The sequence below is a fragment of the Martes martes genome, assembly GCF_963455335.1.
Source record: "Martes martes genome assembly, chromosome: 4".
NCBI lineage: Eukaryota > Metazoa > Chordata > Mammalia > Carnivora > Mustelidae > Martes > Martes martes.
Window position 1 is genome coordinate 167,864,257 of NC_137891.1, and position 55,534 is coordinate 167,919,790.

At 49.8% G+C, this 55,534-nt stretch overlaps 1 protein-coding gene and 1 long non-coding RNA gene across 2 annotated transcripts in view; both read left to right on the top strand.

Annotated features, from left to right (window-relative positions):
• The window catches only part of LOC308342408, an 8,163-nt gene extending 4,273 nt beyond the window's left edge, over positions 1–3,890 (top strand). The window contains exons 3-4 of the long non-coding RNA XR_013966782.1: positions 2,746–2,823; positions 3,394–3,890. This is a non-coding gene — a long non-coding RNA (uncharacterized lncRNA). The remainder of the gene's footprint in view (positions 1–2,745; positions 2,824–3,393) is intronic.
• Positions 3,891–12,473: 8,583 nt separating this feature from the next.
• Positions 12,474–43,745, top strand: SPOCD1 (SPOC domain containing 1; the record flags this gene model as incomplete). The annotated part of the gene is made up of 15 exons (XM_080801720.1): positions 12,474–12,512; positions 13,448–13,545; positions 14,284–15,646; positions 34,129–34,170; positions 34,303–34,363; positions 34,672–34,762; positions 35,507–35,666; positions 35,800–35,916; positions 37,473–37,598; positions 39,891–40,023; positions 40,247–40,397; positions 40,704–40,839; positions 41,410–41,499; positions 41,787–41,973; positions 42,907–43,745. The coding sequence occupies 15 exons, from the start codon at positions 12,474–12,476 to the stop codon at positions 43,569–43,571; spliced, it is 3,459 nt and encodes a 1,152-aa protein (XP_080657846.1). The 3' UTR covers positions 43,572–43,745.
• Positions 43,746–55,534: the final 11,789 nt, after the last annotated feature.

The window sequence follows — 55,534 nt, forward strand, 5'->3', positions numbered from 1 at the left end:
GCAGAGGCGCTATCACTCAGGTCCGTCCTCAGCCCAGCCCCTGGGATGAATGACGGGGTCCAGAAGACACATGAGTCAGGAAGTAAAAAATGTCATTTCATTAAAAGCCTCTGCAATAGGCAGTAGGTGTATCCAAGTGAGCTGAGCCGCAGAGGCTGGCAAGGTCAAGAGGAGGGACCTTCAGGATCAGAGAAGGCCAAGTTTATCACCTGTGTGGTCAGGAAGAGGGAAAAACTGTGATGATGAAGCTTGGGACTGATGCTCACCTTGAATACTGATGTATCCCCAAAGCCTCTTTCATTCTGCAGAGCGGATTGTGGCTTTAGAGCCAGGAGACCTGAGTCTGAACCCTGGCTCTGTCATTGACTAGCTGAGCAGCCTTGGGCCAGTGACTTGGCTTCTCAGGAACCAAGTGTCCTCACCAGCAAAGTAAGAGTGAATTCCAATTACATATTTAGTTGTTTAATCACTTGTCTGCCCCCCACTGGCCTGTAATTCCACGTGGCCAAGTACCACGTGGGTTTAATTCATTCATGTGTAAGGGCTCCTTCTAGCCCATATGGTGCTTGCAAAGGAACTAGAAAAAGGCACCCCTCTGAGCAGACACAGCTTTATGAGCCTAGTTTGGTGATCGGTCTGTCGACTGAATCTTGGCTCCCACTTGTCTCTCAACTGGGTGGCCTGTCCTGGTGTGTATACCCAGTGCTTGGCATGGGCCTGGCATGGACAGGTGCTCAAGCAATTTATTGAATGGATAGATGATTAGATGTGGGGGCTCTGAAGGAGGGAGGGAACCCCCGAGGGGTTCTCACTTGTGCTCAAAAAGAAGTCCTCTGCTTCCAGGCGCAAAATCACATGGATTATTCCAAGTACTTTATTTCCCTTAATGCTGCAGGTGCTGGGGATGGTGTCCACTAGCATTGAGACTGTGACCTCTATAGGAATGGGCCAATTTGATGAGCTGGTGGGATGGACACCCCAGGCCTTAGGGAGCCTCCGAGAAATATCCTCACTCGGGGAGGAAGGAGGCTGACTTGGTACCTGAGCTGTGAGCCATCCAGGGAAGAGGAGATGAAGAGGAGACAAGGTGTGTGTGGGCTGTTTTCTGAAGAAGGAAAGAATGTGGTGACCTGAAGGATGAGGGGGATTCAGGCACAAGAAGTGTGTCTGGAATGTGCTTGGGTGTTGGATGGAATGTGCAAAAGTTGTGATGCTGGGGACAGGGTGGCCCCTTGGGAAGCTATATATTGGCCAATTTGGCTACCTGTCCGGGCATCATTTCATAGACTTTTCATGAATGAGGTGCCCTGTGGGATTTTCTACACTGTCCTCCTCTTTCTGAACTTGGTGAAGTTCAAATAATGGAGACATACCCTCCCTGCACACCCCGTCTCCCTGACATGCACCTCGTCTCGTCAGCATCAGCCCAGGGTTGACAAGGGTCATCCCACCAAGACTGACAGGCATCCCAGCTCCGCCATGTATTGGCTGTGGTCTCTGTCAATCCCTTACAGCCTCCTTCTCCATCCATAAACTGGGGGCGAGAAAATTGACTTTACCAAGTTGTTGGGAAGATTCTGCCCTCAATAAAAAAGGCAAATAGTCCAAGAACAAAGGAAAAGACAATTAAAAACTCCAGGAAAGGGGCGCCTGGGTGGCTCAGTTTGTTAAGCGTCTGTCTTTTGATTTCAGCTCAGGTCTTGATCTCAGGGTTGTGAGTTCAGGCCCCAGGTTGGCGTCCACACCGGGCGTGAAGCCTACTTAAAAAGAGAGAGAGAGGGAGACAGAGAGAGAGAAAACCCACAAAAACCACCTCCAGGAAAAACATAAGGACGTAGAAGGAAGAAAATATACAAGCACGCTTCTTAACTCAGCAACGAATAATATTTAGATGGTGACAGTAATCCTTAAGGTTTTAAATTCTTTTTCAAGTCCTTCTGTGCTGGCCGGAACTAGCAGCGCAACATTGAACAAAAGCGGCATTAGTGGCCAACCTTGCTTTGTTCCTGACTTTAAAGGGAACGGTTCGAATGTGCATCATCAAGTATGAATGCCAGCTTAAGCAGCTGTGGGAATCGTGAAATCTGAGTCCTCACAGAACCTCTCATCTTTTTCTTCTTGCAACTACACAGTGGTTTTCATGCTTCAACCATTCCAAGATTCCAGAGTCTCTGTGCAGAGAAGCTTAAGCCTTTTTAAAACCTAGCATGCAAGGCCTCTTACCCTTTCCCAATCCTGAGTCTTTAGGATTTACCCACTCATCCCATTCCAGATGTCTGGACATTCCGGAACATACCCTTGCTGAGATCTTAAATTCTATCTCGGAATATCTGTCCTATGCTTTCGTGCCTGCCTGCCCTTCTCCTTGTCTGGAATATCCTTCCCTTCATGTACTCACTCCCACTTATCTTGGAAAAGCCAACTCACCTTTTCGAGGAAACTTTCCTTCCACACTCTCCAGCACTTGGTAGAAGATCATTTATAGTCTGGGGCGCAGGTCCCAACACATACTAGGGTCTTTATGCATCTGTCAAAGAAACGCACAAACGAACCCCAGTCTAAGACTTGGGGTCACCAAAAGGAAAGCAGTCCTGTTCTTCCAACAAATCCAGACTGTGCTTTTACTTCAGCTTCCAAACTCCCACACATGTTCAAAAATGTTGTCTTCTGCCTTGATTCTTGATCAGCAGTTTGCCTCAAAATAAAACACTTGAGTCACACTTTCTTTCCTTGCTGACTTTGTAGGTGGGGCTCTGTTGAGCTCTCATGCTGAATGCTGCCATGAAGAAGCCAGAGACCAGCCTGGCATCCTCCCCCCTCCTTGTAAGTGACTGGTTCCCTTTTGTCGAGTTGCCCAAAGGATTACTATTTTTTTTTTTGACTTTGAGATCTAATACCTTTATTAGGATAGATTTGATATTGATCTTTATGAATAAATTTTCCTGAGTCTCATTGCCTTTCCAATGTCTCCTTTTTTTCCTAAAGCATTTCCTTGAATGATATCTTAGATGATTTGTTTGATGTCATTTTCTGTTTACTTTTTCTGTTACATGTATATGGTCTCTGTCCGTTTCTCTCATCATTTAAACTTAAAAAAGTCTTTTCATTCTATTTTTTCTCACATTCTTGTGGTGTTTCAGCAGTGTCTATGCTCTTGATGCTGTTTTCACGCTGACTCTAATTCTGCGCTATCATAATTTTCCTGAATCCTGACAGCTTGTTTTATTTCCTTCAGTGGTCTTGTTTTTATTTCCGTGAGCTCTTATATCTCTTCTCTGTACTCTTGTTTAGTAGAAATAAGCCCTTGGCATAATGTCTGGTGTATGGTGTAGGCTGTGCAGTTCTGCTTCATTATCAAGGTGACTGCTTTCATTTTCTTGTATTTTCTGCCAGGCTTTCATCGAGTCAAGATGACTATTTTGCACACTTGTGATCATGCTTTGAATCCAATTTTGCAGTCCGCTTGGAAACCTACTGTATTGTAAGCATTTGTTTCCACATTTTTGTGATAATTTGATGGTGGAACACCATGCCATTGAATCAAGGTGTCATTATTTAGGGAACCATCCTTCTGCTACTGGACATTTTGTGGTGTTACAATTTCCTATTGAATTATATATCCTATGTTATTCTTGCTTTCATTGGTATCTCATTTTTATTTCCTGCTGAAGGTTGAATATTCTTCCGTGTTTACTTACTACTTCTATTTCTTCACTTGAATTGCTTGCTTGTGACCTTTGTCCAGATATCTCTTAGCAACCTATTTTTCATTGGTGTGTATGAAATCCTTACATAATATAGACATTAACCAGTTGTCATTTTCCCCACTCCCAGGTGACATTTACATCTCTTACTTTTCTAATATACAAACTTCGGGTGTTTTATCTATCAGCCTTTGCATTTGTGATTTCTTTGACTTAGTTGGTTGGTTACCCAGCAAACACCGAGTGAGCACCTGATCCATACAACAGGTGCATAGAGAGGTATGGAGAAGGGGAGTAAAGGACACCCCAGTTCCTGATTTCCAGTTAAGTTGGGGCTGCAGCCATGAAAACAATCAGTGTTGTCCCAGTACAGGCTAGAACTGTGAGGATTGCAAAGGCAGCTGTAGCAATCGAGCTAGCTCTCTGCACCCAGCCCCTTTCAAAGAACTTTCTTACAATATCTCATTTAAACCTCACAACAGCTCTGTGACTTAGATGAGGAGAATCATCTTCAAAATCATTACGGATGGGGAGAATGATCCTCAAAATGCTACCATGACTTATCCACGCTCCAGCAGTTAGTAAGAGCTGCACCGAGTATTTAAAGTCAGCCAGTTAGACTGTCGAGTTTGCCTTCCCTTTTTTTTTTTTTTAAGATTTTATTTATTTATTTATTTATTTATTTGAAAGAGAAACTGAGAAGGAGAGAGAGCACAAGCAGGGTGAGGGGCAGCAGGCTCTCTGCTGAGCAGGGAGTCCGCCACCGGCTCGATCCCAGGGCTCCAGGATCATGGCCTGAGCCAAAGGCAGACACCTACCCCACTGAGCCACCCAGGTGTCCCTAGAGCTTGCCTTAACCACCACACCAAACCAGCTCCCAGGGGCAAGGTGCTAATGGTGGTGATGACAGTGGTGGTAGTGATGGAGTTGCATATCAAGGAAAGCCTCCAGGAAGAGATGAGTCAGAACTGGGAAATAGAAGATGAAGACAATTTCACCATCAGGCAAGGGGCTGGGGAGGAATCGGGGTCCCATCGCAGTTCGCTAAATCAAATGTACTGTTTGATTTAAGAAGGAGCAGATTCCCCCCTGGGAAAGGGAGCTCCAGCCCCCTGAGTGACTGCGAATTGTCAAAGCCTCAAAGTCCAGGTGGCTCTTTCATGACCCACGTTTTATTTGTTTGTTCCCCACAGGCTCCAGGTTAGGTGCTGGGGACACAGAGGTAAACAAGACCCTCAAAGACACCTACCCCGTGGAGTTTATATTCAAGGAGGGGGAAATAGACAAGAGAGAAAATGTACTGATATTTGGCCTTGCCCAACGATCTTAAAAATTCCTTTCTACATTTTGATTATTCCTTATATCTTGAGTTCCTTCTTCCCAAAGCCGAAGCCTGCCTCCCCGGAAGCTAGGGTGCAGGCGTTTGACCTCCTTTCCTCAGATCCCACGCACGCATCTGAGATACCAACCAGGAGGTGAGCTCCGGGTGGGAACGGATGCACGTGGGGGACACCGTGGCTTGGCTGGGTGGCGGCAGGCAGTGACAGCAGTGGCAGCAGCTCCCCCATTGGTCTGATTTTCTAGCGTGCCTTTTGGAGATGCTCCTGAAACCTGTATTTAGAGCCTGTTTCTCTATCCTCCGACAAGCCTAACATCCCTAAGTAAATTCCCTTTCTATTTCAACCGGCCAGAATGGGTTCTGTTGTCTGCAAGCTAAAATACTGTGACTATGCAAACAAATAAATGGACACACTGAGGAAACTAAGTAGTCGAGAGGCTAAGAGACTGGCCCAGGGTTCCCCAGGGGTGGTGCTGGGATCCAAATCCGGGAGGGAGAATCCAGACCCTGACCTCCCATCCTAGGTGCTGCTGGTGTGATTCCCCCACCTGGCGGGTCAGTCCTGTAGGGCTTGCTGGCACCCTCCCACGATCATCCAGTCTTCCTTCTTCCATGCTTGGCCTGGGGAGAAGAACGTGGCTGCCTCCCCCACCGTTGTCAAGTGTGCAGATCACAGGTGGCTGGGACGAGAGCCTTTGCACCTGTGCTCTGGCCAAAGAAAGGCTCTTGATCTCTCCCACGGAATACTATTCTGTCCTCCTCCTTGAGGACTACAAAGTGATGTGTATTTTTTTAAATTTATTTTTCATTTTTCAAAAGATTTTATTTCTAAGTAATCTCTACACCCAACATGGGGCTTGAACTCACAACCCTGAGTGCTCTACCAACTGAGCCAGCCAGGTACTCCAGACTGTATATTTTTATTAATGGTATTGTCATACCATTATGTATTCATCTTATAGTCAGAAGGAACCAAGGGGCTAGAGTCCACCTGGACCTGTCCCAGGAAGGGAAGAAGGAGAGAGACAATCCAGGTATGTGGCCTTGGGATTGTGGGCCATCCAAGCCCTGCATAGCTGTGGGAAGGGGTCCGGCTCAATGCCTCTGGAAGCCAGATTCCTGCCCTTTGATGTCACTGTTGAGACTAGCTGCAGAAGGGAAAATGGGGGCTCCTGCCCCCAATTCAGGCTCCGCTCTAATCAAATCAGATCTTGTCCAGGGAGACAAAACAGCTCGCCAAGAGCACCGAACTGACAGCAGGGGAGTCATTTGCCCAGAAATGGTTTCCCCACTGGCACTGTCAGTTTGTTAACAGTGCAAGGCGAGAGGTGTTTTTCTGTTGGATGCATTTCTTTGCATTCTCCAAGGCTGGTGGATCAATAACTAAAAACAGCTACAATCAATGTCCGTCTTTGCTCCCCATACCCTCGGACAGGGAGACAATGCGCCCCTGGATAACTCAGGCTCCCATCAGATGTTACTACTGTCCGTGACCTCTCTGGGTCCTCACAAAAGCCTTCTACAGTGCGGGCTACTGTGCCTCTTTCAGAGCTAGGAAAACCGAGGCTCAGAGAGGGGACGTCATGACCCAGAATCCCAGAATTTATCCTTGGCCTCAGACCTCAGTGCATGCAAGTTGTAGGTTATCACAAGTTCTGTTATTACCGTTGTTGATTCCCCAGGCTAGAGAGTAATCATGACCCTCAGAGAGGGAACGCTGCTTGCTCAAGGTCACAGAGCTGGGAAATGGCAGGGCTGGAGTTAGAAGCCTGGCTGGTGGGACCCCAGAAACCCTTGCTAGGAGAGATCCGAAGCCTGGGTGGGTCTGGCCCCAGCATGCCTGCCCTGGAATCCCCGGGAGAAAGGCATCAAGACGCGTGTTCCTCTGAGAGCCCCTGGAGAGAGACGCAGGCTCCTTCCCCATCTACACTAGCAAGGGCATCATTTCCTAGCTCTGGAAGGACCAACTCCCCAAAGCTGCAGCTCTATTTTTAGCCTTGAATCCATCAATAAATGGAGTCCGGCCGAGCAGGCAGCTCCCGGCTGCCTGGTATTAATAAGAAGAGAGACTGGGACAGTTTAGTAAGAGCTTTCTGTGTCCTGGGCATTATGCAAAGTGCCTCACATGGATTATCCACTGAAATCTTTATGACATTCCTATGAAACAACTACTATTATTATCACGTTATAAATAAGGAAAACGAGGCTCAAAGACTTTAGGGCACTTGCCTGAGACCACACAGCAGATCAACTGCAGAGCCGGGATCTGCATGCAGGTCACGGCCAGGTTTGTGGGACCGTGAGTCCATGCGCTTGCCTCCTTACCTCGCTCACTGGATCCAGTGACACTGCCCCCCCACCCCCCTCACCCTGCCTTGCATCTGGGGCAGCTTCGCGGGGCGGGGGTGGGGGCAGGGCACACGGGCAGCAGTAAGCAGGGAGCGAAGAGGTCCTGGGAGGCGGACAGGAGCCACAAGCTCCAGCTGGTTTGTTGGTTTCTGTCACTGAGAACAGAAACTCAGGCCTGGGCATCCCCAGATGGAGAAAGGCTGGAAGAGCACTGTGGGCAGGAGGAAGAGCATAAGCAAAGGCAAAGAAATGTTCTGGGCGCCATGAATAATCTGGCCAGATTTGGGCTGAGAAGGAAGATGAGGCCAGGCGCAGGGAGCAGGGCAAGATTCTGAAAGCTCTTCAATCCCAGACGGAAACGGGGAGTTTCCGTCTTCTGGATCCTGGAAGGACTGGGGGGGATGGAAGAGTGGTGGCGTCCTGTCTGAGCTTCAGAGGGTGGGGGAACGGGGTGGGGGGAGTGTTAAGGAAGAGGCCGGGGACTGGGAGACGAAAGGCTATCCCCACTACTAACAGTGGTAACAGCTTCCGTGTGGCCGGCCTCCTATTAGGGGCTTTTCATAAATGATCACCTAAGATCCCCTAATATACGTAACAGGTGCTCTGTCAGTGGCAGCTCTGCGAAGGCTTTTCATTGTCCCCCTTTTACAGACAAGGAAACAGAGGCTTTGTGAGGTCAAGTAGACCACCCAGGGCCCCTGGAATGGCCCCAGAGACCTTGGTGCCACACTGGCCAGATAGGAGTGTCTCCAGGGAAAGGACATTTATCTGAAGTCTCAGGAATGGAGACGATAAGGTATGTTTTCAAAGATAAGCAAGATGAAGATTTTTTTGTTTTGCTTTGTCCTTTAAATAAGTTTATTCTCACACTGAGGACAGCAGTTATGTTACTAAGGTTACAAAACACTCTGGGGGTCTCTAACCGGCAGACTCAGCCAGGGGAGAGGGCATTGTTTCTTCAGGGCAATGGCTACAGGAGGGAGGAAAGGGCAGGGTCTTGAGTTCAGTGTGTCCAGCAGCTCTGAGGTCTCCCCTGATCAGAGGTGCAGCCAGGGCTCGGGGTTCAGAGGCCCCCTAGAGAATGGCAGGGGTGAGTGAAGGAGGGATTGGGCTGGGTCCCAGCTGCATCTGACATCTGATATCATTAGGGTCAAAAGTCTCCAAGGAGGTAGGAAATATACCAATTCCCTCCCCCGTGCCCCCCCCCAACTGGAGATATGTCAAAATGTAAAGAGACACAAGAGCCAACTAGAAGAGGTCCCAGTGGCCAAAGCTGGAACAGTTTGAGCAACAAAATAAATAAGGCGGCGTTGGGTTCCAGTCCAAAGTATGAAATAAATATCCAAGAATCTCTACTGATATAAATAAATGATTGGATAAATGATATAAATAAATGATTGAAAAGAGACAAATCTCCCATGTGGAATTCCAAATAATTTATGTAGCTATGCCACTATCAAGGAGATGGTTCACAGTTGCACACAGTGACTTTCTTCCTAAGAGCACAGCTCGGGGGGTGGGGGGGCACAGTAAACTTTTCAGAGGAGAAACCTGGCAAACAGGACCCAGTCAGGTGATCAAGGTCAACATCAACAGTGATAAGTCCTAGAGATATGATGTGCGTCCATCGGCAGCCCCGGTCAGGGTGCCAGCAGCCCCTGGCAGCCTTGGAAAAGGTCTGCTTTTCATAAACACAAGCACACCCACCTGCAAGGAGCCACAGGTCTGGTTCATCCCTGGCTGGCTGTCCACAGGACATCCTGCAGGATGGGGATGAGGAACCCTGGAGGACCCGACCACTGCCTAAACGGCTGGGAGCTCAGGCACACGGGAAATCTAGTCCCTTCTGCTGTAACCAGGACTTCAAGGAGCAGGCACATCCAGGGCTGTCCCGGGAGGGCTCTGACAGAGGCCGTGCACACTTAACAGGGAGCAATTAAAGTACACATGTTGTAAGTTTAAAGGTAACTACTGAAGATTAGAAATAAGAAAACCTGGGGACGCCTGGGTGGCTCAGTCGGCTAAGCCTCTGCCTTCGGCTCAGGTCATGATCCCAGAGTCCTGGGATCGAGTTCTGCCTTGGGCTCCCTGCTCAGCGGAGAGCCTGCTTCTCCCTCTGCCTGCTGCTCCCCCCTGCTTGTGCTCTCGATCTCTGACAAATAAACAAAATTAAAAAAAAAAAAGTAAAATCTAATTTCCAATCTTTTGAGGAAAAGAAAGGGAGTGTGACTTGATACATTGTAAAGAAGGCAAGGAGGAACACAAAAGAAGCAGAGAATTTGTAGCAAGGCATAGAGAGCAATGGTAGCAGGAAGACCGAGTATATCAGTATCCCGAGCATATGACTAGGTTAAACACATCAATGCAAGACAAAGATGCTCTGACTGGAATTCTCAAGTCTAGCTGTATGTCTTGTACAAGAGGTGCGGTGAAAAGCAGACCTGCACATGAAAGTTGAAAATAAAAAGACAGAAAAACTATACCTGGTCAACACTGACCACAGGCAAGCAGGGTATTAGTAAATTCAAGCAAACAATAAATGAATAAATAATTACTATAAAATTTGTTATTAATAATAAATGAATGAACTAATGAATGAATTAAAGCAAAAGAACATTAATAGGAAGGAAGAAGAATATTTGGCATTGACGAAAGATACAATCTACCGGAAAGACGTAAAAATAAATGAATTTGTATGCACCTTAAAAGGGGTTTGAGGGGCGCCTGGGTGGCTCAGTGGGTTAAAGCCTCTGCCTTCGGCTCAGGTCATGATCCCAGGGTGCTGGGATCGAGCCCTGCATCGGGCTCTCTGCTCCGCAGGGAGCCTGCTTCGACCTCTCTCTCTGTCTGCCTGCCTCTCTGCCTACTTGTGATCTCTGTCTGTCAAATAAATAAATAAAATCTTAAAAAAGAAGGGGGGGTTGAGATATACAAAGCAGGAACTCAGCAAAGTAAAGGAAAAGTTGACAAGTCCACAATAATAACATGAGATTTAAAAACACACCTCTTGGGGCACCTGGGTGGTTCAGTTGGTTAGGTGACTGCCTTCTGCTCAGGTCATGATCTCGGAGTCCTGGGATCGAATCCCGCATCAGAGGGATTCCCTGCTCCATGGGGATTCTGCTTCTCCCTCTGACCGTCTCTGCTCTCATGCTCTCTCTCACTCTCTCTCTCTCAAATAAATAAATAAAATCTTTAAATAAAATAAAAACACACCTTTTGGAGCACCTGGGTGGCTCAGTCATTTAAACACCTGCCTTTGGCTCAGGGGTCCTGGGATGGAGCCCAAGATCCCACTCCCTGCTGGGGGGATGGGGGTGGGGGGGGAGGGGCTCGGCTTCTCCCTTTCCCACCGCTGCTCCCCCTTGCTTGTGCTCTCTCCCCACTCTCATTCTCACTCAAATAAATAAATAAATAAATATAAAATCTTTAAAAAAAAATGCACACCTCTTAGAAATGGGTAGATTGAGGAGATAAAAAGTAATTTAAAATATGATAGAGGATAACGCAGACTGAGTCACTCCACATCTGTTCCCACATGCTAGCGTGCCTTCTTATCTTGCAGCAGATGGAAAGCCAAAAACGATTTCCCAGAGTCCCTTACAGCTAGCGTTCCAAATGTGGATTCGGTTCCGGCCCCAGGTGCCCCTGTGCGGGATCTGGAAGGCAGATGAGTGTCCTTTCCCGTGGGCGGTTTCTGCTTACAGGCTCAGTGCGGGAGCCGCTGGGGTTCTCTGTGTCCGTGTCTGGCTTCCAGTTTTGTGAATGTTGGGACACAGTGCAGCAATGGCCGAGCTGGGTCCCTGTCTTGGCTGGCTACCACCAGCCTATATCTGTAGACAGCGCTGGTGGCGGTGTCCCCAAGCCCAGCTTAGAGTGCACTCTTGTGGCCCTTCCACGACCTGGTAAACACCCAACACCTTGTGACTGTTTTCTGCCTTCAACACTGGTTTCTACAGTTCCAAGTTACTATGGGTTACTGTCGATTCGAAGAAGATGATTTAAAAGCTGAGAGTCTGGCATAAGGATTAAATCGGTGAATTAAAATTGATAAATGCAGGTAAAGCACGTAGATCAGTCTCTGGCTCAAAGTAGCATTATATACATTGGTGATCACTGTCTTTCTATCCTCAGTGCCACATGGTACTAATAACACAGCTACTCCCCCTTTCTTTGCCAATGGGGGGAGACTTCCATTATTGAAATGGACCAGAATAACAGTTCCCTGGTCTCAGGAGACCTGGTCAAGTCTTTGCCACAATGACTGGAACATTCCATAGGACGGGAAGTCTTTTCACTTAAAAAAATCATTTCTTTCTTTCTTTCTTTCTTTCTTTCTTTCTTTCTTTTTTTTGAAGATTTTATTTATTTGTCAGAGAGAGCACAAGCAGGCAGAGTGGCAGGCAGAAGCAGAGAGAGGAGCAGGCTCCCGGATGAGCAAGGAGCCCTATGCGGAACTTGATCCCAGGACCCTGGGATCATGACCTGAGCGAAGGCAGCCGCTTAACTGACTGAGCCACCTAGGCATCCCTAAAAAAATAATTTCTTTCGAGCAGTATTGGATGTCATTAGTGGCATCCAGTCTCAACTCCTACCTCATTTGTGACCCTGACAGCCAGATTGAGACTGACAGCTTTCCATATGGGTCACAAAACACCTACTTTCTCTCTCTCTCTCTCTCTTTTTTTTTAATAGCAAACCTTATTTTTGATGAGTTTTAGATTTACAGAAAAAAAAATGGAAGATTAGTACAGAGATTTCCCATACACCTGGCCCTTTGTTTCCCTTACTGTTAACATTATCTTGATTTTCAAAGATTTATTTACTTATTTATTTGAGAGAGAGAGAGATGGAGCAGGCATGTGCAAGCAGAGGCAGAGGGAGAGAGAGACTCTCCAGCTGACTCCCTATTGAGTGCGGAGTCCAAGGCGGGTCTGGACGCCGGACTCGATCTCCCCACCCCGAGATCAGGACCTGAGCGGAAAGCAAGAGTTGGATGGAGCCTTCATCGACCGCACCACCCAGGCGCCCTGACGTTATCTTGTTCTTTAAATCCAACATTATGTCACTGAGATACAGCCATGCTGATCTACAGATCTAGCGCCTTCGCTCTGACCGCGGTGAGCTATTCCACCGGCCCCAAAGCGGCTCCTGGCCTCATGTGGCGGTGCAGGTTTACTGCCTGTGAATTTCACTTCCTTCTCCACGATGTCTATCAGATTCCTAGTTCCGCAGTGAAAATATTTATGTAGCTGTAATGTCATCAATGTCATCTGGTTTCAATGTTAAGAATCAATCCACAGGCAAAGTATGGCAGACTGAATCATCTTCCCAGGATGGGATGGGCGTGCCACAGAACTTGACAAAGACAAAAGGTGGAGGCTGGAGGAAGGGCAGCGGGGTGGGGGTGGGGATGGGGGTGGGGGGTGGGGGGGAGGGGAGGGAAACAGTTCATTTCACGCAGAGGAGAGTCAAGACACGCAGTCTAAGGAACAAGTGGACATTTTAAGACTGTTATTCCGAGGGGTGAGAGTAATCAATAGAAACGATAGTAATATAAAAATGAAAGAGAAAAACTGGGAAGAGAAAGGAGGACAGGTGGTTAATGCAATCACCAGGGCAGGGAGTCCAGAGAGGCTATTCCCACGAATAAGTCAAGTAATAGAGTATGAGACTATTATTAATATTATTAATTAGTAATAGAGTATAATATCACTTACAGTTATGAAAGTGGCATGAATAGAAAACTAAATAGAATAGAATAGAAAACTAAAACATGGTGAAAGGAAGAAAGTTTGCTCCCAAGAGTCGGGAAGTGAGAGGACGTTTGAGCTAATTTCTAACCTTTCAGTTGGACTTGGGTATTGGGCATTTTCCTCCATATGAGTAATATTTTTATATTTGAGACAATGAAAATAATACATAATTAGGCAGAAGGGTAATTCTGATTCTCCTTGGGGTTCAGACACTTTTAGTGACTCCCCATGGCTTTGGGACCAAGTTTATACTGTCAGACAGATTCAAGACCCCTCAACGCTTCAGCCCTCTGTTTCAGGCGCCCACCTACCCCTGCCCAGAAGCCCAAGGGATTGGCACCTCCGCCGGGAAGCCCTCGGGAGGAAGAGCGCGCCCTCTGCCGGTGCCAGGGCGCCAGTACGCCTGGGGTGCGGTCCACAGCGCCTCTTCAGAGGCCCCACCCCTGTCCCTCACCCCGGGCTCCACCTCCTCACGTGACCCCAGCTCCCTCCCAGCCTGCGGGTGGTTCGGTAGGGGGAGCTCGGGGAGCCCAGGTGAGAGCTCCTGGACGGCTTGGGTGGTAGGGGACTGTCCGGATCAGGCCTAGGAACCTGGCGGGGGGATCCATCGGAGCAGGATCGGTGTGAGGGGAATTAGCTCCAGTCACTGCCTGCTCCCCGCCCAGTGGTTAGGAGCTGGGCTTTGGGAGGGGGAGAGCATCCCCTCTTCCACTCCTGCGTGTCCTTTGGTGAGTCGCTAAAGTCCCTATATCTCAGTTTCCTCCCCTGTGGCTGCCGGCATGAAATGAAATAACGCACATAGTAGCTACTTAAGAAACAGCACCTGTTAAAATTACATCCCCTTTAAGCAAAAGTGGGACCCCTTAGAGATAAGACCTAAGGGTTGCAGTAGCTCAACCCTGTTTGGTGCCAGGCCTCCGCTGCTCCCCTGGGGCTTACAGGGTGGGGAGGCTTACCTGACTGGCTGTTGTCTCCCTGTGGTTTCTGGGCAGCCTCTGCCCAGCCCCTGGCAGGGAGGCTGCCTCCCAGGTGCCCCTGGCCTGGTGTCCTGAATGCGCTGGCAGCCAGACACCGTGTGACACAGTCTCCCTTCTGTCTCCTCAGGGGGGTTGCGTTCTGCTTTTCGTCCCTGTAGGTGGACAGAAATGTCTCAGGAGGGGTCCCCAGGGGGTTCCAGCTCAGAGGACCCTGCCCTCAGCCCCCGCTGCATTGCTGCACTTTTCCAGGACGATGTGGAAGAAGCCAGCTCCGAGTCAGGCTTGACATCACACAGGCCAGGGGCAAGCTCTGGGGCCCGAGTTTGGGTTGGCAGCAGGAAGAGGGTCCTGAGGGAAGAGACCCATCGAGGTACCCGCTCCCGGGCTGGAGGTACTCCTGGGGCGGGCCTGGAGGCTGAGGCCCACTCGATGGCCCTGGAGCTACAAGGCACGGGACCCAGCCAGGAGTTGGTGCCTGGCCCCCAGCTCCTCTCCCAGCCACCCGGAGTGTCTGCTCAGGGGAAGAGTCCGGCCCTCAGGAGGCTCCAGGTTTCTCTGCATGACATCTTTGCTGAAAGTTGGCCCAGGAACCCTTGTCCCATGTGTGTGGGTTTTCCAGAGAGAGTTTTGGTTGGCAGGGAGAGGCTGGGAGGGGTGGGGAGGAGGAGCTGCCCGGGGCCAGGAGAGACGGGAGGAGGTTGGAGTGATGAAAGGGGCCCTACCCTCAGTAAAGAGGGGCCTCCCAAAAGGAGGCTACCATCCTCCCCAGGCCCAGCCCCTATGGGGGCAAGAAAGAACAGCAGGAAGTATGAGGCCTGCTCAGAGGGTGGGGAGGGGGCAGGAGGCTTCTTGCGGTCTGGTCAGAGCCCTGGTGGGGACAGCCCCCCATGTGAGGGAGACCCCCCACCAGGGGCTGACATGGGGTCCTTGGGAGACCTTTGCGGTCCTCTCTCTCCCAATGATACTGAGCCTGGTTCAGGAGATCCAGGTGGAACTTGTGTGGGATGTGTCTCAGGGACTGCAAAGTTTGAATATTTGCCTGCTGCAGAGAATGGGGCCCAGCCAGGCAGCCCCTCTGACCCTGTAGGGGTCCTACCACCTGATGGAGGGGAATCCCTCAGGCCAGCTGTCTGGGATTCCAGCTCTGCACTGGGCCTGGGAGCATCTGGAAAGGCTTCCACAGTGTGGCGAGAAGCTGAGCACCTAGTCGGGGCTGGCTGTGATGATGGCTCTGCTGTCCCACACGGTCAGCAGGAGCTAGAGGTCAAGGCTCAGCCAGAGTCCAGGGGGAGGCTGGGAGAAGGACCCCCTGCTCCCACTGACAGCCCCTCCAGCTCCTTGGAGCCTACAACCAGCAGGGCTCACTCGGGCCCATCCATGGGACAGAGAAGATCCAAGTATGCTAAGAAGTTGAGGAGAGTCCCAGTGCCCCGCGCCCAGCACCAGGGCGCAGACAGGAGTGCGGATGACTTCAGCGAGGACCAGCCGGACAAATCCCACCCAGGAAGCTTCCCCAAACCGGTAAGTGGAGTCTGAGAAGTTGGGCTAGGGAGGACTTGGCCAGTCTTAACGCCATGCTTGGCAGTGGAGTTTAATAGAGGTAAGCTAGAGAGCATTTGAGTGGGCATTATCCTTCCCACCCATTTTATGCTGAGTAAACTGAGGCCCACCATGTCAGGAACGAGAAAATGAACTTCATTTGCTGATACCTTATGAGGGTTCATTATCTTTTGGAGTTGGTGAGTTCTGGGTTCAAACCTTGCCTCTGTCCACTTCCTAGCTGAGTGACTTTGGAATATTTTTTTAAACTAAGTTCCTCATCTGTAGAAAGGGGATAACTAATTCCAATTGAATGGGGGTTGTTTTAAGGATTAAGTGAGATGATGGTGTAAAGTAATGTGCCTAGCAACGCCTAAGGAGCAAAGTAAATTACTTAATTTATGTTAAATTTGTGTTTCCTTTAGGGTTAACAATAGCCCGTTATCCCCATGTTTCCAGATGGGGAAACTGAGGCTCAGGGAAGTTAACATACTCCCCCAAACTCACACAGCGAGAGTCAATGCCCGGCCATATTCTCTGTATTTACTACTTCTCTCTCCATTGTTCTTTAATTAAATTGTTATTTTATTAATAATAGTTAACATGTTGTTTTAAAAGATTTTATTTTAGGGGCGCCTGGGTGGCTCAGTGTGTTAAAGCCTCTGCCTTCGGCTCAGCTCGTGATCCCAGGTCCTGGGATCGAGCCTTGCATCGGGCTCTCTGCTCAGCGGGGAGCCTGCTTCCCATCTCTCTGCCTGCCTCTCTGCCTACTTGTGATCTCTGTCTGTCAAATAAATAAATAAAAACCTTTAAAAAATAAAATAAATAAATAAAAGATTTTATTTTATTTGTTTATTTTAGGGAGACAGAGAGAGAGTGCATGATCACGAGCAAGGGTAGGGGCAGAGGGAGAGGGAGAGAGAAAATCCCAGATAGACTGCGCTACAGAGCCTGATGTGGGGTTCGATCTCACGACCCTGAGATCATGACCTGAGTGGGAGCCAAGTCAGATGCTTTTTATTTATTTATTTATTTATTTGACAGGCAGAGATCACAAGTAGGCAGAGAGGCAGGCAGACAGAGAGAGAGGTGGAAGCAGGCTCCCCACCGAGCAGAGAGCCCGATGCGGGGCTCAATCCCAGGACCCTGGGATCATGACCTGAGCCGAAGGCAGAGGCTTAACCCACTGAGCCACCCAGGTGCCCCATCCAAGTCAGATGCTTAATGGACTGTGCCACCCAGGCACCCCAGTGGCTCACATGTTTATATCCAAGGCAGAAGGTGGCGCCTTCTCACATAGTGGAATTTTTACCACATTCCTTGAATATGTATTCTGTGCTAGGCACTTTTGTTTAAATATTCACCTGAAGCCCAGAGAGGTAAGGTGACTGGCCCAAGGTCACACATCTGGTAAATGACAGAACCGGTGCATAAATGCGGATAGACTGTCCTGAGAGCACACCTCCCTGTCTGCCTGTGCCTCTTCCCTGTTGGCATCACGCTAGTGAGAGGATCTAGCCTGCTTACTGTGTGCTGGGTACTATACTAAGCGCTTTTTCTTCCTAACAACCTGACGAGGTAGAGGCTATTGATATATACCCATTTTACTGATGTGGACACTGAGGCCCAGAGAGGTGAGATGACTAGTTCAAGGCCGAAGAGCAAATTTGTAGAATGGGGATGGGAACAAGTGAGTTGCTCTGTGATGTACCACAATTTGGTATTACAATTCCATGAGAATGCTATTACATTGCTTTTGTAAACATCACTAGAAACAATTATTTTTAAAGATTTTATTTATTTATTTGACAGAAGGAGAGAGACAGCGAGAGAGGGAACACAAGCAAGGGGAGTGGGAGGGGGAGAAGCAGGCTTCCCTCTGAGCAGAGAGCCCGATGTGGGGCTCGATCCCAGGACCCTGGGATCATGACCTGAGCCAAAGACAGACACCTAACTATTGAGCCACCCAGGTGCCCCTCAAAAACAATTTTTAATAAAAGGTTCTAGTATGTGTTTATGATAGAAAATTAGAAATTTTAAAAACCCCAAATGCCAACTTTTTGGTATGTCTTTCCTTTCATTTCTTTCCTGTACATACATATCTTTTCTTCACCTAGATTAGGACTGTGTGTGTCAAATGTATGACTTGGCTTTTTTAACTGGCTCAGTTGGTGTATAGAGAGAGAGAGCACGTGAGTGTCGGGGAGAGGGACAGAGGGAGGAGGAAAGAGAGAATCCTAAGCAGTGCAGAGCCTGACATGGATTTTGATCTCATGACCCTGAGATCATGACCTGAGCCAAAATCAAGGGTCAGACAGTCAGATGCTTAACCGACTGAGCGGCCCAGGTGCCCGGGGCACGTGGCTCTTGATCTTGGGGTTGTGAGTTCAAGCCCCATGTTGGGCATAGAGTTTACTTAAAAATTTTTTTTTCACCATTGATTTGTGAACACAGAAAGAGAAAGTCCCTTTAAATTCTTCCAGACCCCATTGCCTTCGTCTGAAGATAATCGGTATTCACGCTTGGAATCCCTCCAGCCCCCTTGTTGTGAACATCTACACCTCTGTGGCGCCCATATTTAAATAAGCTCATTCTACGCTTCATCGTTCTGGGATCTGTCCTTTTTTATTTTTCAAGCATTATAGCATTTGGGGATCTTTCCAAGTTGGTACACATTGTTCTGCCGAATCTGTGCCTTTCTGGAGCCCTGGCTCGCAGTGGGCTGCAGACATATTTGTCACAGCCACGGGCGCTGCCCGGACCAGAGGATGGGCTGGGACTTCCTTTTCTCATTTCCGACCGCCGTCGTGTAGTTGAGCGTACGAAGCCTGGAGGCGGCCAGCCTGGCATTCCGTCCTGGCTTTGCCTCTATCTGAATGACCTGGGCAGGCGGCTTCACCTTTCTGAGCATCATTTCCTCACCTGCAAACTGGGGGGGGGGTCTGGGAGGGAGCACTTACCCGACAGCGGGGTGGTGAGGAGCAAATGAGATGACACATGCTTGGCGTTTAGCACAGTGCTTTGTACAAGATAAACACTCAAAAACGTTACCTGTTATTGGCATATACGATTGTGTGCTGCTCTAAATAATGCTGCAGAGAACCTCGCTGTGCCTCTGGTTTCTCCTCATTTCCGATGATTTATTTGGGCCAGCACTGGGACTCAGGGGCCTGCAGCAGTTTGAGGGGCTTGTGGGAGTGCGGCGGAGGCTCCAGGTGTCCACCTGCCTTGACTGAAGGAGCCCACAGCTGCTCCCTCCTCCAGGGCCCATCTTTGACTCAGCGGCGGGTGCAGCTTCTGAAACCACCCGTTGCTATGGCAACGGGTGCCAGCTGCAGGAGAAGAACTGAGCCGGGGCTGCAACAGGGACAGACAGGTGGTCGAGGCCAGCGCTGAGTGGGCCGTGGGCATAGGGTCCAGCCGGTCTGGCCCCCTTTCAGGGCGCTAGCACCTTCTCCTGGAGGCAGCCTGGCTCGTGCCAGGGGCAGACCGGTGGGTTCAAGGTTAGTCTCTGCTTCTTACTGCAGGGCAGCTTTGGATGAGAGATGTCTCTGCCCTGAACCGTAGTTGCCTCCTCTATGAAATGGCCATCCAGTATGAGAAGTTGGTTGTGTTGTGTTCTTCTGGTGTGAGATACAGACCTTTGGATGACACAGCGGGGGAAATGGCATTTTCTTCTCTGTCCCGAGCCCCGCTGTGGCCAGTGAGGTCTGGCGCTGCTTTGAGGGTGGAGCAGCAGGTGGTGTGGGGAGGGCAGCTCGGCCCTAGCTCCCCCTGCTCTACTCACCACAACCGGGGAGGCACAGAGCTCCTTTGGCCCCATCTGGGGGCTCTCTGTCTGCCGCTGGGAAGTGTCAGGAGCTGTGTGAGAGGAGCGCGTCCTTCTGGCAGATGGGTAGCCTAAGAATAGTGCTTTTTATTGAGCGCTTACTGTATACCAGCAGCTTCACGTAAGGTCATCATCTCATAATCAACCCTCACAACAACATTAAAAGTTGGTGTTAATACTCAGTACTCCCATTTGGGATTCAGAGAAGTTAAGTGACTCAGTCAAGGTCACCCAGCAATTAAGCGGTAGAGCTGGTATTTTGTTGTTGTTGTTAAAGATTTTATTTATTTATTTAGAGACCATGCCAGTGGGGGATGGGGAGGGACGAAGGGAGGGGGAGAGAGAATCTCAAGCTGACTCTGTGCTGAGCGCAGAACTTGACACAGGGCTCTATTTCACCACCCTGAGGTCATGACCTGAGCCGAAATCAAGAGTCAGACACTTAACTGACTGAGCCACCCAGGTACCCCTGGGGCCAGTATTTGAATCCAGGCGTGGAGGCTTCCAGAGTCTGTGCTCTGAGCCAGGCTGCCAAAGGCCTGGCTAAGGGGTTTGGATTTTTATGGGACTTTATTGTAATTTGTTCAACAAGCAGGGGGACCCCCTACAGGGAACTCATGGTCCAGTGGGAGGAGGTAAACAAGCAACCAGAGGTATGAACTGAGGCCCAGCAGACCTTAGATTACCCAGAGGGCAATTGAGTCTACCCAGGGTAGGGGTGGGTAGGAGGGGTTAAAGTAAGGTAGGGCAGAGGAGGGGGCTGTCTGAGTTGGGTCTGGGCAAAGGAATTAGGTGTTCAGCAGGCGGAGAAGGTAGGAAAGACACATCAGGAGGAGAGCAGAGCACGGGTGAAGGACCAGAGGCAGGAGGCAGTTTGGAGTGTTACAGGAGTGGAACAGGAGGTGGGATGGGGTCTGGAGGGGGAGGAGTGAGGTGGGAGAGATCAGCAAGGGCAAAGTTGCTTGAATGCAACGGGAGAGACTGCAGTGTGGTCAGGTGTCAGGGCATGAGCCAAGGAAGCTTAACATCAGTGTTTACAGAGAGAACGTGCCGTGTTCCACGCACTGTTCTAAGAACCTTGAATAATGATGATCCTTGCGTCAACACTATGAGGTAGATACTGGCATTATGCCCATTTCACTGATAAAAACTAAGGCGCAGAGAGATCAAGTAATTTTCCCAAGATTATACAGATCCTAAGTGTTGGCAGCAAGTGTCCCATCGTATGAATATGCCACAGTTTATTTATTGACTCCATATGGACATTTGGGTTGTTTGCATTTTTTTTGCTATTACATCTAGTGATGCTATGATGAACAATTTTGTATATGTTTCTGGGTACATATGAGCAAGAGTGTCTCCATGGAATATTCCTAGGACTGGAATTGCTAGATTATAGGGTATACACACCTTCAGCTTTACTTAAACAATTTTTTATTTTAATTTTCATTAAAGTTTTTTTTTTTATTTGAGAAGGAGAGAGAGATAGAATGTAAGAGCAGGGGGAGGGAGAAGCAGGCTCCCCAATGAGCAGAGAGCCTGATGTGGGGCTCTGGGATCATGACTTGAGCCGAAGGCAGATGCTTAACTGACTGAGCCACCCAGGTGCCCCACCAAACGTTTTTTTAAAGTGGTTGAAACAGTAGATACTTCCACAAGCAGTGTGTAAAGTAGCTCTCCATCTGCTCCAACACTTGAAGTTTATGCCAAAGTGGGGATATGTTAGAGGGTTTCAGTGTTGTTTTCATTTATCTTGTCTTTCTTTTTTTTTTTTTTAAGATTTTATTTATTTATTTGACACAGAGAGAGAGACCCCACATATACTGACACAGGCAAGAGCTGGCAGGGAGGGGCAGAGGGAGAGGGAAAAGCAGACTCCCTGCTGAGCAGGGAGCCCAACACAGGGCTCGGTCCCAGGACCCCAAGATCATGACCTGGGCCAAAGGCAGATACTTAATTGACTGAGCCACCTAGGCACCCCTACTTTGATTTTCATTTCCCTATTACTAAGGAGAATCTTTGCATACATTTTGGCTATTTCTGTTAACTCTTTTCCCAAAAAATTTATTTTGTTTGTTTAACTTTTCCTTATTTATCTGTGGGAGTTCTTTTTTTAAAAAATGTATTTATTTGAGAGAGAGAGTGAGTAAGAGAGAGAGAGCATGAGTGTGGAGGGAGGGGCAGAGGAGAAGCAGACTCTCCTGCTGAACAGGGAGCCCAACATGGGGCTCAATCCCAGGATTCTGGGATCATGACCCGAACTGAAGGCAGTTGAGGCACCCAGATGCCCCTGTAGGACTTCTTTATATATTTTAGATACTATTCCTTTGTCTATGTTTTGCAAATATATTCTCCCAAAGTGTGGCTCATATTTTGCTTGCCCTATAGTGTCTGTGAATGAGCAGAAATTAATCATTTAAAAATTTTTTTCATTGTAGTAAAATATACATAACATACAACTTACCATTTTAACCTTGTTTAAGTGTACAGTTCAGAGGCATTAAGTACCTTCACAGTAATACAGCCAACACCACTATCCAGTATTTTTTCATCTTCCCAAACCAAAATCCTGTATCCATTAAACTGTAACTCCCCATTCCCTTCTTCCCCCAGCCCCTGATAATCACTATTCTTTTTCCTGTCTCTACGAACTTCACTGTTCTTGGTACCTCATACAACTGGAATATGCCTCCGTTTGTGACTGTTTATTTCACTTAGCATAATGCCTTCGGGGTTCATGTCATAGCATGTATCAGAATTCTATTCCTTTTTTTTTTTTTAAAAGATTTTATTTATTTATTTGAGAGAGAATGAGTGAGAGAGAGCATGAGAGAGGAGAAGGTCAGAGGGAGAAGCAGACTCCCCAAGGAGCTGGGAGCCTGATGCGGGACTCGATCCTGGAAGTCCCGGGATCATGACCTGAGCCAAAGGCAGTCGCTCAACCAACTGAGCCACCCAGGTGCCCTCTATTCCTTTTTAAGGCCAAATAATATTCCATTGTATGCATATAGTACATTTTGTTTATCTGTCTGTGGACATTTGGGTGGTCTCTACCTCATCGCCATTATGAATAATGCTGCTATAAACATTGGTGTACAAAGATCTGTTCAAGTCTGTGCTTTCAGTTCTTTTGCTCCGAAGTGGCAGTTGAATCAAAGTGGAATTGAAAAGAGGTAGAATTGCTGGAGAAATTCCTAATGTTAATGTATCCTAATTTATCCATTATTTCACTTACATTATGTGTTTTAAGAAATCTTTAAGACACCTAGTTGGCTGAGTCAGTGGAGCATGTGGCTCTTAATTTTGGGATTGTGAGTTTGAGCCACATGTTGGGTGTAGAGATTATTTAAAAATAAAATAAAAATAAATAAAAATCTTTCAAAGAAATTCCTTTCCTATCTCAAGGTTATGAAGATGTTCTTGTACATTGTTTTGTTTTGCCTTTCACACTAAGGTCTATAATGTACCTAGAATTAATTTTTTTTAATGATATGGACTATGTGTTTTTTATATGGATACCCAGTTGTTCCAACACTGTTTACTGAAAATTCTATCCTTCCCTACTTATAGGCAGTGCCTGATCTGTCACAAATCATGTTTCAGTGTATGTGGGGTTGGTTTTGGTTTCCCTGTACTCTTTTGCAAAAATTTTTCCCTTTGCTAATATTATAGAATATTAATTATAGTTGCTTGTTAATAATTCTTGATATCTGGCAAGACAAGTCTCCCATCTTTGTTGTTTTCAGGAGGATCTTTGCTCTTACATTCCTTTGCTCTTTCATATAAGTATTATATCAGCTTGTCAATTTCCACATACACAAAAACCTGTTGGGATTTTGAATGGAAAGATATTGAATCTATAAATCATTTTGAGAAGTACTAACATCTTTACAGCATCTTTACAATATTGCAAAGATGTGAAGTATTGTATAATATGTCAATCCATGAACATGGTATATTCCTTTATTTATTTTGATCATCTTTATTGTCTTTCAATAAAGTTTTATATTTTCTTCATAAAAAATATTGTATATCTTCTTCAGATTTATTCCTAAATACTATATTTCTATATAACTTGTTATGGAAAACTTCAAATATCTGTAAAAATAGACTGAATGGTAAGAAGGGCTTGGCCACCTCACCTAGTTTTGTAAATAAACTGGAACACAGGCACAACTATTTGTCTACATATTATCTATGACTAATTTAATGCCCCAAAGGCAGAGTCGAGGGACTGCAGTAGAGACCAGATAACCAGCAACCCTAAAATATTTTCTCTCTGGTTCTTTACAGAAGAAAATTGCTGGGCCCTGGCATGAAATTTCTAGTACTCATCACCCAACTCTACCAACCATCTGTTATTTTGTCTGAAAGTTGATAGTTCCAATAATATCACTTAATATTATCCAATATTCTAATAATATCACCTAATAGTCCATTCAGTATCCAAATCTCCAATAGTCTTATAAAGATGATTATTTTTATGCTTTGTCTTTTAAAAGTCAAGATCTAAATAAAATACACACATTGTAATTGGTTAATATGCCTATAAGTCTCTTTTAGCCTTTAGGCTCTCTCTCCATATCTTGTTTTTCCTGTAATCTGTTTTTTAAAAAGATTTTATTTATTAGAGAGAGAGAGCATGAATGGGGCGGGAAGGGGCAGAAGGGGAGGGACAAGCAGACACCCCACTAAGCAGGAAGCCTGAGTGAGGCTTAATCCCAGGACCCTGAGATCATGATCTGACCCAAAGGCTTAACTGACTGAGTCACCCAGACACCCCTTCTGCAATCTATTTTTGAAGCAATTAGGTTGTCTTGTAGCTTACTGCATCCCTGTCATTTAATGACACCCGTTTCTCTGTCTTCTGTATTTCCTGTGAATTTGTGTTTGAATCTGGAACTTTGATTAGGTTTGGATTCATAGTTTTTGGCTTGACTATTTTATAGGTGGTCATGTGGTCTTTCAACCCAAAACCACATCATGTCTAATTGTACTATTTTATGTCTTTTGATACTATCATAAAATGGTAACTTTAAAAAATTGCAGTTTCTGGGGCACCTGGGTGGCTCAGTCGGTCATGATCTGCTTTCGGCTCGGGTCATGATCTCAGGGTATTGAGTCCCATGTCAGGCTCACTGCTCAACAGGGAGCCTGCTTCCCCCCCTCAACCTCTCTGCCTGGCTCTCTGCCTGCTTGTGATCTCTGTCTGTCAAATAAATAAATAAAATCTTAGAAATAAAAATAAAAATTGCAGTTTCTAACTGTTGCTGGTGTATAAAAATGCAATTAATTTTAAAGAAATCTTGCTAGATTCTTTTATTAATTCATATAATTTGCCTACTAAAATTCTGTTTTCTATGTAGACAATCATGTCATCTGCAAATAATGACAGCTTTTTTCTTTCCTTTCCAATTTTTGCATATTCTCTGCCCTCTTTCCTTACTGTGCTAGGCAAGACTTTCAGTATAACGTCAAATAGAAATGATAATGGAGAGCCTTGTGTTGTTCTGGACCTTACAGGGAATGCGGTCATCTTCACCAGAATATGTTTGCTCTGTTTTGTTTTTAAGATTTTTATTTATTTATTTGACAGAGAGAGTGTGCCTGTGCATAAGTGTTGGGGGGTGCAGAGGGAGAAGGAGAAGCTGACTTCTCACTGAACGTGGAGCCTGACGTGGGGCTCAATCCAAAACCCAGAGATCATGACCTGAGCCGAAGTTAGATCCTTAACCAACTGAGCCACCCAGGCACCCTTGTTTGCTCTTTTTATATATATATATGTTCTTTATCAAGTTAAGGAAGCTTCCTTTTATTGCTGGTTTGTTCATTATTCTGAATGGACAGTACGTTTGATCAAATATGATTTCTGCATTTTTGAGAGAATATGATTTTTATTCTTTAATTTATTATTGTAGTAAATTTAATGAGTTGGGGTTTTTTTTTTCATGTTAACTCAGTCTTGCATTTCTGGAATAAACCCAACTTGATCATGTTTCTCTTTTTTATATTTTTTGAATTCATTTTCATAATATTTGGTTTGGGATTTTTGTATTTCTATTGATGTGTTAATTGGCCTGAAATTATTTATTCTCACTTGCCTTCTAAGGTTTTGGTGTCCAGGTTTTTGCCTCATAGAATGAATTGCAGAGTGTTTTCTCCTTTTCTGCTTGCTGTAAGAATTTGTATAAGATTGGAATTATTTTGTTCTTTGAACATTTTGGTGGAGTCACTGGTAACAAAGAGGCTGGACTTGTGTCTTCTTTAGGAAAGATGTCTCCTTACTGATTAAATTCATCCTATGTTTATAGGTTTATTCAGTTTTTTTCTTTGAATCAATTTTGGCAAGTTATATTTTTCTAAAAATATATCCATTTAATCTGAGTTTTCAAATTTATTGGCAAGTTGGCATGAAGCATTGCTTTTCTTTTTTTTTTTTTAAGATTTTATTTATTTATTTGACAGAGAGAGACACAGCGAGAGAGGGAACACAAGCAGGGGGAGTGGGAGAGGGAGAAGCAGGCTTCCTGCTGAGCAGGGAGCCCAATGCGGGGCTCCATCCCAGGAGCCTGGGATCATGACCTGAGCTGAAGGCAGACGCTTAAAGACTGAGCCACCCAGATGCCCCTGGCATAAATTATTTCATGATAACATCTTATCTTTTTAATATCAGTGCATTCAGGGACGCCTGGGTGGCTCAGTGGGTTAAAGTCTCTGCTTTCGGCTCAGGTCATGGTCCCAGGGTCCTGGGATCAAGCCCCGAATCGGGCTCTCTGCTCAGCGGGGAGCCTGCTTCCCTCTCTCTCTGCCTGCCTCTCTGCCTACTTGTGATCTCTGTCAAATAAATAAATAAAATCTTAAAAAAAAATCGGTGCATTCATGATTAATCATGCTAGATATGGTCTAGTTGTGTCATCCTTCTTTTCCGTAATTTTGTCAGAGAATTGTCTGTGTTTTGAGTCTTCTCAAATAACTGATTTTTGGTTTTGTTGATCTTTTCCATTGTACATTTGTCTTTAGTGTCATCTTTCTTTCAATTTATTTTCTTATTTTATAAAATCTTAAGAATTATGCTGAGTTTATTAATTTTCTTTCTTCTTCCTTTCTCTTAAAGTCATTAGAAGCTATAAGGGAACCTGTAATTATCACCTTAGCTTCATGCAGAGACTCTAATGCATAGTTTTATTATCATTCAATTACTACTATTTCATAATATTTATTATAATTTGTCTTTGACTTACATATTATTGTTCAGAAGTAAGATTTTTTTTTTTAAATTCTCATTCCTCTGGGCTCCTTTCTTTTCTTCCTCTCTTTCTCTTTGCTATTGCTTTCTAGCTTGATCAGAGTGTGGTGTGAGAAGGCAATTTTTTTTAAAAGATTTTATTTATTTATTTGACAGTCAGAGATCACAAGTAGGCAGAGAGAGAGAGAGAAAGAGAGGAGGAAACAGGTTCCCCAGCGAGCAGAGTGCCGGATGTGGGGCTCGATCCCAGGACCCTGAGATCATGACCTGAGCTGAAGGCAGAGGCCTTAACCCACTGAGCCACCCAGGCACCCCGAATATGCAATTTTTATCTGAGTTGTTTGAAATGGCAGCTGCCAGCCGGTTGTGTCTATTGAGCATTTGAAATTTGGGTGGCCAAAACTGAGTAAGTGTAAAGTACACATTGAATTCAAAGCCTTAGTACCCAAAAAATGTAAAAATCTATTAAATTCTTGCTTTGATTACATATTGAAATTGTAGTATTTTGCATATGTTGAGTTAAATACAATATAAAATTAATTTTTTGAGGGGGGATGGGTAGAGGAAGAGGGAGAGAGAGAATCTTTTTTTTTTAAAGATTTTATTTATTTACTTATTTGTCAGAAGGTGGGGGAGAACACAAGCAGGTAGAGCAGCAGGCAGAGGCAGAGAGAGAAGCAGGCTCCCTGCTGAGCAAGGAGCCCCATGCGGGACTCGATCCCAGGACCCCGGGATCATGACCTGAGCCGAGGGCAGCAGCTTAATCAACTGAGCCAACCAGGTGTCCCGAGAGAGAGAATCTTAAGCAGGCTCCGCACCCAGGGTCGAGCCCGACAAAGGGCTTGATCTCAGCCCCCTGAGATCATGACCTGAGCTAAAGTCAACAGTCGGACGCTCAACCGACTGAGCCACCCAAGTGCCCTTAAAATTAATTTAACTTGTTTTTTTTTACTTCTTTTTTTTTTCATGTGGCTACCAGAAAACTTGAAAGTATGCACACAGCTCATGTTTACGCTTCTGTTGGGCTGCTGGTGCAAAAAGTGCCGATCTTTTGAAATTTGTTGAGATCTGCTTTATTGTCCAGGCTGTGGTTAATGTTATCTATCCCATGTATCTTTGAAAAGAATATGTATTTTTTATTTGTTAGGAAAAGTCTTCTATATATGTACACGTCCTATATATGTACACGATGAAGGTTTTAAACTGTTTTTATCAGGGGCACGTGGGTGGCTCAGTCAGTTAAGCGTCTGCCTTGGGCTCAGGTCATGATCCCAGGGTCCTGGGACGGAGCTCCAGGTCAGGCTTCCGGCTCAGTGGGGAGTCTGCTTCTCCCTCTCCCTCTGCCCCTCCCCTGCTTGTGCTCTCTTGTTCTCTCTCTCTGTCAAATAAATAAATAAAATAGTTTTTATCAAATCTTTTTAATCTTTACTATTTTGTCAGCTAGATTCATCAACAGGGAAGTACATTAACATTTCTTGCTATAATGGTGGATTTTTTTTTCTCGCAGTTTTGTCACTTTTTGCTTTATATTTCTTGAGATTATGTTATTAGATGCTTATCGTTTAGAGATGTGATAGCTTCCTGGTGAAACTGCTTATCTTTATGTAGTGAGGTCTTTGCCCCTAGTTATTTTTTTCCTTGAAGTCTGTTTTGTCAGTTATTTTTTTTTTTTAAATTTTTTTTTTGAAGATTTTATTTATTTATTTGACAGAGATCACAAGTAGGCAGAGAGGCAGGCAGAGAGAGAGAGGAGGAAGCAGGCTTCCTGCTGAGCAGAGAGCCCGACGCGGGGCTCGATCCCAGGACCTGGGATCATGACCTGAGCCGAAGGCAGAGGCTTTAACCCACTGAGCCACCCAGGCGCCCCTTGTCAGTTATTAATATGGCTATGAAGCTTTATTTTGCTTGGTATTTGCCTGTTCACATATTATTCTATTTTCTTCTTATACTCTTTTTTGCATTTTTTTAAAAAGATTTTTATTTATTTGACAGACCGAGATCATAAGTAGGCAAAGAGGCAGGCAGAGAGAGGGGGAAGCAGGCACCCCACTGGGCAGAGAGCCTGATGCAGGGCTCGATCCCAAGTCCCTGGGATCATGACCCGAGCCAAAGGCAGAGGCTTTAACCCACTGAGCCACCCGGGCACCCTGCATTTTTGTATTTTAGAAGTGGGTCTTATAAATATCCTTTAATTAGGTTTTTAAAAAAATTTTTTAAAGACTTTATTTATTTATTTGACAGACAGAGATCACAAGTAGGCAGAGAGACAGGTAGAAAGAGAGGGGGAAGCAGGCCCCCGCTGAGCAGGGAGCTGGGTGCAGGACTAGATCTCAGGACTCTGAGATCACAACCTGAGCTGAAGGCAGAGGCTTAACCCACTGAGCCACCCAGGCACCCAGGTTTTCTTTTTTTAAAGGCCTAATTTTTTTGTATTTATCTCAAGGATTGGTCCATTTTCATTTGTTGTAGCTACTCATTTATTTGTATCTATTCCTACTGTCTTATTTTGAGCTTTGCATATATATCCTGCCTTTTCAATACCTTTTCCCCTTTTATTGCCTCCTTTTAGATTGATTATTTTTTTTTCTTTTTTTTTTTTAAGATTTTTATTTATCTGAGAAAAAGAGAGAGAGAGATTGAGAGAACGAGTGGGATGAAGGGCAGAGGGAGAAGCAGATTCCCTGCTGAGCAGGGAGCCGGTTGCAGGACTCCATCTCAGGACCCTGGGATCATGACTGGAGCTTAAGGCAGATGCTTAACTGACTGAGCCACCCAGGAGCCCTGATTATTTTTCCTTATTCCTTTTTTATCCCTCTAGTAGTTTGGAATTTTCTATGCCCTGTTTATGTTCTTTTGGTGGCAATTCTGGAAATTTTAAAACCAATACCTAACTTGTCAAAGTTGAAAGGTAGTTACTACTATTACTGCCTCTGAAATGATATAAGTACCCTGGGATGCTTTAATTAAGTCCAGTTAATTACATTTAATTGCTTTAAATGCACCTTCCCAATATACGTGCTATTATCCAGTAAATTGGTCCTATCTCATTTTTAATCCCCCAATTACACACTGTTAAAGTTTCATATGATCAATGTTCATATAGACTTAACAGCCTGTTTGTTATTTTCTTTGCTCAAAATTCCTCCTTGCATCTCGGCTTTTCTCTCAGGTATTATTTCCTTTGTTCTGCCTCAAGTTCATCTTTTAACATTTTGTTTCTTGTGGGGCACCTGGGTGGCTCAGTCAATTAAGTGTCTGCCTTTGGCTCAGGTCATGGTCCCCGGAGTCGCCGGGGTCGCTGGGATCAAGCCCCCTGTCGGTCTCCCTGCTCAGCAGGGAGTCTTCTTGTCTCTCTCCCTCTGCCCCCCCACCTCTGCACTCTCTCTTTCTCACTCAAATAGATTAATTAATTAAAAAAACCATTTTCCTTCTTGAGAAAAATAAAATTATTAAGAATAACAATAATTCTCTCGGTTTTCACTAGGATATCTTTGTCTGATCCTCATTCTCAAATGTATGGGTCCCCAGTTGATAGTTATTTGCTTTAAGCACATTTGAAAATACTATTCTACGCTGTTTTGCCTTCCATTGTGACTGTTGAGAAGTTAGTGGTTAGTCTAATTGCCGTTCCTTTGTAGCTAAAAATGTCTTGGTGAGAAGCATTTATAGCAGATGGTTAAAGGTGTGGCCTCTAGAATCAGACTGCATGGATTTAAATCCCAGCTCTTTGGTCTGGTAGCTTTGAGACACTGGGCAAACTGACTAGCCTCTGAGTGCCTCTGCGTGCCTCAGTTTCCTCCTCTGTGAAAGCGGGACGATAATAGTAACAGTACCTAAGCTTATAGGGTTTTGGTGAGGATTAAATGAGCTAGTGGAAAACATTCACAGGAGTGGTGGCACATTTTCAGTGCTATTAAAGTGTTTGCTGTCATTTTTTTTCTCTTTATGTTCTTAGGATCTCCTCGCTGGTGTTGGGCAATTTCACTACGTGGTGCCAAGCTGTGGCTTTACTTTTTCTTATCCTGTTTGAGATTCACTGAGCTTTTTGAATCTGTGAATTGTCGTTTTTTACCAATTCAGGAAAAGTCTAAGCCATGTATCTTCAAATACTGCCTCTGTCCTATTCTCTCTCCTCTCTCCTTCTGGAACTTTAGTCAGATTAATTAGTCCTTTTCACTCGTTCATCGTGTTTTCAAAGTCTCTGGGTTGTGAATACTCTGCATCATTTATTTATTTTTTAAAATATTTTATTTATTTATTTGACACAGAGAGAGGGAACCCAAGCAGGGGGAGTGGGAGAGGGAGAAACAGGTTCTCTGCTGAGCAGGGAGCCTGATGTGGGGCTCAATCCCAGGATCCTGGGATCATGACCTGAGCCAAAGGCAGACACCTAATAGCTGAGCCACCCAGGCAGCCCTACTCTGGATTATTTAAAATGTCTTCTAGTTCTCCAACGTATTCAGCTGTGTCTAATAGGCTAGACCTAGATATGGAGTCTTATATTTTCATGATTATCCCATTTTTATTTCCAGAAGTTGTGTTTGGTTCCCAACCAAATCTGCTTGGTTACTGTGTAATATTGTTTTGCTCTTCACTCACATGTTCGACTCCTTCTTTTGTTTTGTTAAACATGTTACCCATATTTTGTATTCTATTTTTTTTTTTTAAAGATTTTATTTATTTATTTGACAGAGAGAGAGATCACAAGTAGGCAGAGACGGGTGGGGAGGAAGCAGGCTCCCTGCTGAGCAGAGAGCCCGATGCGGGGCTCGATCCCAGGACCCTGAGATCATGACCTGAGCTGAAGGCAGAGGCTTAACCCACTGAGCCACCCAGGCGCCCCCATATTTTGTATTCTAGTCTGATAAATCCGGCATCTAAAGTCTTTGCTGGTCAGATTCGGCTGCCTTTTGTCTTGGAGCCTCATAACACTGATGGACAGGCCCCCGAGACAGGGGCCAGTTAGAAAGTGTTAAGCCATGGAGGGCTGTTCTTAACGTCTTTCCTGCTTTCCTTCCCAGATATCCCATTTTCTCCCCCCATCCCTTTGCCTCAATTTACTTTTTTGAAAGGCTAATTCATCCCCATAATTAAAAAAAAAAAAAGTAAAAAGCCCCCTTTCCAGCTCCCTGTCCCTTTCCTACTGGCAGCCTCTGTTTTTAGGTTTATGGATACTTCCAGAGATATTTTATGCAGACTCAAGCAAATACAAATTTAAAAATTCTTTCTCTTTTAACGCAAATGGGAGCACACTACACACATTGTTCTAAACTTGTTTTTTAATTTTAAAAAATATGTTTCTGCTTATAAAAGAAATACATGCTCATTTTGAGTAACATAAGTACCCAAGTGTCTACAAGCGGAAACTGAAAGTCCCTCTGGAATTTCATTCCCCAGAGATAACCTGCCTTTTGCGTCTATAAATACATATTTACATAAATGGGCCTTATGCAACAATACTGCTCTGTAACCTATTTTTTCCCTCCAAATAATACACCCTGACATCTTTCCACGAATCTTTCCGCATCTGTCTGTGCTGTCCACATAGCCCGCAGCTCAGTGCCTGGGCTTGAGTCAGACAGAAGTAGGCACGAGTCCTAGCTCTGCTGCGTGGTAGCTGTGGGACTTTTCAGATCCTCTCTGACCCTCAGTTTCCCTCATCTGGAAAATGGGGGTAGAAATGGTACATACTGCATAGTGTTGATCTGGGACCCGGAATAAGGTCTTGTGTGATGTGTTTCCTTTGGGGCAGCTATGTTATAAGCCTCTGATGAATGATGTATTGATTTTATTATGACTCACTCTACTCGGTGGCCAGTTAGAATCCACAGGATGATATGTGACGGTTTATTAATCATTCCCCCTTTGATGGACATTGGAGGGTATGCGTTTGTTTTTTTGTGGGGGCTTTTTGCCAATCCTGTGAACACTGAACTTCTTTCACCTTTGTGTGAGTGTCTTCTTGTGAACTCCCTCCAAAGGGGTCACTGGTCCTCTGAATCCTAACCTCTGCCTCCTTTCTCTCCAAGGAGGAAATGGAAATGCCCCATGGGGTGAAGCACGTGTGTTACGTAGGTTTTTGCTTTTTCTTACTGCTCTTCTTCCTCCCTCTCCTCAGGTCTGGGGGGATGGGAGGGGTCTTCCTAGAGGACCTAGAGTTAATTCTGTCCCCCCCCCCCAACTCTCCTCCAGAGCATGGTGGCACTCCCCACCCCCTGTGGTGTTGAACCTCAGATTTCCAGTTTTCCCCGACCTTTGGAACCTGACCATTCATGAGAATTCATTCAAACATTAGATTTCAGACCCTACTTTCACAGTAGTTCCCTGTGGTTTGCAATAAATCAAAAGAATCAAAACATACTTGGAAAGGGATAAAAGCCTAAAGTTAGAGAAAAGGGGGAAGTGAAGGGGAAATCTTGGTATGACAACCTCTCACCCTCTGCCAATCCTGGAAAGGTACGACTGTTGGACTCTAAGTTAATGCTGAGCTTCCTGGCAGCCAGGGCAAAAAGGGGGAGCAGGATAGAGTCTATAGTTCATCAAAAGACCAAAAACCACTCTACCTTGAAATGCTTATTCATCCCCAATGCGGCTGGGGTGAGCGGGGAAGTTGAGAGGATGAGAATGAAGACCAGCTCCTCTCCTGGCACAGAGGCCTTGCAGTCTGCAAACATTTCTTGAATGCTACTTCGTGTCAGGCCTGTTCTAGGCATTGGGAATATAGTGGGACCAAGACATCCGTGCTCTCTGTCCTCATGCTATTTACAGCACAGAGCGGGAGAGAGACATTAAATGAGTGCAGAGGAAGTAAGCGCTCCAAATGGGCCTTCGATGCTGCTGCTCCTTGGTTCTTAGGTGCTTTCCTCCGCCTGCAGCTTGGTTCTGGGGCAGTGCTCCACCTCCTGGGGGCCCTCCGCCGTGGCCAGGCAGGGGAGCCGCAGCCCCCAAAGCTGGAGGTGCTGGAGAACATGATGGAGGTCAGCTTAGCATCGCCTGTCCAGAGGCCCAGAAGGAAGGAAAGGCCCGTGGCCCAAGACCCTGCCAGGTGCCAGGTACAGAGCAAGTTCTTCACATAGACAGTGTTCCATCATCCCTGCCCATGGTCACACCGAATGTGCTAGCCAGAGACGGGGTTAGACCCCCCACATGTCTGCTAGTGGGGTCTGTGTGCTCTTTGTCCAGTGCTCCCGAATTCCCGAGCTTGACTGGAGCAAGGGAGGGGCTGAGCCTCCAGTGCATTTGGATGGGGAGCAGTTGCTGACCTTTGTTCCTGGCTGACCAGCATGTTCTGCCATCCGGAGGTCCTCTAGCCCCCTCCTTCTGGAGGGACGGCCTGGGCCCCTGGTGGCCTCTGACTTCTGCTGTTGAAGCCATTCCTTTCTCTTTCAGGAGGGGGCGCCTGTGTGTGAGGCCTGTGCTGAGTGTTCTGGGGTGAGTGCCTCTCCCCACGCCCTGCTGGAGCAGGCAGAAGCTGGGGAGGTGATAATGGAGGGAGCAGTGCCCCCTGGGGCTGGGAGGCTACTCCCAGAGTCATGACCTCAGTTCCTCTCCCCTTCCGGGCAGTGCGGCCCAGTGGAGGCTGAAAAGGAGGAGCCTGGTGAACAGGACGGGGGAGAAGACTCAGGTGAGATGCCGGGGAGGGAGCCCTCCCAGGAGCTGCTCGTTTTCCATGGCCAGCTTCTGGCCCCAGCCCCTGCTAGGACTCTTCTCTCTCTCGCCCCATCCCCCAGTCCCACTGCCCGCAGTCCTTCCACAGAGGGATGGGGCTGCTAGCTGCCCGGGATTGGACCCAATGGCTCCGGTTCCTAAAGTTGGGAGCCCGCAACCTTGCCTACCTGAACCCTTCAGCATTGAGTCGCCCCTGCCCCTTGCTCCTCAGGCATCCCGTGGGGGTGACTCTTTCTCTCTCTTTCTCCCTCTCCCCCCATGCAGCTCAGCTTCGGCCCCAACAGGAGAAGCTGGCCTTGGATGTCGGGGTACGGGCTACGGTGGTCCGTGCCTTACAGGAGGTGCTGCGGAGTCGGTAAGGACTCGCTCCCCACTTCCCTGACATCCCATGTCCTGAGAGCTGTCCTCGCCTCCCAGGCCCGTGCTGCCATGTTCTCAGGGCTTCTGAGTGTGTGACGAACCCCATTTTGTAGCTGTGAGCTCATCTGCCTGCACAGTGAGCTGGTGGAGAGGTGACATTTGAACCTGGGTCTCTCTGGCTTCAAGGTCACGCCCTCCCCTTAAGCCACTGCTGCTGCTCCTGTCCTTGTGGTTGCCACCCACAGCAAATGCTTTCAGACACAGTGACTGTGCGGGGGATATCTGAGAACTCTGAGCCCAGAGCTCTCATTTACAATGGTGAGACCAAGGCTCAGAGAGGGTAGGACTTGGCAAAGGCCACACAGCAAGTCAGTGGCAGAGTCTGTGTTACACTGAGGGCCAGGGCTCAGTCCCCTGCCTGGCTGCTTCCTTCCCCTTCCCCCCAGGCTTCCTCCAACCCAGTTCCACTGGCCAAGGATAAAGCGTGGGCCGATCAGTCAGATCTTGCTTTGCCGCTCATCATGAGGCCTTGGGCAAGCACCTTATGTTCTCTGAGCCTTGCTCACCCCATCTGTAAATGGAGAATGAGAATATGGCTTGCCACAGAGCTGGGGTGAGAATGAACACGTATACATAGGGAGATGCACAGAATAGGACCCACAGTTGGTCCAGACCCTGCCCCATACTTTCCCGGTCCGGCCGAGATCACCTCACAGGCTCAGAGCCGTGGGTCCCGCAGCCTCCAGGAGCTCCCAGATCTGGTGCTGAGTGAGGAGGCAGTGGAGGGCATCGCTGCTGGCATTGAGACAGCCCTCTTCGATCTGACACAAGCCACCAGCTGTCGCTACAAGACCAAGTACCGCAGCCTGCTGTTCAACCTGCGTGATCCCCGGAATCCGGTGCGTGAATCCAGTGTGCGGAGCTTGGGGGCGAGCCCAGACCTTCCCTTGGAGGCTCGAAGCCCAGGCAGGATATTGGGGTGGGGGGTGCTTCTGGAGCAGTGAGGTGCAACCCCCATGCCTGCCCCTGCAGGACCTGTTTCTCAAAGTGGTTCGGGGAGATGTCACCCCCCACAACCTGGTGCGGATGAGCTCCACCCAGCTGGCCCCCCAAGAGCTGGCCCGCTGGCGGGACCAGGAGGAGAAGAGGGTGAGCTGTTGGGTCAAGTCAGGATAGGTGATGTGGGAGGGATCCGGGGAGGGGAGGGCCTGAGGGTGCGGCAGGGAGACAGAACAGAGTGGGGGGGGGCAGTGAGATTCGGGGAGCACAAGACAGAGATAAAAAAGGAGGAAATGGAAAGAAAGAGCAGGAAGACAAGGAGAGAGAGAGAGAGAGGGAGAGACACCTTTCTACAAAAAAAATGGACAAGAGGCAAAAAGGAAAAGGCCTGGCGATGGAGAGCTTGGTGGAGTGGTGACCCTCGAGAGGTGTCATCTTCCATTTGCTTTTCTGCAGAGCTGGGCTGTGGGCGGGGGTGGGGGTACGGAGTGTGATGGTCTGGGGTCTGGAGTCCAGGATTGTCATCCGTCACTGATGGGGGTAGAACCCCCTGGGGTGTCTCTGTTCCCACATCAGCGTCAGAAGCCCCAGAAAAGTCTTCCTGGTGCCTCAGGCTGGGGGAGGGACCCCACAGCCCTCATGCTTCACAGTCATGTCCTCATACAACCCATGTCCATGGGTCTCTTCCTTCCTGGGGACGGCTCAGGGACAGGGAAGGTGTGGGCACTGAGCTAACTTTAGGGAATGCTTGCGGGTGGTCCCTGACAGAGAGGGGGCTGATCTCAGAGTAGGCTGGTGGGGCGGGGTGGGCTGCTGCACCCTCCGTTCTGGAAGATACTAGGCTGATTAGATCCACCTGGAACCCACTAGATGACTCTGTCCACTGTAGGCTGAGCTTCTGTCCAGGTACCTGTGGGGGACCAGGAGCAGGACCAGCTACATATCTTGTGGGGGGCAGGGCTGAACAAAAAAGTGTGGCCTTTTGCTCAACAAGCAGTAAGAATTTCAGGATGGTGACAGCATGAAGCAGGGGCCTTGTGAAGGGCTTTGGCCGTGTAAGCGCGGGAGCCCTCAGCCATGAGGCGAGCCCCGCCAGGGAGGACGGGACCTCCTCCAGGCTTCCAGGAAACATTTCAGATAAGATGACGTTGATCAACAATAAGAATGACAGGTAGCATTTACTGTGAGCCAGGCTCCAGCCAAGCATTCTACATTTGTCGTTTAATTTAATGCCCTTAATTTAATTCCTCGAAAACAGATACATGGAGGCTCAGAGCAGTGAAGTGCTTGTCCAAAGCCACACCGCCTTGGGGGGTCTTTAGTCACGACCCAGCTGATGCTTCCGAGCCTGCACTCTTTCCACGGCACCACCGTGTTCTTCCCAAGCCAGAGTGTGGGGCACTGTCAGAGGCAGAATTGACTTGTGGGAGAAGAGGAAGTCCAAGAGGGCTTGCTGGAGGAGGCAGGGCTCGAGTTTGGAGGGCGAATTCGTGAGCTCTGGAACAGTAGGGCTGAGGGGGGAGGGCCTGTTAGGCATGGGGAATGGTGGAAGCAGAAGTGTGAAGGGAGAGGAAGGGGTGGCCCAGGAGGGGATCCTCGGGAGAGGGGCCTCCCTGGAGGAAAGTGAACACCTGGGCTCCCGGTAGACTGGGACCCCCTGACCTGGCTGAGTTTGGGCTACTTGCCCCCCCTACCCCTGCTGCCAGGGCCTGGAGATCATTGAGCAGCAACAGAAGGAGTCGTGCAGCCTCCCAGCCTTCAAACTGACCCACAAGGGTGAAGTGGAGATCCCGCGGGACGTGGACCAGACGCTGACCCTGGAGGACCTTGTGGTTAGTGGCCGCCTGACCTGGCACTGGGGGCAGGGAGGGGGGGTGGTCTGGTGCCCAGGGTCCCACTCCTCACCTTGGCAGCTGGGTGGCCTTGAGCATGTTGTTGGACCACTGTGAGTGCCAGGGTCTTCACTGTGAACAAGGGGATGGTCGTTGCCACAGGGGTCCAGTCAAACAGGGGGCAGGACTGAACCCCTGGGACTGGCCTGTCCTCACCTTCTCGGTGGTCCCCTCCTTCCAGCCTAATGCCAAGTCATCCCATGTGAGTGGGAATAAGTCTTATCACTGCTGCTTTCTCCAGCCCCAGTCGTTCTTGCTGGATCTCTGGTGGGGAAGCAGGAGGGTCACACTGTTTGAGTCAGCGACTGGTTTTGGATATGAGGAACAGAGACCTACTCTCTTTGGTGGCAGGACTTCGGGGTGCTGGGGGCGCAGAACCACCCGGAGTCCAGGGCTGTCACTACACTCCCCTTGCATCATTGGGGATCTGCTCCTTCCTCCCTGTTGCCCACCCCACCCCCTGTCTTGCACGTGGCCTGTCACGTGGCTCAGCAGCCCTCAAATCAATGAACTCATCACCAGCTCAGCCTCCCGCAGATGATTAGAACTCCCCCTGGCTTATTTCAGTCACTCCCAGGAGGCTGGTCTGGTTTGGCTTAGGTGTTCTGTGGCTCAGATGCTCATCTGCCTCTAATAAGCTCTGTGTCCGGGGTGGACAGCGTGGATGGACCCTGTGAGCCACGTGCTCTCAGTAAATGACAGTGAACGTGACAGATAAAAATCCCTGCTCCCTCCCGCTACCTGCGTGGAAAGGAGTTCCCAGCAAAACCAATCAGTATTCCCCAAATAAATGGCACCTAAGTGTAGAGGGAGGAACTAGAAAACCCAGAAAGGAGCCCTCACCGGGGAGAGAATGGCAGAGAAGCGGAGAGGGGAGTAACATGTAATAACATCTTCACTCCTTATCCAGCCCCACTGTATGCCCCTTTGACAAACAGTGCCTTGTTCAGATCTCACAGTGAGCTACGAGGTGGATGATGCCAGTGTCCTGGATGAGGAACCCGAAGCGCTGTGCCCAGGGTCACTTAGTTGGTCCTGGGGGGAGGCTGTGATTTGTGGCCTGTGCCTTGGTGCTACTCTGGAGGTGGTTTATAAGGCCAGAGTGGAGCTTCTGAATCTTTCAAAATCTTCCTAAAGCTATGTTTGGTTTGTGTTTATTTTTTATTTTTTTAAAAAGATTTTATTTAATATATATATAGAGAGAGCGTGCCCTAAGTAGCAGCGGAGAGGGGCAGAAAGAGAAGGAGACTCCCCGCTGGAAGGGAGCCTGAGGTGGGGCTTGATCCCAGGACCCTGGGATCATGACCTGAGCTGAAGGCAGACCCTTCACTAACTGAGCCACCTAGGCGTCCCTGTTTTATAGTTAAAGCTATTTCTGTTGTGAGAGAGAAAGGTGATTTGGCAGTGAGCATGAAGTCTTAAAAATGTTCATTCTCGGGCTCCTGGGTGGCTCAGTTGGCTGAGCGACTGCCTTCGGCTCAGGTCACGATCCTGGAGTCCTGGGATGGAGTCCTGCATCGGGCTCCCTGCTCAGCAGGGGGTCTGCTTCTCCCTCCGAACTTCCCCCTCTCATGCTCACTGGCTCTCATTCTCTCTCTCGAATAAATAAATAAATAAAATCTTTAAAAAATAATAAAATAAGAAAAGAAGAAAGAAAAAAAAAAAGTGCTCATTCTCCCTGATTCTGCCATCTGCTTCTGAGAACTTGTCCTGAGGACAGAGATGAAAGCTTAGGAAAGTGCTCTCTGCATAAGGACGTCCTCAGTACTGTTTATAATGATGAAACTCTGGGAATGACCCCACCATCCAGGAGTGGTGGCAATGCACATATGACGCTCCTCTCCACCCCCCTACCCCCACCCCCACCCTCCCGGTTACTCAGGTGCTGGGCAACACGGCAGGCATCTCTGCTGTAATTCAGGGACGCGATGAGGATACAGGCGGAATATTTGATCCCAGCTATTTTACTCAAAGGACCCCGCACCCTGTGTGTAGGAAATCTGCTACAAGGACAAGTGTCTCTGAGTGCTGGGGCCAGGGGTGACTTTTCAGTGATTTTCAAATTTTCTGTATTTTCCAAATTTTCTCCAACACCTTCACCGTATCTCTGTAATAAAAGAATGTATTACATGGAAAAATAAAACCTTATCCCCGAGGCTCCCTACGGATGGAGAGCTACTGCCTTCTCTGGCACCTTGCCAGCCCACTGCTCTCTCCTCCTGTGCTTCCTAGGGACCCATGGTGTCCATAGACGACAGCCCACCAGCCCTGGCAGCCACGTCGAAGGCCACCACAGAGCAGGACGAGGACACCACGGGGCAGCACGAGCACCACTTCCTGGACCCCAGCTGCCGCATCTGCCTGGGTTGGCGGGAGACACGGGCTGGGTGCAGGGGTGGTGGGCAGGCTGGGGCCGAGTGGGGGCTCAGCAGCAACAGGGATCCATGGCCTGGGGAGAAGGTGGCAGGGTGGGCCTATCTGTGTCCCGGGTCACCTTGAAAAGAACCCAGTTCAAAGCTTGGCTCCAAAGTCCTAGGCTGGCTTCATCTAGCCGCCTGCCCGTCAGCCTCTGCTGCTGTTCTTTGTAGACTGGAAGCCCTCGTGTGAGCTGCCAAGCTCTTTCAAAGCTACTACAAGGATAGGGGACAGTATCTTCGAGAGAGCTCCAAGCCCAGCCCTCCCATCCTCTCCAGAGATGCCCCAAGCTAGGGAGAAGCCTCCCACACAGCTCCAGGACAGGTGTGGGGCTGGGGCTGGGAGGGGTCAGCGGGGGCGGGGCGCCCACCCGGGGGGCAGAAGACACAGTATGGCCTCTTCTTTCTTTGTGGCCTGGGGCAAGTCCTGCCTCTTCTTTGGGTCTCAGTTTCCCCATCTGTGCAATGGAACCGGCCATCGCCACCTGCTGGTTCCTCCCCCAAGGCCATGCTCGGACTAGTGTTCCAGCACCCACATGGGGGAACACAGGGCCTTCTCTGAAAAGTAGGGAGATGGTGACGGATGGCCTGATAACCTGCTCTGTCTGGGCCTCTCTGTCCCTCCCTCTAGGCTCCAGGTGCCTGCTGGGCCCACAAAGGCTCTGCCCAGCCAGCCGCCCTGGGAGGGAGCTTTGGACATGTTCTCCATCAAGCGGTTCAGGGCCAAGGCCCAGCTGGTGTCTGGAAACAGCTGTCGGCTCCTCACGGTACTCCGGCTTTGCTCACCAGGGTCGTCCCCCTCACACACCGGGAGTCAGCTCCTCGCACTGCTTTCATTCTTTGATTCTCTTACTCCCTCGTTCTAGAACAAGGCATTGGCCCCTCTCTGGGTCTGGCCCTGTGCTGGGCACGGGGCCAATGAGACACCAGCCCCACTCCTGCGGAGGTCAAGTCCCACGTCCCACTCGCACGGGAATCAAGGATTCCCTGTAACCGAAGGCATAATGCAAGAGGGCCCTGGGAGAGGAGTGCGGTGCCTCCCTGAACTCGGGGAGGGGGGGTTAGGAGGGATGGTCGAGTGACTGAATGGTCAAGCTGAACCAAGGGATGGGGGTGGAAGGGTCAAGGAGGGAGGAAGGAGCTTCTGAGGAGCTACAGGAGTGAGTCCAGGTAGGCTGTAGGCCTCCAGGGACAGTCAGGGCTTCCCAGGCCGCCACTGACCTTCCTGGGGTTCTGGTATACTATCCTTGTCACTGAGAAGGCTGTGGATTTGCCATGGCGGGTGCGGAGCGTGCTCTAAGTGGGTGGGACTGACTGGCTGTCCTCCCTGCCCCCAGACCCTGCCTGAGGTGATCCGTTCGGCAGGCTGCATCCCCTCTGGTACTGTCTGGGAACTTTTGGCCAGCGTCTGCCCGGCAGAGGCCAAGGTAACTGGCATCCTTGGGCACCACCCTCTCCTCCTAGCTGGGGACCCCCAGCCCTGTGCTCTGTCTCTCTCCACGTCTGGAGCAGAGGCCTGGTTTAGGCTGTCTGGGTCTGGTTCCCCCTGTAATCATAGATGCTCTGTGACCCTGGGCAAGTCCCTCTCTTTCCTCCTCAGGAAAGGGGGGACGCATGTCCTCACAGGGTCGTCAGAGGTTTAGATGAGGGCGGGGGTGTTCGCAGGAGGAAAGGATGGCTGCTCCAGAAGCCACCCTCCTTCCTGCAACTGCAGGACATCTGCGTGGTCAGACTGTGCCCACACGGGGCTCGGGACACCCAGAACTGCCGTCAGCTCTATTCCTACCTCAACAACAAACAGCGCCACGGCCTGGCAGCTGTGGAGCACGTGGGCATGGTCCTGCTGCCCCTGCCCGCCTTCCAGCCCCTGCCCCCCAGACTGCGCCCTCTTGGAGGCCCCGGTGAGTGCCCCAATGCGCGAACCAGACCCTGCCTCCCCTCCCCTGTGACCAGGGGGGAGCACTGTTGAAGGTCACCCTGGAGTCCACGGAGGCGGCAGGCTCAGCTCAGCTCAGCAGGGAACTCCTGAGACTGGCACATGGGGTGACCATCATAGCTCCGCATTGCTTACTGGGTGCCAGGCGGTGTTCTAGAAGCTTCACTTCTATTAATTTATTGAGTCCTCAGAATAAACCCCATCAGAATGCTGATGTCGGTTTCTCCATTTCACAGATGAGGAAACTGAGGTAGGGAGAAAGCTGGTGACTTGTCTGGAGTCACACGACCAGTCAGGAGCAGGGCCAGGCCTCACAGCCGGGCGGCATGGCTGCAGAGACTGGGCTGCTGACCACCACACGAACTGCCTCTTCAACTGGGCATCTGGATTAGAAACCCCTGGGGGGGGCCACAAGGAAGGCAGACATGTCGGGACAGAGGCAGGACCCGCAGACAATCGAAAGCATCACCCAAGATGGGAAGGAGGGAGGTTTTCACCGCAGTGGTCCTAGGCCAAGGTTGGCCGTGGTGCACAGGGTGTGGCTTCAGCAAAGCCCCCAGGGTGGGGGTGGGGGTCAGGGGTTGGCTGCCTCCATTTCCAAGCAGAACACTTGGCCCTTCTGGGCTGCGTGTCCTGGGGACAATGTGGCAGACTGAACCCATACAGTCTTGAGGTCAAACCAGCCATTGCCCTACCCTTTGTCAGGAGAGTCCGTTCCCGTGCCTGGGACAGGCTCACCGTCTTCTTACTGTTCCCAGCGTCTCATGGGCCCCCGTCTCACTGCTAGAAAGCTCTCCCTGGGGCCTCCTCTCCAGACCTGCTGCCGCCACAGTGCAGCTTCTGGGGATGGTGTGTTCTCTCCTACCCAGCCCTTGGTCTCTGTTCCCTCTTTCCCCAGGCCTGGAAGCCGCTCACTCAAGCCTGGTCCTGGCTGTGCTGCTCCCCAAGGCAGGGCTTCCACACACAGCGGAGTCCAGCCCTTTGTGGGGGAAGGTTCGAAAGATGGTCTCCTTCAACAGAAAAGTGGAGAGGAGAAGCTATCAGCCAGAGGACAGGAGTCCCAGCGTGGCCTTGAAGGGCTCCCCTTCCCCAAGGGGTGCTCTGCTGCCGAGCCAGGACGTGGGCAGCCTGGCTCCAAAGGGAATTTGTGCTTGGCACAGGCCTTCCAGAGGCAGGGGGAGACTGTGGGGAGAGCCGGAGGCCTGGCAGGGTCCTGGGCGAGGGCAGTGGCCCCCCAACCCAGGCCGGTGCCAGTCATGGCATCCCCATTCAGCAGCACCATCTGGCCCCAGCCAGCATCTCCACAGGGCCTCCTGTCCCCACCAGGCCCTGCTCCAGCATCTGGAATCCCTGGTGTCCATGAGCCACCAGCTCCAAGCCTCGCTGAGCTCCCCAGGCCAGGGGCTCTTTCCCCTAACCCCTGCCCAGCCCCCCGCAGCCCCTGGAATTCTTGGCCTATTTTGCCAGCCCCCTGCATCTCCAGAGCCCCCTGGCCAGGCTCCTGACTCTTTGGGTCCTACAGATGGAGCTGGTTCTGAGTGTATCCTCCCCAGAGAGACCTGAGCCTCACTGCCAACCAGAAGAGAGGCCTTGATTCCTTCCCCAGGGCTGAATCTTGAGCTGTTCCCGGAGAGAGGGAGGGGCAGAGGAAGCAGGGGAGGATCAGCTGTTTGAGTTTCTTGTTCTGCGGTCTGCTTGGTGTTGATTTTTGGTTCAATAAAGAGTTTGGCAAAGGTGAGATTGCCTCTGCTGGCTGATCAGGAGAGATCCGGGGCCGGGCCAGGTGTGGGTTCGGGTAGGTGTGTCTGTGACTTTCTGTGCACAGATGTAGCAGAGCTGAAGTGCTGGGGATGGAGGGGGCAGCCCTGCCAGTTGCTTGCCTTGAGCTCCTGAACCATCACTGCGCCCCAGGGCACAGCTGTTGCCGTGGTGGGTTCTGGAAGCATTCTGCAAGTATTCTGAACTAGGAGGAAGAAGCCATGGGAGAGGGGGCAGGACTAGGGTGGGGGAGACAGAAATGAGGCTTTTGCTGGAGCATAGACAACTAGAGATTGTTAGGGATAAAAAGGAGAGCAAGTTGCAATGATTTTAAAGTTTTTCAGTTACCCCCCCAAATTTTTTTCAGTTACCAGGAATTTTTTCATTTGGCTAGTTGGGTACCACCATATTCCCTCTGTGTCTCTGTATCCATGTGGATCTGTGTGTCTCTGTATGCATGGGCTTGTGAGCATGTGTGTGCCTCTGTGTGCATGGATGTCTGATTGTGTGTCTGTGTATGGGTGTCTGTTGAGTAAGTTAGGAGATCCATTTAGGATGACTCTTCTCTGCGCCTCTTGCCAGCTCCCAGAAACTGGTGCAGGAGAAAACCACAGGTCTTGGCCTGGGAAGGGGTGGGCATTCAGGGCAGGCTGGGAAGCTCCTGTTAGGGCCGGATGGTGCTGCTTTGCCTGGGGTCTGGAGTGAGCTCCTAACAGCAGCTACAATTGTAAAGCATTTCAGTGTGGGGTGGACCCCGCGAGAACTGAGTTCGGGGACCCACCTGGAAACTAGCTGCCCCCCTGGCTGCCTAACCCAGTGGGAAGAGGCAGGGCCCTGCTTAGAGGAAAGAACTTCTGGCCGGACCCCTCCTCCCTCCTCACCCCCCCTCCCCGGTCCTAAAGGGGTGTATACCCCGTCCATCCCTCTGGAAGTCTACCTGTGCACCCGCCTCGCTCTGGACCGTGCTGTACTGGGAAGGATGGGGCATTGGTTGGTTGGGGGGAGCCCCTCTTCTCTGCCCCACGAGCTCTGCTGCTGCCCTACCCGCGGCCGACAGCAGAGGGGGCCCTCGGCCTAGGGATGGAGGTCGGGGCTAGCAGGACCGGAGGACAAGCTGGGGGCGGGGAGAGGTATGGAATTTTAGCCGGAGGGACAGGAAGAGGGGCTGGGAGTGTGGTGCGGGGGCAGGAGGAGGACTAGGAGAGGGGACTGGACAAGTGAATCAGGACTGAGAAAGCGGGGTTCCTTCGGTAACTTTACCGACTCCGACGGGCTAGTGAGCGCCACAGCCTCCGTTCTGTATGTAAATGACACAAATTACTATGCAACCTGCAGCTTGATCTGAGTCGGCAACTTGGGTCATTTTCCTAACGCAGCTGGGGCAAGTCAAGGGGAAGACGGCTGCGCACCCCTTCTCCCCAGGCCCGGGGCTTCCTCTCAGGGAGACAGGAGAGCGTTTGCTGCCTTCTCAGGGCACTCAGGGAAGAGCAAGCTCCGTACTCTCGGCCGGGCCTTCCTTTCGGAGCTTCAGTTCCCCCCTCCACCCTGCAAATGGGGGTGATGACTTGGCCTTCCAGCACCTCGCCCCGCGAAGAGGGCTAGAGGTGGACCGCGAAATCCTGCAGCGTGCTTGGAGGCTGGGGCTGGACAGTACGACCTCCACCCACGCTTTGGCCCTAGTCCATAAGCCTCTTCCCTCGCCTTTCTTGCGGCGGAGGAGGCCAGGAGCAAGGATTAGGCGATGTGTTGCTAGGGGGCGTGACCGGAGGTTGCCGGGCTCGATGGACGTTGCTAAGCAACGCTGGGCGGGGCTCACGTTGCTAGGCCTGAGTAGGAGTCCCCAGGGACCGGAAAGGCCACCTAGCTCCCCTCGGCTTCAGTGCAAGACGCGACTTTCTCCGGGCCTCAGCTTCCCCCGGGGCTGGACGCAGTTTCCGAGGGTCCTTCCGGTTCATACCCTTCGAGACTCCGTGATCCTCTGGGCTCTGGAGCGAGGAACCCTGGGTCTTTGTGCACGTGTCTCTGCGCTTGCTTGAGCGGTAGAGGGGGAGGGGGGCTCGCATTTGGGTTTCCATAGCAACCGCTCCTGTGCCGTCCCATTTCTCCCAAAGGTTTGAGCGGTAGCGTGTGGAAATTGGCATATATCTGCATGTCATTAACATAGAGGCGGGGCCGGAACTTGTTTGGGCAACTATCCCGGGACAGTTCCCTTTGCTTCTCTCTCATCCCGCCCGAGGGGCACGTGGGCCGCGCATGCGTGAGTGTTTTGCTTGTTAATGTTCCCAGAATTGGGGTGGGTGGGTGATCAGTAATAGTGACCTCCCGTTCTGGCCCTTTATTGAACCATTAGCATGAATTCGTCCAAGTACCCTTGACCAAAGACCTTGACCAGCACCCCCACGCAATGCCAGGGCTGGTTGGGATCCCAATTCTGCCCTCTCCTGTCTGTGTGGCCTTGGGCAAGTTTAGTTCCCCTCTCTATGGCTCAGTTTCCTTCTTTGTAAATAGGGATACTAATCCTTAATTCACCAGATGATGTGAGGATTTGATGAGATGTCACTTTTATATCCACTTATGCTGCTTCTGGCACACAGCAGGCCCTTAGTAATGGCTTCTATGCTCCCTTCTTAGAATCCAGCTCCTCTCAGGACCCAACCGAAGCAAATTAACTTCCTTTCCAGCGCCAGACTTGACAACTAAACACCAGCAAGGACTTCCAGATGTCAGGATTCAAGGCACAGGATGAGGACTGTTGGTTTGCCTGTTTGTCCTTGGAGGCTGGAGGCCAGGTTGGTGAAGCATGGGCCCCCATCCCCCACCCATCACCACCCCCACACACTCATGCACGTCCTTACACCCCCTTCCCTGCAGCCTCCATTTGTTCTGTATAGCCTCTTCAAAACCTGGAACAGCCCTCCTGGGTCTGACCTCGGCCCTTCCTGCTCTGGCCTTCTTGCCTTCCTTTTTCCCAGAGTCCCCGTAACCTTATCCTTGACTGCTAGGGTCAGAGGGGAGGCAGAGGAGGTGGTAAAGGAGGAGAATCGGTTCCACTCTGTGTTGGTCCCTTCGTTCTCAATTAGGTTCACATAATTAAGATAAATGAGGTTGGCTCCTCTCCTGGGTAGATGAAGTTTGTTGGTGATGGAGAGGGAGGGTTGGAGCTGGATTCTGATTGGTTGGTTGGCTTCCTGGAGGAGGTAGGAGTACATGGGGGCTATACCCTACAGTTGTCACTCTGACCACTGGATGCAAGACTGCTGTCCGCCTGCGGATGGCAGTGGGCCAACTCCTTCCCTTGTAGCCACCTGTGCTCCACAGGTAAGGGTTCCAGGGACAGGCTGAGAGCCTGGCAGTGCCCAGCTGGCCCGCCTGTGTCCCACTCTGGGGGCCAATTAAGTCTCCATCCCTAGCCGCGCCGATTAACAGTTAATAAGGCAGCAAACACCTGCAGCTACGGAGGCGAATTAAGAGCAACAGTCGGCATAATACACAACCCGATAAGTGAGCAATTAACAACCAGAGAAAGATTAATAGAAGCAATTACGTCCTACTCGGAGTTCTGTAAATACGACTGTCAGTGGCTGAGGGATGCAGTCGAGTCCCGCCCAGCCCCACCCCAGGCCACAGCCTCTGCAGGGAGGGGAGCCAGCCCAGCCAGCCTGTGGACTCCAGACCCTAGAGCCATATACACATGAGAAATGTACCCATGTGCAATCAAACACACAGACGTATATAGACATACATTTGCGGCGAGACAGTCCACGTGATCTAGTCACACAATACACAAGTCCCCCACTGTCATCCACACTCACAAAAAAATGTGTTCATGGAGATACACGGAAGTCCTGCCAGAAATACACATAGATCCAGAAAAATATCCACAGTGTCACATAGAGATGCTTCCCTGTTTAACAGAGAGCTACAACCACACAGACTACGAGACATACAGTGGCACATGCACAAATCTGGACATGTACATGGACACAGATGTGTTCCCAGGGGGTCCCATGTGCACGTGGCACTTGCCCTCCTTTGATGCCCGCCTTGCAAAGGGTCCTCCCTGGAGAGCTGCAGCGGGGTATCAGACTGAGAACTAGAACCAGGGTGGGAAGGGACAGAACACTTGTGAACACACACGCAAGCATGTCTGCATGCATGTAACTCGAAGCATGCATGTCCTCGTGACTCATGGGCATGTGCTTGTGTGGAAACAGGCACACGCCTTCCATCTGTGTGCCCGTGTGAATGTTTGTACGGCAAGATGGGTGCATGGGTGTGTGTCCACGTGCCCGTGTTCAGTGGAGCTGTGACTACCATGTGGGTTTCTGGTTCATGTGTGAGCCTGTGCCAGCCCTCATGACCGGCTAATCAGGTGACTACTTCCGAGTGGCTTTATGAGTGTCCTGTCTGTGTTGTGGCCAGTGAGGGGAGTCCCTGCAGGAGCTCCCCGGAGAGCCTTGGGGGTACCAGGTGCCGCCTCTAGGGAACAGGGCTCTAGGGCTCCTGGGGCGATGTGGTTTCCTTCACAGGGACTTCCGGCCCCTCTAGGGGGACTTGGCACCACTGAGCCTCACCCAGGCTGAGAGAGAGAGATGAGAATCATCAAGAAATGGACCTGGATGTTAATTTCTCCCTACCGAAAGCTGAGAATAGGTCCCTGTCCCTCTCCCACCTGTGTCTGGGGGCTTTCCATGGAAAACCTGCAGAGCCAAGACCCAAGCACCTCACCTGTGGTCTGTGACATAGGTCATCATACACAGAAACCCCAGACCACAAGGATCAGCCATGCAGACACACAAACATGGACAGTCATGAATACAAACATAAAACTCCACTCATGGTCACACCCAGACCCAGCCACCCATGCGCAGTCTCGCCACACGCGAAATCACGCGCACATGGGCACACGTGCAGCGCTGCTCACACACACCTGCACTCCCACGTGCCCCTAGGCCCGGCACTCTCTGAGATGAGCCCAGTGCGAAGCCTGAGGGCCCAGAGGGGCGTCCTGGGACAGGTTCCCCCCACCTCCCCCAACACCAGCCTGGCCAGATGGTGGAGGCTGCCAGGCCCCAGGAGAGCTCTCTGTCACTGCTAACCCGCCAGCTGACAGGTGGGAGCACTGAGGCCTGGCTCTGCCAGAGGGGGGCAGAGGTGGAAATAAGGAGGTAGTGAAGCTCACCGACACCCTCCACGCCCCACACCCCACACCAAGATGAGACCTGCCCCGGGGCCTCTCATTGTTGAGCAGGGAGGGGCTTCAGATTGGACACGCAGACACAGAGATGCAGGGGTTCATACAGAGCCATCCCCACATGCTCAGGCTTCTGCAGGACACGGAACGACCCAGACACAGGCAGATGCCCCATCCCTCTCTAGCACCCGCAGGTACAGCTACCCCCCTCCCCAGGCATGAGCCACTCACCAAACCCCGGGCTGACTTTGCAGAAAGCCTGGCCAGACCCCTAAGCCTCCTACCACCTAATGAGAGCAAACAGGAAACAGATTCGTGGGCCTCCAAAGCCAAGACGTCCTCTATAGGCCTGTCCTTCTGTTAGTGAATCCAGCCTTCTGTTTGACTTTTAGTCATTTAATTTTTGTTTTTCATTCATTCATTTGTTCACTCACTCATTCGACCAGTAAGGAGATTAAACAAGCCATTCTATCCTGTCCAATGACCTGGCTGTCCTGGCAGCCGGGCAGCCTGGCCTCAGGGTATGGAGCTGGGGAGGCAAACAAAGAGGGAGGCTGGACTTGGAGGGATGAGGGAGAGGAGCGGAAGGGATGTCCCCATCCCCTACTTCTTCCATCTCTCAAAGTGGAAGAGAAGGTGCTGCTTCTGCAGCTGGAGGGAAAAAAGCCAAATCCCAGGGTAATATAGACAATAATAGCGAACGCTTGCAAGCCCTTTCTCTGTGCCAGGCGCCGCTCTAAGTGCTTTACGTGAATTAAGTCAGTTCTTCCTCCTAACAACTGCATGAGGCAGGTACTATTATTAACCCCACTTGGGGGCACAAGGAGGTTAGGTAGGTTGCCCAAGATCAAACAACTTATCGGAACCACCCCAAATGTTTAAAAAGCCTAGGGCAAGAATATAACAGGAGACCCCCTAAACCTCCCCCTAGACCTCTCTCTCCTCTTCGCCCCAGGGGGCTCTAGACAACAGTGCGAGGGGCTTCGTATGCAGATCTGTGGATGCCCCCATGCTCCTGGAAAAGGCCACCCTCTGCCACCCGTCGAGTTTGAGGAAGGGATGTGGGGAAGAGGACATCCTGGCCTCAGCTGTGGGCTTAGGGCTGCTGGGGCAGGGAATTCTGGGGTCCTGGGTTAGGGTGTGGTCTAGAAGGGGGTGGAGTTCCAGGTGGGCACAACCCTGTGGGCCTGTGGACCTTGAAATTCTTCATTCCATGCAGAAGAGGGCTGTCTCAAGTAGAGGTCCAGGGCAGAGGTGGCCGTTGCCCAGGGCTGAGATTATTGGGGCTGCTAAGTGACAGATCCAGGAGACCATCCCAGGAACTCTGGCTAGATCAGTTTTTAACTAGGTGGTGGGGGCTGAGGATGCCTGGAGGCTGATGGGGGCGGGGGGCGTGCAGAACTAGCTGAGTTGTCCTTCCCCACCCACCCTCAGTTCTGCTCTTACCAAATTCAGGCCATTTCCACCAAAGGGACTGCTCTGTGCCCAGGTCCACGTGGGACCCCAGGGCTCTCAATCTTGTTGCCCTCCATCCTCATTCCCACTGACGTCCCCACCCTTCCTGCACTGGTATGCGGGAAGAAATGGAGGCTTCTGGGATTGAATGGAGACCAGCAACCTCAGTGCATCCAGCTCTCTGCCTCTGTTTCCCTGACCCCCAAATTACCGCTCTATCTCCAGAGGCTTTTTCACACAATTACTCAGGCTAGGAATTTCGATCTCTGGTGCCAGCCAGACCCTTGTTATGCAAATATAGGCAAATGAGATGCAAACAGAGCAGTCCCAGATTAACAGAGAAATCCCCAGCAGCTGGAGGAGTCACCATAAAGTCAGCTCACTGGAGCACGCTTCCCCCAACCCCCTCCTTTCCCAGTCTCTGTCCACCTGGATCCGTCTGGCCCCTCCCTGCCCGGGGCTACCACTCTTCCGCCCCGATCAGGAGCTCTGTGCTCCGACACAGGAAGGGTCTGGCCAAGGGGGGACAGCGAGGCCCAGGCCCAAACGTGATCTCCAGCTTGAGATCTCTGCCCTTCCCCCATCATTTTTAAGAGATCCAGACAGAGGTGGAGATTAGGGGTAAGGGCAGTGAGGGGAGCTGGGGAAGAGGAAGAACTCTTGTTTTTCCCCCGTGGAAGGGAGAATTCTCACACACACACACGGACACACGCCTGCAGAGCTGATGTGAGTGTCACCTCTAAGAGCCATGCACACACACACACATACACACACACTCATTCAGACACAAGCATCACACCTACCACCTCACAAATCTGGCCAAAGTCCACCCTCCCCTTTCCCCCCCAACACACTGTAAATTAAACCACAGACATCAATAGCCCCTAGTGGGAGGGTAGACTGTGTCCTTGATTCCTGGGGCCTGGAGGTTGACAGGCACTGCAGGCGGGACCCCAGGTCTGTGTGAAGACAGAAGGGAGTAGAAGATCCTACTCAGGGCGTGACCTGGAGAAGGAGGCTGGGGGCATGTGGGAGAAGACTGGCATGGGTAGTGCCCAGCGGAACCCCCCCCTGCCCCCAGCGGGGCTGAGGCTGGTGTCTATGTCTTCAGGCACCGCCCAAGGGAGCCGGGCCTGCTGGCCGGCCCAACCAGCCCAGGCCCAACTTCTAAAAATAAGAGTCAAGAATCTAAGCTCCTGGTTGGTTCTGCAGGAGCCTGTTGCCTTGGCAACCCCTTCCTCCCGGCTGCCCCGTTTGGCTGCTGGTCCCTGTGCCAGTCCCCCGTGCTGGCCCCTCTGCCAGCCCTCTGCCTGTCCTTCTGGGGAGGGAAGAGCACCCGGAGGACCTGGGGGCTCCAGCAGAGCACAGTGGCTTGAGTGTGAGACCTGTGTGGGGCTGTGTCGGTGGCTGTCTGATGGTGGGTGTGTGCCTGTGTGCGCGACAGGCCTGTGTTGAACAGCCTGCGTCAGGCTGTCTCTGTGTATGTCTCTGCCTGTGACTTGACTCTCAGAATCCCCGAGGGTGACTGGGCTCTCTCTTTGTGTATCCGAGTCCATGTGTGTGATGGTGTGGAGTATTAGATCCTGAGGAAAGATCTAGGGGTGGAATTTTATGTCCGCTCCTGCCCATCCCCTCCCCCACTCCAGGTGGGCTTTCCCTTAACCCTGCCCACCCCCATTCTCTGGGGGTGCAGGCTGGGAGTGGGGGCACCCAGTTGAGCCAGAGGTCAAGTGTGGTGACCTGGCCAAGGTCAGCCTCTTCCAGGGTGGGCAGCTAAAGACCAAATAAGGTCCAAATCTGCCCCTTTGGGAGACGGGGTGGGGGAAGGCACTCCTGGAACTGTGTGATCTAAATTTCTGAGTGTGTGCCAGTGTGTGCTCTAGTCACGGTCAGAGGCAGAGCCTTCCCTCCCCCACCTGGCTTCCCCTCTCCAATCAATCACCAAGTCCTGTCAGATCTCCTCATCATCACTGCTCCGGCTCGCTCCTCCTCTCTTCCTCTGCCACCCTCACGAAGCCCAGGCCAACCCCTCCCTCACCCAGGCACTGCCACAGCCTCCCAGCACTCCCTGCCTTTCCGGTCAAGGTTGAGCCTCACCCTCCCTCCGGTGCCCCATCCCCTCCTCCATTCTGCAGCCCCCGGGATGATCCTTCCAAAACCCAACTTGGATCCTGGGATGCCCCCTGCTTGGGACCATCCACTGACTGTGTTCTTGGGGCAAAGCATCAGCTCCTCAGCCTGGTCTTCTATGCCTTCCCCAATCTGGTCTTTGCTCACTGCCTGGGGTTTACCTGTGCCCCGTTCACCCAGCCACACAAGTGACTAAGAGTTTCCAGAAGAGCTCAGGCTATCTCTTGCCTCTGTGACTTTGTATGTGGTTTCCTAGGCTAGAAGCAGTCCACCTGCCTTTGAATAGCACGGACATCACCTCTACCAGGATGTCTTCCCTGACTGGGGTTAGGAGTCTCTATGTTCCGTGACATTCTCCCTCCCCCACCCCCCACATTGCATGTACTTTTGACTTCTCTCCACAAATTTGGAGATTTAGAAGAAACAGAAAAGTACCGATTGAAACAAAAAAATTACCCACAATCCTCTCAGATTAACTCCCAGCTTATTTCCTTCCAGACTTTCTATAAATGAATGGATTAAATTTTTTTATAGAATTAAGAGCATCCTATATGTATAGATTGGTTTAACTTGTCATTACACAGTGAGCATTTTCCCAGGTTATTAAAAATTCTTCAAGAACATGACTTTTAATGGTTGCATAATATTCTTACATATGGATATATCATAATTTATTTAACCAACCCTCCACTGCTAGACATTTATGTTGGCTGTGATTTTTCACAGTTATAAATAATGGTAATAAGTATCCCTTTGCATGGTTCTTTTTCAGTATTCAGTTATTTCTCGGATAAAGCTCCTAAAAGTGGATTAACAGGACTAAGAGGTCTGTTTTGTTTTGTTTTAAAGATTTTATTTACTCATTTGACACACAGAGAGAGACCACAAGTAGGCAGAGAGGCAGGCAGAGAGAGAGGAGGAAGCAGGCTCTCTGCTGAGCAGAGAGCTGGATGCGGGACTCTATCTAAGGGCCCTGAGATCATGACCTGAGCCGAAGGCAAAAGCTTAACCCACTGAGCCACCCAGGCGCCCCTTGTTTTTTTTTTTTTTTTAAGATTTTATTTATTTATTTGTCAGAGAGAGCGAGAGCACAAAAAAGGGGAGCTGCAGGTAGAGGGAGAAGCAGGTTCCCTACGATGCAGGGCTCAGTCCCAGGACCCCGGGATCATGACCTGAACTGAAGGTAGACGCTTAACTGACTGAGCCACCCAGGCATCCCTAAGAGGTTTGTTTTTTAAATTCTTGACAGCACAGCCTGATGGCCTTCCAGAAAAGTTGTTTTTGGGGTATCTGGCTGGCTCAGTTGGTATAGCATGCAACTCTTGATCTCAGGGTTGTGAGTTTGAACCCCACATTGGGCATTGAGCTTACTTAAAGAAAATGTAAGAAAAGTTGTTCTAATTTACTCCTCCGTCAGCGGAGTCTGAGAGTGCCCCAGATTTCAGTTCACGTCAACACTGGTGCTGTCTCTAAACACACACACACACACACACACACACACACACACAGTATTAATTTCAGTAGGTAAAACTGCATCGTATTGTTGTTTTAATTTGCATGTCTTTGATTACTGGTGAGGATAAACCTTTTGTATTTTCTCTTTTGTGTCACGCACAGAACACACTGAGCTATAATTATATTTTTACATCCTGCCTCTCCCTCACCAACCTCAGCTCTTGAGGGCAGAGACTGTTTGGGTCCAATTCTCTGTATCAGGAGCAGGGACAGAGGACACGTTCCCAGAGTGCTAGATGGATTGAATTGAAGACTCTGTCTTCAGCCTGAGCTTTGACATTGGGCAGAGCTGGGGTCAAGCTTAGCTCTGAGACGTGAACTTGGGCGAATCACTTTGCTTGTGTGGGTCTCAGTTTCCTACGTTAAGTGGGTTTGAGTGAGGATTAAGCAAATGAAGAGTGTGAAGAGGCGTGTAAAGTGTTGTGAGCAGTGGCTGTTGTTTGAGGTCTGCTCATGATTCGGATGTTGGCTTCGCTGAGGGAGGAAGGAATGTTCAGGAAGAGTTAATTCCCCACTCCCAGAGATGAGATGGTACCCAGAAGCCTGGTGGTCCAGAGGCGGTCAGGGAGCTCAGAGCAAAGTGTCTGGGAAAGGCTGGGATGGAACATGAGAGCAGACAGGCCTAAGTTCAAGTTTGACTGAGACAAGGGGGTTTGTGCTCTTGACTCTGAGACAGGAACTGCTGGGTTTGTTTACATCTGGCAGATGCCCACTAAACAGAGAGGGAGAATACCTTTGGCCTGGCGGCCCAGCATCTCTTTCTGAGATTGGCTCTCTGCCACAGGGAGCGTCTTGGAGACAAACCCTAGCTGGGGGTGCCCTCACCCACTCTGGCTCAGGACATGTTCCAAGACAGACACGCACAATTTCTCTGCACATTACGAGCCTAATGATACTGTCACTCGAGTCTGGAAATGAGGAGAAATCGGCTTTTTCTTGGTAATTAACGTGAGTGATGGGCCTTGAGATGGAGTGGCGGCCCCCCAAGAGAGAACCAAGCTCTCAGGGAAAGTCAGCCAGGTCATCCCCCTGCCTCCAGGAAGATCTGAATTCCATCCCTGGCCGCTGCAGGGCCGCCTTTGGAGAGGCCAAACCCTTCCCTGTTGCTTATTTCTTTAGTGATCCTTTTAGGGGCTGAACGCTGATGGTCAGCAGCTCCCTCCTTGAGTCTGCCCATAAGCCTTCATGCTACAGTTTCATTTGCTGTGCCATTGCCGTCATGAGAGTCGCCTTTTTTTTTTTTTTTAAGGGGGTATCCTTAGCTTAGTAGGGGTTTCCTTTATGTCATTTGCTGAAAGCAGAGGTGAAAGCAGCTGGATAAGAACGGGTTGAAGGGAGGTACTCCAAGATTTGGGTGGGTGTTCGGGAAGAAGACCTGGAGGGATGGCATCTGGGCTTGGCACCGATGAACAGGGGGCTGAAAGTGGACCCAGCTTTCCTTTCTAAGTGCAGCATCCACCAGATTCATGGATAT